The sequence below is a fragment of the Microtus pennsylvanicus genome, chromosome 14, assembly GCF_037038515.1.
Source record: "Microtus pennsylvanicus isolate mMicPen1 chromosome 14, mMicPen1.hap1, whole genome shotgun sequence".
Lineage (NCBI taxonomy): Eukaryota > Metazoa > Chordata > Mammalia > Rodentia > Cricetidae > Microtus > Microtus pennsylvanicus.
The window spans coordinates 6,090,056-6,162,144 of NC_134592.1; positions in this window are offsets into that span (position 1 = coordinate 6,090,056).

Genomic DNA, 72,089 nt, shown 5'->3' on the forward strand with positions numbered 1-72,089 from the left:
GAGCCCAGGAATTGGGGTCTGCGGCCCAGGCTTGGTTTTTGTTGGATGGTGTTGGGAGGCCGCTTTCTAGGGCCACTGGGATGACCATTTCCCTGCCAGCGTCCATGTGCCTGCTGGTCCCCTCCCCCAGAGCAATGTCTCACTCTGCTCTGTCAGTTTGCCAAGGGGTTTCCAGTGAGAGCCCCTCCCCCTTCCATCTGTACTTCCTCAGTAATTGGAGACTTATGCCGATATCACATGCATTATCTCAGGTTTTCTTGTAGTATTTTATATCTCATTTTATCATTCCTATTCTTTTAAAGAAGATTTATTTTATTTTATGTATATGGATGCTTTGCCTATATTTGTGTCTGTGCACCTTGTGTGACTGGTGCTTGGGGAAGAGGGTGATGGTTCCCAGGGAGCTGGAGTTACAGACAATTGTGAGCTGCCACGTGGGTGCCAGGAATTAAACCCGGGTTCTCTGCAGGATCAGCCCGCGCTCTTACCCTTGAGCCATCTCTCCAGCCACTCTCACTATTACTCTTAATTGTAAGCATCTGTTGTGTGGGTGTGCGTGTGAGCCCAGGTGCCCAAAGAGGCTCCTGGAGCTGGCGTTAGAGGTGGCTGTGAGCCATCGTGTGGGTTCTCGGAACCAGACTTGGGTCTTCTGCAGGAGTGGTGTGTGCTCTTTGTTCTTGAGCCACTATTTTATTTTTACTTTATTTTACACGAGTCTTCATATCTGCTTAGAGTTTATTTTAAAGCAATGAATAGCTGTACTTTTATTTTTTTTTGGAGGGAGTTAGCCATTGTCACCTTGTTTATTAATTGAATAAATCCCATGTTCCAATTCCAACTTCCTGTCTATCTCTAACTCATCTCCAGTCTCCCAGCCCGCCCCACACCCGGCCCAAGCTTCTCTGCTCCGCCAGTTCTTCCCGCTCGTTCTGGGCCACTGGCTCCCGAGTGCTGCTTCTGTATGGGCTTTGAACATATCAACAGGACACAAACCATCCCAAAGTTCTCCCGAGACTCTGCCAGGAGATGTCGTAAGCGGAAGCAGGAACGCCAGGAAGACCAGCATTTTTGTCGTGAAGACCTGATGTCTGCCTAGGGCTCTTAAATAAGATTTTGCCATTTTCTTCTAGCTGTGTCGAGCTGGGACAGTCCCTGGAAACCACTCCGGTTACTAGGGAACTGAGTGCAGGAGCTGATGGTAGGTTGGGAGGAGGGAGGTGGAAGAGGCCACTTCTGCTCCAGGCTGGAGGGTTTCCGACTGTGGCCAGGCTCCTCAGCCCTACCAGGGGTCAAGGAAAAGTAAACTTCCAGTGAGAGCTGCATCCCCTAAGGATCCCCAGCTGCTGCTAGAGGGAATTCTGGGAAGGGGGCAGGGCAGGAGGAGAGGGAGGGAGAGCCCCTTCTTTGCCTTGATTCCTTCCCATTGGCCCAACCTACCCGATAGCTGAGGGGTGTGTGGGGGCTGCAACAGAACAGAGTGGGGTACTTGGAAGACTTTTCCAAGTACAGACAGACACACAGTTCTACGGCTGTCAGTCACCTCCTGGCGGTTTATGATTTTCTCAATACTGTGCTTAGACTCATCTTCCTTTATTTCTACATTTTTATTATCTGAAACAGATGATGTATTGATTTTCATATAATTATATGACACTCTCGCCCTACCATACTTTCTTATTAATTCTAATTTTAAATACAATATCTGGATTTGTATAAAAAGAAAAGAAAAAGAAAAAAAACCAAGGCTTTGAGGTCTGGCATGCAGCTCCGGGGCAGAATGCTTGCCGGGAATGCATTAGGCGCTGAGTTTGACAATTCTTAACAACAGACAAACAATAAAGAAAACTACCAGTTGGTCTCTTCCAAATTTCATGTTTTGTTTTCTAGTCCATGTGTGTCTGTCAGAACCCTGAACACCATGTGGAACTGTATCCACGGTGCCCTTGAGTAATTCTGATCTTGGGTAAGGTAGTTCAGTGTTTTGTGAGTGGGATTATGGGTTTGCCAAGAGAGTAAGTGCCCACTAAAGGCAGTTGGTGGTAGCTACAGGTTGGCTGACTCACCTCTGTAAAAGGAGAACAGAGCGAGCCCAAGGGGTCAGACAGCAAAGCAAGGTCCTGTATGGTCTCAGTCATAAAATCCTCAATCCCCGCAGGATAACACCAAAATAGAAAGGTCAGGTGATGGCAGGTACTCAGGTTGCTGTGTCATTGCGGAATCTCTGTGCTGCAGCAGGACCTTCACGCAGGCTTCACACAGAGGCTGTGGCTCTATGACACCAGGCCACAGTGGCCGGAAACCAATAGGAGCCAGGTCCTGACTGCCCTGTCCCCTCTAGACTTATCTTCTGGCACTACAGAGGCTCACTTGTAGACGAGACGTGGTCAAGCCAAGGGCCCAGGTGAGGCACAAGGAGCTAGGTGCACAAGCCGGTGTGGCACCTTCTGCTTCCCTGCAGTGTGTCTCTGGACTCCAAAGCCCTTAGTTTGGTGGCTGTTAGTGCTGCTGATTCAAGCTGTTTTGTGGGACCGAGTTCTGAGTTTTGTCAAGGATGTGAGCAGACAACGGGTGGTTACGGTAGGATCTGAAAGGCCCTCCACAGGTTCATGGATTTGATCCTTGGTCTCTAGCTGGGGGGACCTGTTTTTGGAAGATTGGGGCTCAGCTGGACAGTGGGTTACCACGCTGCCTGGCCTTGGGGTTCACTGGCCCTGCATCACCACCCAGCCTCTGTCTCCTGATCCTCTGAGATGTAAACACGCAACCACATGCTCCAGCTACCAAGCTCCACCACCTGGAACTTTCCACCCTCTGGAGCCGTGAGCCGAAGCAAACCCTTCCTTCTGTACGCTGCTTCTCTTGGGTATTTCCTCAGAGCCATGAGAAAAGGAAGCAGTACCGTTAGGTACAGGAAACGAAGCCGCTGTCTCCGGACAGAGCCGCCCTTACACGTGTTTACAGCTCTGGATTCTTTTTGCTGGATTTTTTACTTGATTCCTCTAAAATTACTTTTTTTCTTTTTGGATAAACAACTTGGTTTGCAGCTTCTCTCTTCTAATTAATTATGTGATTAACATTCCCCGGGCCTCATAAATCATCCTAGAGTTCTTGTCTTTCCCCACATCCTAGCATTTTCTAAATAACTTTGAAATTATTTATACAATTATAAGGATAAATTCAACTCTGGTAATGCTGACTAAAAGAAACAAAACGTAACTGAGATATGATGTAAATGGTCTGTGTATTACTCATTTAAAGCATATAAATTAATGTGTTTTAGGACGTCCACAAGATTGTGCGACAAAGCCAGAACCTAACGTTCATACACTTACGTCATTCATAGAGGAAGCCCTATCTGTTGCACTAATTCCAGTTCCTTCCCACCCTACAACAGCCTCATTTTCATGCCAGCTTCTTCTCAGCACAGGAATGAGGCTCACTCACAAGCAACATGGATAAACACTTCCTTTTTTACTGCCACATAGACTCCCATCGCATAGATGAAATATCTTCTACCCCCTCCACTCCCTGAGGCTCGGTGGATGAAAATTGGGACTGGTTCCATATCAACTTTCTTATGGAGAAAGCGGCGATAGAAGTTCACATGCCAGTGTGCTGGTAAGTAAACGTTTTCACTTCTCTTGAGTACTTGCATTTAGGAGTAGGATTACCAGGTTGTATGGCCGATCTGTGTTTGCACTTTAAGAACCACTGTCTAACCCCAAGGCCAGGGTGATTTATTTCCACCCTTTTCAGCTTTATCTCCTGCATTCAAACCTAAGGGTCTGCGTTTGGCTCTGGAGCTCAGGGCCAGTTGGTGTTCCCAGTTCGTTCTCTCACCCTGTGCTGATGCTCCTGCCTCTGCCTCACTGTGCTGGTGCCTTGTGGGACATCTCTGGCTGGGGTGAAGGGGTTCAGTTTGACTCCTCAATTACACCCCACAGATCTGACCGTGCACTCTGTCCCAACTGTCGTACTTTGGTAGTAAGATTTGAAACCAGAAATCTCAAGTTTTCCAATTGTATTCTTCCTTTTCAGTGCCCCTGCCCCCAGTATTCTGATCCCCTAAGTTTTCCTGAAGCATTAGAATCAGCTAGGCAATGACGCCAGCTGGGTGATGATGAACCGATCGTGTTGGACTTGCAGATCAGTCTGAGGAGCACAATGGTCTGAACAGCATCGAGTCTCTGAGCTGGAACATGTGCTGTCTTCCATTAGCTTTGGTTCTCTTCCATTTCTTTCAACAGCATTGATAATCCCCAGTGTACAGCTCTTACCCTCCTTGTGTTACATTTATAGCTAAGGGTTTTATTTTTTGATGCTGTTATAAATGAAAATTTCCTTAATTTAATTTTCACATTGCCCGACTGCTTTTTGCACATTAAGCTCAAACCCCTCGGCCTCATACAGCTTGCATGCAGTTCTAATAGACTTCCCTGTGTGCGGATTCCTAGGGTCTTGTGAATATAGAGACACTTGGCTTGTTACCCAGCCTGGGTGCCTTTCATTTCCTCACCTGATTCCCTGGCTGCACCCTCCAGAACCACGCTGAACGGGGGGTGTGGGGGGGGGGGGTAGGGGAGCAGAGCCACTGACTCCGGACCTTGGAGAAGGCATTTCCAACCCTTCTTCTCTAAGCAAGAAGTTAGCTGTGGCTTTTTCTAGATGCCTTTAGTAGATGTCAATTCCTTTTCACTCCTAGAACTGAATGTTTTTAAAACTACCTTTCCGTGTCCATTTAAGCAACCATGAACCACCCTTTGTTCTGTCTCTGTGGTGTGTCTCATGAGGAACAGCCAGGAATACCTAAGGCGAACCCTCTTTGGCCATGGTACAAGATTATTTTTACATGTTGCTGTTTGGTTAGAACCTCCAGCTCACTCCCACTTGATCCAGAAAGCCCATTCTCTCTCTCTCTCTCTCTCTCTCTCTCTCTCTCTCTCTCTCTCTCTCTCTCTAAACCTCACCCTCTCAGAGAATCTCCAACAAAGGGAAGGCACCAAAAAGCCCAGTTCTGCATTCTTGGTGGCTATGGCAGCTCCTTCCCTGAGCTTGCCATCTGCCCACGTCCCCAGCTAAAGCATTCATCTCTTGACCATGCTTGGACATAAAGCCAGCTTGTGGCAGACACGTCATCACCCCTCACTTACAACCTATATATCCCCTGCTTTAATCGTGTATATGACCTCTCCAGTCTCCATCTCTGGGTCTGGAAGACTCACCTGGGAGTTGCTTTGCTCAAATAAATTTGTTATTATACTGCTTCGCTTCGGCATAAGCAGAAAAACCCATTATTGAGGTACAGAAAACACATTATCTTGCTGATGAACACTTTTTTCTGTGTCTAGAGAGTCTGGTTGGAGCCTGATGAAATGCATCTTTAAGTCCATACTTAGAAAACAACCAAAAGATATTTAAAATCTTGAGCTTGTTACTGAATAGTAAATAGAAATTCAGTTTAACAATGCTAAAACTCTGAACCTCTAAAATTCCAGTGTAATTATAGCATAGAAGGGGCACAGAAGCCTAAAACATGTTTATATCATTAATATCTTAAATCACTTACTTACACCTTCACGACTTGCATTTATACATCTTAAATAATGTATGTGTTGCTTTAGTGGTAAGTTACATCTGAAACCTGTTTGACCTTTACTAGGAAGTCAGTGAACAAGGCAAACCTGTCAGTATTCTTTAACAAGAAATTAACCAATGAACTACCAAGGCGGTTGTAACTTTGGGAGTAGGGGGAAGAGCTGTTAAACTGGCGAAGCTATCAGTTGCATGAATTGACTTGCTGGGATTTTGTTTTTTCCTATTTTTTTTTCATTTATTTTTACAAGCTAATTCACTGGTGATTCTGGCCCATTTGTTTTCCTTCCTTGTGACTTCTGGTCCTTACAGGGTGGTTCTAGCCTGATCCGGGGAGTTTGAAGTGGGCCTTCGTTTCTTCATGCTTAGATGTGCTCAGGAAAGGAGGTAACTGGATACCTTTTGAACACCTGTTACAGTTCTTCCCCAGTGACCCCAGGATCTGGATGCTCTTTATGGGAAATGGATATTTTATTGTTCTTGCTTGTTTTTTGAGATTGGGGCTCTTTGTGTAGCTCTGTAGACCAGGCTGCCCCCAAACTTACAGTGATCAGCCTGCCTCTGCCTCCTAAGAGCTGGGTTAAAGTTGGGCTACCATGCCTGGCTAGGGCTTGTTGTTGCTATAAGTGTCTGTTTCGGTCTCTCTTTACTAGTCTGTTAAGACCGCCCTAGTTCTTGAGCGAGTTCTGGTTAGCTTTTTCTTCCCATGAGTTCACCTAACTCCCAAGCTCTCTCTGCTGTTGGTTCTTAGCTGTTTATAACATTCTCCTGCAAGGTCAATACTCCCACAGCTTCAGTGGTTCGAGCCTCTCTCTTTCCCTTGGTCTGCACAGCTCAAGACTTCACCTTCGTTCACCCTTTCAAAGAACCAGGCTTGTGTTCACAGGGACAAAACTTCTGGTGTTGATTTGGATGGTTTTCGTTCTCGGTTATCTCTCTCTCGTTTTTTATTACTGCCTTTCTTCTGTTTGCTTTGGGATTGGTTTGCTCTTTTTTAGTCTTTCAAGGTGGAAGGATAGGTTATGTGTTCGCAGTCTTTCTCTGCAGGTTTACATTTCTTCCTGGCTTTAGCAGAGCACCAGCTCCTGGATGCTGTGCTTTTCATTCCTGGAACTTAACTCTCTAACTTTTTTTGTGAGACTCCTCATTGGCTTCCTGTAATTTAGCAATGTTTTGTCTAATTTCTGGAACTTGTGAGTTTTGCATTTTCTTTTAGCGTTCTTTTCTAATTGATTTCCCATTGTGGATAGAGACAACACTTGAAATCGCTTAAACTTTGAAAATTTGTTGAGACCCGTTTTCTTATTCGGCACATAGTCTAGCTTGCATGCAGAGTTGTATGTGCTTCCTGAGATGGTGGAGGTGGGGAGGATGCGCAGCCCGCTGCTACTGGGGGTGGTGTTCTATTGAAATCTCTAGGGTGTCATGTTACAGTGTCATGTTACAGTGTAGTGTAGGGTGTCATGTTACCATGTATTCCCTTATATAAAATGCAGGAGAGCAGAGTATTCACCGTGAGGTCTTGTGGATTTCTGGAATATCCACACAGACTTTATTTGTTGAGCATCTTTAATCCAAAAATCTAAAATCTTCCAAAATCTCCCGATAATTTGCATAATTCCATCTCTTTATTCTGTGCATTAGCGGCCATCTCGCCTGCACTCGGAACCGCTCCCTGCAGTCTTGGGAAGGAAGGCAGCTTTGCTGGCAACAGGTCTCTTTGTCTCACCTTCGGTTTAATGATAAGCTGCATGGGAGAATTTTAGTTGACAGATTTTTCTTTTAACACTCTGAGCATGTCATCCTGTGGCCATCTGGCTTCCGTCGCCTCTTAGGATGTGCTCGGGTAGTGTTGTTGGGTCCCTTTGTATGTGAATTGCTCTCCTCTTGGGGATTTCAGTTTTTCCTGTTGGTCTTTGTCTTCGGTGTTTAGCACACAGTGTGTCTCCCATTCTTGGAGGCTGAGCTCCTTGGACGTCAGGCTAATGCTTTCCATCCCAGCTGAGGTGTTCTTTTTCTCCTCCTTCCTCTCCATTTCTGTCATCTCAGCTCCCGCATGCTTGCTCTTGAGAGTGTCCAACATTTGTTGGCTGCTCTGTTTTAGATTTTTCTGTCTCTTCTAAACATTGCTCAGCCACTATTGATCTATTGTTCACACGTTATTTCTTCAGGTATTCATGGAGCGCCACCCAGAGCATTTCCCACATTGTTTAGTAAACCTGTCTGCCAGAAGCTTCCAATGTCACCCTGGTCATGGCTTTTTATACTCCATGCCTTGATCTTGACTTTAATATCTTCCATTTCTAACTACAGGGGCCAGACTTCCTGGGCTGAACAGGGGTTACACCAAAGGACGCAGCATCTGTCACTGTCTGGAATGGCCATGTATTTAAACCTTCTAATGAAGAGATCACCAGTGGGACCTGCTGGCCACCAAAAGTGCCTCCAGTGGCCAAACTTGAATAGCTCAAACCACAACATAAAGTGACATTTATCTCTAATGCAGTGCACAAAATAAATGTCTGTGTGTCCATGTTGATGTATATGACTGGATAAACACACAGGAAGAGAGGAGAGACAAGCGTCCTATGTAGAAGTCCAAGTGACTTGTGCCAACATTGTGTCCTCCCTACTCCTAGACACTTCCTCCAAAGGCTACAGAAAGTAAATGCGAGAGCAGGCATGTTCACTGTAGAAACCAACAAGCTGGCCTCAGCCTTGATAGGGGTGGACAAGCGGTGTTGCCGTGAGGTAGAAGGAGAGGCACTCACCTCTGTCTCTCCCTCCCTGAGCCACAGCCTAGTCTAGTCATGAGCCACGTCTCATTAGTGGCACACTCACAATCCCTGTTTCTTGTATTTCCCAAGGCCTGCTCTTGTTTCTCCTGGCCTCCATCTCCTCAGACTTCTCGTGGTCTCTACCTCCTCAGGCTTCTCGTGGTCTCCATCTCCTGAGACTTGTCCTGGTCTCCACCTCCTCAGGCTTCTCCTGACCTCCATCTCCTCAGGCTTCTTGTGGTCTCCATCTCCTGAGACTTGTCCTGGTCTCCACCTCCTCAGGCTTCTCCTGGCCTCCATCTCCTCAGGCTTCTTGTGGTCTCCATCTCCTCAGACTTCTCGTGGTCTCCATCTCCTCAGACTTCTCGTGGTCTCCATCTCCTCAGACTTCTCCTGGTCTCCATCTCCTCAGACTTTCTCCTGGCCTCTATCTCCTCAGACTTCTCCTGGTCTCCACCTCCTCAGACTTCTCGTGGTCTCCATCTCCTCAGACTTTTTCTGGTGTTCATCTCCTCAGACTTCTCGTGGTCTCCATCTCCTCAGACTTCTCGTGGTCTCCATCTCCTCAGACTTTTTCTGGTGTTCATCTCCTCAGACTTCTCGTGGTCTCCATCTCCTCAGACTTTTTCTGGTGTTCATCTCCTCAGACTTCTCGTGGTCTCCATCTTCTCAGACTTCTCGTGGTCTCCATCTCCTCAGACTTTTTCTGGTGTTCATCTCCTCAGACTTCTCGTGGTCTCCATCTCCTCAGACTTCTCCTGGTCTCCATCTCCTCAGACTTCTCCTGACCTCCATCTCCTCAGGCTTCTTGTGGTCTCCATCTCCTCAGACTTCTCGTGGTCTCCATCTCCTCAGACTTCTCCTGGTCTCCATCTCCTCAGACTTCTCGTGGTCTCCATCTCCTCAGACTTCTCGTGGTCTCCATCTCCTCAGACTTCTCCTGGTCTCCACCTCCTCAGACTTCTCGTGGTCTCCACCTCCTCAGACTTCTTGTGGTCTCCATCTCCTCAGACTTTTTCTGGTGTTCATCTCCTCAGACTTCTCGTGGTCTCCATCTCCTCAGACTTCTCGTGGTCTCCACCTCCTCAGACTTCTTGTGGTCTCCATCTCCCCAGACTTCTCCTGGTCTCCATCTCCTCAGACTTTCTCCTCGTGATTCTCCTTGGGTACTTGTTGCAGTAACCCCTTTCATCCAGCTTTTCCTCTGGGTCCCACAGAAGCTCTGAGCACCCCTATGGTTGTTTTCTTTCCCCTTCATTTTGCTCCTTGTCCCTTGTCACTGTCTTACCTGGCTCACTGTGATCCAGAATTATTACACCAGCAGCTGACAGCTATTGTAGGTAACAAAGGCCAGGTGGCCTTCCCAACCATGACTGTGGTACAGATGCGGACACAATGCAGTCTTGAGTTAACTAGGGCGCTGCATTTTCTAGCTTCTTCCTGCTGTTCTGAGTCCCAGGCAGTAGGGACTTGGCCACCATGGAGCGTGCATCCATTGCAGAAGGGCACACTGAACCGAGGTGAGACGAGGAGCTTGGAGGCCCTGTTTCTTAGACAGAAAGACACAGCAGGCCTCTCGTGGCCACACTCCAGGTGCAGGGAAAAGAGGCCAGAAGACACATGCACATCAAGGCCCAGGCCATGGGCCACCAGCATTCTACAGGGTGGCTGCTTTGACTCTCCTCAACACTAGCCAGTTCTGTTCCGCAAGTCACATCTTGGTCAAGATGACAGAAAGACACCGCCTTCCTTTTCCATAGCAGGGGACTGTCAGGAAATCACCGAAGCCTTGGAACAGCCGAGGGAGATTGAGGACACTTTTAGTGCTCCCTGGAGCATGGTGCAGACTTACCTGCTGTCAGGGAGATGTTTGCAGTGCCTAGAGAGAGAGGAGCCAGATGTCACAGAACCGTGAGTGGCCTGGAGCCAAGCTCTGCGAAACTTTCTTCCTCCTCCAGCCTGCCCAGGCGCCAGGCCCTCCCTCAGCCACATCCCCACTCAACTCTGAGCCCGTCAGGTGCAAATACCAAACTTTTGTCCTGGGGAGTAAGTTCCTGGTTGCTGGGTCGATAGCTATTTTAATCAGGAGACCTCAACCTGATGCAGAAAGATTGGAGGCTGAGTTGGGAGCTCTAAAAGCCAGTCCTCACTGAGGGTCCAGTCCAGGTCACAGGACAAGAAGAGAGGGATAAGGATCAGAAAGAAGAGGTGCAATTAGTTATTTGGGGGTCGGGGACAATACGATTTCCACATAAAATGATTCTAAGAAAATTTACAATTAGAGCAAGGAAGTTTAGATTGGGGGGGGTGGTTAACTCCCATCGCATTGATACCCATTAGTCAGTACTAACTGGGGAGAAACAGAACAAGATCACCATTCCCACTAGCAAGAAGCTCCTGGATATTTAGCAATAGTGAGCACAAAAGTCTGGGACAGCTTGGTAAGGAAATCAACTTTCCTAGAAGCCGATTGAGGAGGTCTCACTAGCTGGATGGTTACACTGTGACTGGGAATGCTCAATTTTGTGTGTATACTATATATAAATGAAATGTAATTGCATTTTAAATCCTCGCAGTTTCCCCTGGAACCTTGTCAGCAGGCTAGTGACTTCACCTGCAATATCGAGGGACCAAGAAATGCGTGGAGAGAAGCCGGAAGAGGCAGCTGTGTTCTACTGAGGGGACCCATCAGATCAAAGGCCCAGCTGCACACTGAGGGCTTGGTGTGCAGTGGGCTCCTCCCTATACACAGCGCTCTGTGGAGTAGCTGCTTGCTTCTCCAGCAGCAAGGTAAAATTATTTACATTGTTACTGGAGCTGACAGAGAAGAAAGTCCCACATATGAAATGCAAAGCGGTGAAAACATTTAGAGGGCACTCCGGTGGAATGAAAATTACGTCAAGATAAAGAATGGCAAGACACCACCAGTTTCACAAAGGTGGCTATGGTATAGCTAATAGCCTCCATTCAAGAGGCAGCGGATAGTTAAAAGTTAAACCGTCAGCCACACACTATAGACAGAGCACATAAAGAGTGTGCACAAGCTGATAACACAAATAGCAAAACAATGGGAAAGTAGGTGCCTGATAGAATCTTACAGTAAATAGAAGCTGAAACCCAATGACCAAGTGACTGGAAGAGCGCCCTCTCCCTATCTATCAGGGAAGTGCAGTCAGTTCAGCCACGATCAGGCTCAGGGGATGGAGGACCACGCAGTGACCTTGGTGATAATGGGTGGCTTAGCTCTTGGCCACTTTAAAGGGAACGTTTGCTGTTCAGCTTTGTGAGAGCAACGTGGCCTCTCCTTGCAGAGCTGGAGTCAGGCGTGTCCCTCTCCCTTCCAGACATTGACAAGGTGACATCCAGGACTGTGCATAGAGGCCATGGGACCACGGAGGCCAGCAGGCAGAAGGGGACTGACCACGGCTGAGGTGGAGCACTTGCGGCTGCCGCTCCACTCTGCATGGAATGAATGTTGACCGTGGTCTGGAGGATCTCGGTGGAGCAAATGGCGAGGACAACGGTGTCAGCAACCGGCCCTGCGCAGACTCAGATCACCTAGAATGTAACATTGACTGGGGAATGAAACAAAAAGAATATATGCGGAGGGTGATGTCATCTGCGCCAGTCTCTGCTAAAACCACGTGGGGCACGGCAGCAGAGGTCTCAGAAGAGAATGAGCAAGCCTGGGAGAGGGTGAGACAAGACTCGTTTTCTCTCTAACGTTTCACTCCTTCAAATAATTACTTGAAGCAAAGTGGGGAAGAGCTAACATGCGTTAGCTCTGGGATAAAATCACACAGGACCCTCTGCAAAGAGTCCTAAATGTTCCCATAATGAAACACTGGGACACAGAAGAAATATAAGAAAACAAAAGATGCTCAGATAGCGGAGTGGATGAAAAATGAGCCTGCAGAGCTAGGATAAAAATGGGGAGAGGAAAATAAGCCATTTCAGGAACGGGAGCAAAGGACACTGGGAATACAACATCAAGGACATTCATTCATTCAACAAAACAATAATTGAACACCTGCTGAGAGTCCGGCCCTGGGGACTCAAGAGGTCCTTTCCTTTCCAGGGCGGAGTGTGATTATGAAGGGGGACAGGCTTTCAGCAGGAGGCTCACTGCAGAATCAGGAAGGGGAGACTAGGCCGTGGAGGAGAGCGCCTGACCAGGCGGCCAGGACGGCAGCTGTGTTCAAAGGGATGGCGGGAACTTGATGATGCTGGAGATGATGTTGGATTAGGAGACTCTGGATTCAAGGCAAGGGGTGGGGAGGGTGGGGGTTGGGCTTGGCATGCTTGGGAAGAGCGGGGAGAGTAAGGTGAGGGAGGAGGCCCCTGAACCCCTTCAGGTAGGACATGGCTCATAAGGTCCCGCTGGAGTTAGGACAGACTGCATCTGTCTATGTTGGAGTGGAAATTAGTAGCCAGCCCTGGACCCTCGATGGAGCCCAGGAAATACACCTGGTCCTGGGGAAGCAGAAGCTTGGACAAGCCAGGACAGCTTAAGCCAGTTAGATTCACTTATTCTATTTGATGTGAAAAGTGTTTTGCCTGCATGTTCGTGTGTCCACCGTGTGCCTGGTGCCGCTGTGGCCTGAGAGGGTGTCAGATCCCCTGGAACTGAGCTAGAGGTGGCCGGGAGCTGCCCTGTGATTGCTGGGAGTTGAGCCTGCATCCTCTGTGAGAGCAACAGGAGCTCCTAACCTCGCTAGCCCCGAGTTCAGAGCACTTAGAGACAGGAGAACTTTCTGCTTCATCCCCCAGAACAAAACAGAAAGGAAAGAGACGAGAAGCTCCAGCCTTGATGGTCCATGGGGTTCAGGGACTCCATGGAACCCCACAGTCAGGCAAAGGCTGGAAGGAAGGTGGGAAGGTCCAGGGGCTGGGGCGAGCCCAGGTTGCTCCATTATCCCTGCTATGAACCCATATTTTCAGCACAGCACAGCACAGCCACAGATGCAGAGGTGACGGGGTGGGAAAAAAAGAAGCCACCCCTGGCTGAGTTGGCCCTCCCTGGGATGGGAAGTGGAGGCTCAGGCACTGTGCTGTCCTTTCTTTCCCTAAACTCAGAGGAGAACCAGAGGTGGGGAGAGGACAGTGACAGCAGGTTGTCCAAGGATGCAGGGAGGAAGACAGCCCTCAGCCGGAGCCCCGCCTGTGGAGCCCAGCCTGTGGAGCCCCGCCTGTGGAGCCCCGCCTGTGGAGCCCAGCCTGTGGAGCCCAGCCTGTGGAGCCCCGCCTGTGGAGCCCCGCCTGTGGAGCCCCGCCTGTGGTCCATACCACAGTGCCCTCGTGGTGCCATACTCCCTGAGCCACTGCCAGGGACAGGGCCCTGGAAAATGGCTGAATCTCACATACTGTATCTGATGCCTGGTGCTTGAGTTTAATTTTTATTTTTTTTTAAGATTTATTTATTTATTACGTATACAGTGGTTTGCCTGCATGTACACCTGCAAGCCAGAAGAGGGAACCAGATCTCATTACAGATGGTTGTGAGCCACCATGTGGTTGCGGGAACTGAACTCAGGACCTTTGGAGGAGGAGCCAGTGCTCTTAACCTCTGAGCCATATCTCTGGCCCCTGAGTTTGATTCTTGATGGGAACCAGGTGAGATGGCCTCTCTCCCAGGGCGAGTATTGGGGTGAAAGGTCACAGAAATGGTTCAGTTCTAGGTAGAATTTAGTTTTTGTAAAAATTACACCAATCCCATTGGTTAAAAGAGCCATGAGCGGAACTCAGCCTGGAGAGATGGCTCGGTGGGTAAGAGCACTGAATGCTCTTCTAGAGGACCCAGGTTCAAATCCCACAGCCACATGGAATTTAACACCTATCTGTAACTCCAGTTCCAGGGGATCCAATACCCTCACACAGACATAAATGCAAGCACAACACCAATGTACATGAAATTAAAATAAATAAAGAATTTTAAAAAGTGCCACAGCAGATCAGTCACTCGGGTCAAAGGGCAGAGGCTCCATGTCCTTCCGCTGCACATCCTTTGATCTTCCCATCTTTTATGGCCCACTCTATGGTGAGTGACATGGCGCGTGTCCAGGGCTCTTGGCTAGCAGTCGTGGGCTGAGTTCCCTTCACAGCCTGGATGCCAACTGCTCTTTATTTTTTTCAGACTTGTTTATTTATTTTATATAAATACATGTTTTGCCTGAATGTGTTTATGTGCACCACGTGTGTACCTGGTACCCGTGGGGTCCTGAAGATCACATCAGACCCCCCAAAACTAGACTGGTCTGTACCCCAAGCACATTCTTCCTCTGCCCCAGCTCCTGAGTACACTCCCACCCACCACCTTGTTCATTCTGATGTTTTAAGATGCGGTCTCACTACATAGTTCAGGCTGGCTCTGAACTCACGATCCTGAGAGCTGTGCTTACAGAGGTGTGGGGGCCATTAGCTGTTGGCACTAGTCCCGACAGGTTTTCAGCACTGCTGTCCTGTGGGTCCCTTATGCGCCTCGCCCAGTACAGCTGGGCTTCCTGCTGGGGAGAGCCTGGCGGTGACGGTGGCCTCAGCTCTGGGCCACCATTTGTGTCGTGTGGGCGACTCTTAGAACAGTCAGCACTGCAACACAATTCTAGTTGGCCTTAATAAAAGCCATACATAGCAATCAGTGCTGAAGATCAGGGAAGCAGAGAGGCCAGCCACTGGAGTGTTCTTACCTCTACCAATGCTCAGACCCAAGGGGCGATCCTGTCCTCAGACTGCGTCTCCAGACTCCCTCTGTCTCCACCAAACCTCAGACTGCCCTGAGCTCCTGTCTCCTCCTGCCTTATGTTCCTCTCTCCACCCAGCCATATCGCTCCTGTCTCCACCTCCTTAGTGCTAGGATTCAAGGCATGGGATCCTAAATGCTGGGATCACCTTGGTGTCAGCTCTGTTTCTCTTTTAGACAGAGTCAATCTCATGTAGCCCAGGGTAACCTTGAACTAACAGAGATCCCTCTGCCTCTGTTTCCCGAGTCCTGGGATTAAAGGTGTGTGCCACCACTCCCTGGCGTCTAGTGACTTAGCTCTGCACTCTGATCTTCAGCAAGCTTTAGGGCAGTGCTGACGATGGGAACGCTCAGGATATCCACACAATGTCCGGGCTCTGTAGACATCTGTAGTATTTTCCAGAATACTGCCCCCATTCACAAGTTTAATTTCCAGGCCCATCCACAATGCTGAGTAAAGGGCAGGGCAGGGCAGGAAACAGGGTGAGGCCTCTCCACACTATGGTCTCTTTCCCGCTCTATGTGTGGAAGTCTCAGAGCTGATGGTCCCGGTGGGGGGGGGGGGGGAGGTGGGGAGGAGAGGGCTGCTCTGCTTGCTTGGTGCTTCAATTACAAACAACTGTTTTAACCCGTTTCCAGTTCAATTCAATTCAGTCCTGACTTCCATTCCCTCTCAATCCACTTTCAGCTCAGTGTAACTCAATTCTGTGTCACACAGTTCAATTCAAAATTCAGCTTCTAGTTTGCTTCATCTGTGTTTGTGGAGCGCTGCCATGCTTGTACTGCTTGCTATGCTTTCTAGAGCGGCTGGCACAGCCTGGCCTGGCAGGAGGCCGCCCGAGATATGGGATATGGGTAGGCGTCGGGCAGGAGGCCTGGAAGAGCCATGAGGATGTGACTATCCCAAGCCCTGATGGAAGGGTTAGCGTCAGTGTGGTGTGTGGTCTGACCGAGTGCATCTGAGGAGCCGTGTGCCTAGAAACACTACTAAATGCTGAGCCAATTGTTTTCTCTGTGCTCAGCTCTGCAGTCCTCAAGGCTCTTGTGTACACCAGAAACCTCTAAGGAGGGACATATAGAGAAATTGTTTCTAGAAGTATCCTTCTGGTCCTGGGGATGAGCTGGCATAGCAAGGTCAGGACTCCTAAATTCCCTCAGTTGCTACTTGTGGCAGGCCAGATTATGTTCTGCTGGCGGCGTAGAAGGATTGTGTCGGGATCCCCAGCTGCAGTGCTCCCGAGCAGGGCGTCAGGTCCTAGTAGCCAGACGTGCTCCCTGCCTCAGCCGCCAGCTGTGGCTTCGTGTCCTTGACCACTCAAGGTAACTGAGTCAACTGACCCTGCGCTGCCTGCACAACGATGTAGGAGTGACTTAGGGTCTGTGCAAACATGAGTTCTGTTTCTGAACAGGACAAGGAGGTAGAACATACAGTCTTGTTTGAGCGCTGCTCCAAGTGGTCCTCAGTGCCCGACGTGCCCGAAGTGCCTGCTGGGAAGTCAAGTTTGTCTAAAGTACAGCTGTCCAGGAGGCAGAGTACCGGATACAGCATCGTGAGAGGAACCAGGAGACAGCTCCCCACTTTTCTCTACCTAGGTGCACAGGGCCACCCCCAAAGCGCGTCTCGGGTTCTGGGACGGGACTGGGGTGTACGGGAAGTTTGAGGGCACAAATTCAATTCATCATTATTTATGAACCGACACAAGGCAGTTTATTACTCTGATCACTCACTAATCATCTCCCATAAACGCGGGGACTGACAAAATCCCACCGAATCAATAAAGTGGTAAGTTCCCCGTCTAAATCACGGCACCCAGTACTCTTGAGTAAACCTTTCGGTAATTTACAAAGGCTGTTGAATTTTATAGTAAGTGTTTTTCAAACCAAGCTGGATTCTAAACAATAATGACTTTTTAATGTGGCTCTGTGATTACATTGTCATAGTGAAATACGGGGGTCTTTGACTGCATCCGAAATGAGCCCGGTGTGAATTACTCCGAGGCACGGGCCAGAGCGGCCCCAGGTAAAGCAATCTTCATAAATCATGCTCCAATCCGGGTGGCCTGGCAGGCGAGGCCCGATGCCAATTTTTGCAACTCAAATTTCAATGGACAATTTGTAAACAAGTGCTCCCATTTGTTCTAAAGCAGTGGCCACAGCCTGGTGCCTTCACAGTGGTGGTGGCAGCTCACCGAGTGCCAGCCTCGACCTTGGGCAGGACCAGGACGGTGGCCACTGGACCACGTGGCCTCTTACACGATGTAAGATAGCTGAAAAGAACGTAGGATAATGGACGTGAGACAAGCTGCATGTCATGTGCTCAGTGGCCCAAGCGGCTAGTGACATTGAAGAACAGTTCTCTTTCCAGGGAGCTCCTGGCGGATAGCGCAGGGGCCAAGTTTGCGGTTCGCTCCTCCCGTGAGCATGAGGATGCTTCATTGAAGGTTGTGATGATGCAGCCTTCTTACAGAAAGGTTCCAAGTGCAGGGAAGGAAGAGCTTCTGAAAGCCATATGCTGCCTACAGCCGGCTGTAACGCTCCTGACGATCCCAGAGCTACCAGGGGAGGGGTGAGCTTGGTCTATCTCTGAGCCCAACTATGAAGGTTCGGTGACTACTGTGACCTAAAGAAGCTGGGTGGGATGAAGCTGGGCTGCTGGGCCTGTGACTCAATCCTGCCTCCCCTCCCAACTCTGACTTTCTTCACAGGCCCCTAGAAGGCTTGGTTCTAGCTTGTCAAGGGTGGGTTCCCCAGGTCCTGGCCACTCCCAGGATGGGTCCGTTGGTGGGCAGGTGTGAACTGGAGAGTCTCCACCAAGGTTGCCTCTAATGGCTTCCCCTACTGCATCAGATGGGATAGACTTACCCTTCTCTCTTTGGGGCATACAGATTCCCCTCTCCCTGAAGAAATGAAGGCTCAAGTTCCTGGAGGTCTTGAGATGGCTCCACTGATAGAAGTTTCCAGGACGCCACATGCCCCCTTAGCCTGACTGAGGCTTGTTTCTCAGAGACAAATATCATGTCTCCCTTGAGTCCCAGAGGGGAGTCCGAAGCAGAGTTACACCTGTGGGCATGGGAAGGTCTGTGAGGGCTGTCTGCCCTCAGAGGAGGTGGTGGCAGGCCAGGGAGGACTTGGAGACAGGTACCGCAGGGAGAAGTGCCGGCTTATGCACACACACACATCCCACCTCATCTGACACACACCACAGGTGTCTCCGTGTGATTGGAATTTCTCTTCCAAGACACTTGACATCTAATTCCCTTTTAGTAGAGAGGAAAACTGAGGCCTTAGCGGAGAGAGCACCTGCCTGGGTCAGGAGGAGCAGCGTCTCAGTCCTCAGGGACCTGGGCAGGCCTCAGTGTGTGCACACGGGAACGGGTGAGTACTGCTGCAGACTCGGCAGGATGGCTGAGGAAATTAAATGAGTTAATGAATCGCAGATGGTTAGGCCTAAGTAAGAGATTGTTATTAAGTTCCTTTTCAGTATTTAACAAAAGCATTTGTTTGCAGCTGGGGAACCATTTTCAAGAGAAAAGGGGTTTGCAAAGAAGCTGAGTTTTGTAATATGTATCCCTTTTTCATTAAAAAGGGGGGGGGAGTGAGGAGCTGCACTGCCTCCCGTCAAGACGGGAGACTCAATTTAACTTCTGTAATGTAGGACGCCAATGCCTGGAAGATCCCTAGGGAGAATAAATCCGTTAGGGGAAGAATGGTAGTGCTGAGTACATCATGTCAAAAATTAGCATATGAACTTCAAATCCATGCACCAATTCAAAATCTGATTTAACAAACTGCTCTTATTAAAGTCAATCGGCAAGCATTCCATTATCAAAACAAATGAAATCTTTCCCGTCTATGAGCTAAATAATTTTCTCCCCACACCTAAGCAGGAGGCATTAACTTAACGGGTAATGATCTAAATTATGTATTAAACTCAATTACTTTTTATTACTGCTTTCCAATTAGGGTACCCTGATTGACTGTCTGGCATGGAGGCTTTTCCTGGGCTGTACCTGGGACCCCGGCCCTGGAGCTGGCTCCACAGGCCCTATTCACCCTCAGCCTAATTGAGTGTGTCTCTGCTTCGCTCTAGAGAGAGCGTGAGCTACAGCTTCTAACGGCGAATAAACAACGACGTGGCGTGATTACCAGCTAAATTACCTATCTGCCTGAATTGCTTCAGCGAATGCTCCTGACGTGATAACGCAGCACTGAGCGGCTCAAGACGCCGTCCCGGGGTTGGCTCTGGGAAAGTGCACAGGCCGTGTTCCAAATGGAGAGCTGGTGCTGCAAGGGATGCCGCTCATGCACCACAGCCTCCCACTTAGCTAGTGTTTCACGTCGTGTTGGTTCAGGTAGGTGAGGTCAGTTTTGGTTTGACAGCACCAAATGGAAGCTTCCAGAAATGAACAAGAAATTCCAGAAACAGCATCTTTGTGAATAGTGTGAAGAAACATCAAACTCTCACATACCCACTCTGAAGTCATCATCTCACACATCCACTCTGATGTCACTGTCTCATACCATCCACTTTGATGACATCATCTCACAACACTCTGATGTCATCACCTCACACCATCCACTCTGATGTCACTGTCTCATACCATCCACTTTGATGACATCATCTCACAACACTCTGATGTCATCATCTCACACATCCACTCTGACATTGCCATCTCATACATCTACTCTGGTGTCCTCGTCTCACATCATCCCCTCTGAAGTCACCACCTCACACCATCCACTCTGACGTCATCGCCTCACACCACCCACTCTGACGTCATCACCTCACATCATCCACTCTGACGTCACCACCTCACACCATCCACTCTGACGTCCTCACCTCACACCATCCACTCTGACGTCATCACCTCATATCATCCACTCTGACATCACCACCTCACATCATCCACTCTGACATCATCGCCTCACACCATCCACTCTGACGTCATCACCTCACACCATCCACTCTGACGTCATCACCTCACACCATCCACTCTGACGTCACCACCTCACACCATCCACTCTGACGTCATCACCTCACACCATCCACTCGGACGTCATCACCTCACATCATCCACTCGGACGTCATCACCTCACATCATCCACTCTGACGTCATCACCTCACATCATCCACTCTGACGTCATCACCTCACATCATCCACTCTGACGCCATCACCTCACATCGTCCACTCTGACGCCATCACCTCACATCGTCCACTCTGATGTCATCACCTCACATCATCCACTCTGACGTCACCATCTCACACCACTCTGACGTCATCACCTCACATCATCCACTCTGACGTCATCACCTCACATCGTCCACTCTGACGTCATCATCTCACATCATCCACTCTGACGTCATCACCTCACATCGTCCACTCTGGCACAGGAGCCATCCCTCATGTAACCTGCCTGGTAGTCAGCATGATTATGCCATGGGCAGTCACAGCATACCGGTACTGTGTTCAAGCCACTTGTTTTATTTCCTAATGGCTCCAAAGGGTAAGAGTAGTGATCCTGGCTGTTTGATCAGCCTGACACTCACACATCTTGTCACTCACCTAACTTCACACCATCCCACAGAATCCCCCAGTCACCACAGGATCCTTCATCTACCACAGGAAGAGGAATGTAGATAGAAAGAGAGAGGCCGTTGCTCACACACTGCATCACAGTGCAGGTAACTGTTCTGTTTTATTACTGTTGACCTCTGACTATTTCTAGTTTGGAGATTATGCTCTATAAGGAAAAACAACAGGCCGGGCGATGGTGGCGCACGCCTTTAATCCCAGCACTCGGGAGGCAGAGGCAGGCGGATCTCTGTGAGTTCGAGACCAGCCTGGTCTACAGAGCTAGTTCCAGAACAGGCTCCAAAGCCACAGAGAAACCCTGTCTCGAAAAACCAAAAAAAAAAAAAAAAAAGAAGAAAAAAAGAAGAAAAACAACAGTATGTATAGAACTTGGTGCTAGCAGCAGTTCCTGGCACTTCCTGAGTGTCTGCGCTCTCTACAAAGTACATTATAGTTGAAAAATGCACCTACCCCAGACAGCAAGGAGATCACTTTGTATTAACATGCTTGCAAACAGGGACAGAAGTTCTGGAATGTTCATTCCTCACAGATTCCCAGAGCATCATGAGATGGGCACCAACAGAAGAGAGAGATATTGGCACCATGGAACTGAGGGTATGGGTGGCAGGGGAGCCAGGGTGACATCTGACTTGGTAGCTACATCATGACAGTCCAGAAGCCCCACTTGACCCTTCATGTAGAGAGCAGAGGGTTCCCATAAACACCTGGAAAGGAGAGAGCTTCATCTGCCCGTAGGCGTTGTCTTGATGATGAGGGTAGCTGAGCTGGGTGAGGCTGGCATCATCAGAGCAGTACACATCCATGTAGTCAGCCAGTGTGTGCCACGGCAGTGGACAGTGCCACCTGGGTACTGGGGTCAGCTCCTGCCACTACCCCCAGTAAGGCTGAAGTGGGGAGGGACACTAAGGGACCCAGAGAGGTCTCAGGACAGGAAGACCCAGGCGAGGCTTGGACCGATGTATCCTATGGGCAGCTGGCTGTGAGGCTGGTACAGCTGTGGCGGGGCGAAGCAGGTGGCTCTTAGAACAGCACCTCTGAGGACCTGGGTGGGGCAGCAAAAAGGAGCCGAGCAGGGCACTCTGGGACAGAGGTAGGTGCTAGCCAGGTATGGCCACTGATCCTGGTAGAGATAAGGATTTGAGAGAGACCTGTGTGTGCATACGTGTGTGCTTCTGTGTGTGACAGTTTGTGCCCTGGTGGTGTGATGTCCCCCCATAGTCTCATTTAAGATGCCGCTAAAAATTGGCATCTCACCAGGATCAATCATCTCAGTACAGCAAAAGTTTCACTTCCACAGAGACCCTTAATTCGAAACTTCTCTCGGAAACCTCACAAGCCATTGTCTGTATCTCTTGGCTTTATTTTTCCAGTTCCCACAATAGCTCGTTAAGCTCTAAGCACTCACTTTTCCAATTCAAAGACCCGAAACCCTCCGCCTTCCTCCCTCACCACAGCCCAAGGTGTAAATGCCACACAGGCAAGGCCATCATGGCTACAACCCACTCTCTGGTACCAATTTCAGTCCTGGTTTTGTTTCTGTTGCTGTGATAAATGTCATGACCAAAAGCAAACAGAGGAGGAAAGGGTGAATTGAAATGGCTTATCCACCTCAATCATTGAGGGAAGTGAGAGCAGAAACTCAAGCAGGGGCAGTGGCAGGAACCATGGAGGAATGCTGCTCCCTGGCTCACTTCCCATGGCTTAACAATCTAGGATCACCTGCCCAGGGTTGGCATGCCCACAGTGGGTCAGCCCCACACACCAATCATTAATCAAGAAAATGCCCCAAAGACAAAGCCACAAGCCAATCTGATCGCTGGCAAGTCCGTAGGTCCTTCTGCCCTGGTGACTCTAGCGTATATGAAGTTGTCAAAAATAACCACAATGATCAACTCTGGGTGTCCTCTCTAGCCCCTTAGCCACCTTGGTTCATTTAGGGACAATAGGCTGGACGTGGCTGTTGATTAAAGAAAGGCTCAGCGCAGCCCAGTTACTGCCGGGGGAGCTGGACTGAAGGTGGTCAGGGGACCCAAGTTTCCTTACAGAAATGGGATGGCACCCCAACCAGAAACCCAAACTCTCCCAATTACGAGGGAAAGGCTCTGACTACAGAAGTCTGTGACCACTGTCTGGATAAGAAGGCCTTGGAGTCACAGTTCATGGCACCAAGGGCACAGCCAGGGGCCTGCACCACATTAATTGCCACGGATGCCTGAGTGTCAGTGCCCATGGCAGATGCCAGGGAGCACTGAAGTCACAGCCGTGGCCCTGTCCTTGCATGGACCTGGGATTTGTTTTTGTTTGTGTGATGAATTCTTATGATGCTCAAGAAAGAAATTAATTTTACTTATTCCTCCAAGCAGTCATTAGAAAAGCTTTTAATGAACACAGTAAAAACCAACTAATTATCACAATGGCATTTTACTCTAAATAAAATTGACAGGAACCAAAGATATGATGCATATAATTCTCTGTAGTTTATTAAAACCCATTTATCACATTTTATCCTAAAGGAAACTGATCATATTAGTCTGTGATAATTTAGCTAATATTTTCTCAGTGCATCTAATATTTAAGGGGAGTTGCTGATATTAAAGCCATTGTGCACTGTGTGGCAATGACCTGCATTCTGATGACTCTTCCCGTTGAAGGATGGATGCAGACACGTGCTCATCCCGCTCTGTGCTTTCCAGTCTGAGCTGCCAATAAGAAAACTTCTCTCTTGGCCGCTGGAGTGAACTGATTGTCAATACCAGCAGACGTGGTCTTCAAATGGAACCAGGCTGGGGTCCAGACACCCCTGTTCCTTGTACACACCATCACCATCACCATCCCCACCACCATCACCACTACCACCACCTTCACCACCACCACCTTCACCTCCACCACCACCACCTCCACCACCACCACCTTCACCACCACCTCCACCACCACCTTCACCTCCACCACCACCACCTTCACCTCCACCACCACCAACATCACCATCCCCACCACCACCACCATCACCTTCACCTCCACCACCTTCACCTCCACCACCACCTCCACCACCTTCACCTCCACCACCTTCACCTCCACCACCACCTCCACCACCTTCACCTCCACCACCTCCACCTCCACCACCACCACCACCACCTTCACCTCCACCACCATCACCACTACCACCACCTCCTCCTCCTCCACCACCACCTCCACCACCACCTCCACCACCTTCACCTCCACCACCACCACCTCCACCTCCACCACCACCACCACCTTCACCTCCACCACCACCACCACCTTCACCTCCACCACCACCTCCACCACCACCATCATCACCATCCTCACCACCACCGCCTCCTCCTCCACCACCACCTTTACCTCCACCACCACCACCACCACCACCTCCACCACCACCACCTTCACCTCCACCACCACCACCACCACCTTCACCATCCCCACCACCACCACCACCTTCACCATCCCCACCACCACCTTCACCTCCACCACCACCACCACCACCACCTTCACCACCACCTCCACCACCACCTTCACCTCCACCACCACCACCTTCACCTCCACCACCTCCACCTCCACCTCCACCACCACCACCACCACCTTCACCTCCACCACCATCACCACTACCACCACCTCCTCCTCCTCCACCACCACCTCCACCACCACCTCCACCACCTTCACCTCCACCACCACCACCTCCACCTCCACCACCACCACCACCTTCACCTCCACCACCACCACCACCTTCACCTCCACCACCACCTCCACCACCACCATCATCACCATCCTCACCACCACCGCCTCCTCCTCCACCACCACCTTTACCTCCACCACCACCACCACCACCACCTCCACCACCACCACCTTCACCTCCACCACCACCACCACCACCTTCACCATCCCCACCACCACCACCACCTTCACCATCCCCACCACCACCTCCACCACCACCACCTCCACCACCACCACCTTCACCACCACCTCCACCACCACCTTCACCTCCACCACCACCACCTTCACCTCCACCACCACCAACATCACCATCCCCACCACCACCACCATCACCACCACCAGCACCACCTTCACCTCCACCACCTTCACCTCCACCACCTTCACCTCCACCACCTTCACCTCCACCACCACCTCCACCACCTTCACCTCCACCACCTCCACCTCCACCACCACCACCACCACCTTCACCTCCACCACCATCACCACTACCACCACCTCCTCCTCCTCCACCACCACCTCCACCACCACCTCCACCACCTTCACCTCCACCACCACCACCTCCACCTCCACCACCACCACCACCTTCACCTCCACCACCACCACCACCTTCACCTCCACCACCACCTCCACCACCACCATCATCACCATCCTCACCACCACCACCACCTCCACCACCACCACCTTCACCTCCACCACCACCACCACCACCTTCACCATCCCCACCACCACCTTCACCTCCACCACCACCACCACCACCACCTTCACCATCCCCACCACCACCACCACCTTCACCATCCCCACCACAACCACCACCTTCACCATCCCCACCACAACCACCACCTTCACCATCCCCACCACCATCACCACCAACCCCAGGCAGGCACCCTTGTGCTTTCTAGTGTGTGGCAGAAAACTCTTGAGTATAGAGGAAAGACTTCACCAAGTTTTTAAACATGGAAGCCACATACTTTAGGTTGAAAATTTAGCTTTTCATCACCCACCTTGCCCTCAGTCTTCTGTGAGTTCGGGCCATGCAATATATCTGGGTTGAGGAGACAGAATATCTGGTTCACTTACTAGACACAGGTTGCTTTGTGGACATTTGAAACGGACAGCTGCCAGACAGTCACTTGAGTGTTCCTGACAGCTGTCATTCTCCTGTGCACAAATGTGCCCTGCACCATCCCGCAGCTCCTAAACCGTCCATGCAAGGGTGGTGATTGTATGCATGGCTTTGTCTGGGCTAAGAGTGCCCGGTTCTTAGATGCCTTCATAGCTGGGTCTGAGTGACTGTTCTACTTCATTGGCAAAGGCAAGTCACATGGTGTCGTGAGGTGACGGGGCTGTGGGTGAGATCAAAGTGATGGCTACATATTCTGTAGTTCTCACAGGACAGGGCTTTTTGGCTCAGTGAGGATCCCATGAAGACCTTGGACACTGATCTTCCTGTTTTCCCTCTTGCCTTGCCCCTGAGTGTCTATCCAACCAATCATCCGAGGACTCCTCTCATTCCTTGACTTGGTAACACCCATCTCCTGTGGCCCAGCCCTTACTGGCAACCACCTGGATACAGTTCCATGTTAGGGTTTTCTGTCTACCTTCTCTACCTGTCCCCAGATACTGGGGCAACCAGAATATTCCACAGGACAGACAGACATCACTGCCTCCCCAGGCCCCAAGCATTGCTTAGTCATCCTACCATGTTAAAGAGCATCTGGTCCTGACTGTAGGAAAGGACTCTTCTCATCTAATGGTGCTCCCCATCCCTAAGTCCTCCTCTAGGCTTCTCCCTCTCCTTCCCATGGAGGAGCCAGTGTCTCCTCTCGGGAAAGCCCACAATTAGGCTGAGAGTCCCAGGGCTCACCTCACCAACTCCTGCGCGTACAGAGGACATGGCCATGTATTAGAAAAGCCCCTTGTCTTATCTGGCTGCCCATGGCCGGCTCTTCTCCCTCTGTGGGCTCTGTATGGTGCCTATGGACCTTAACTGGACTCACTTCTAAAGATGCATTTGCACAGAGCCCTTCCCGGTCTCTAGTGTTCCGCCTGACTGTCCCTTTCTGGTCTCCACTGCTCCGCCTGACTGTCCCTTTCTGGTCTCCACTGCTCCACCTGACTGTCCCTTCTGGTCTCCACTGCTCCGCCTGACTGTCCCTTTCTGGTCTCCAATGCTCCGCCTGAGTGTCCCTTTCTGGTCTCCACTGCTCTGCCTGACTGTCCCTTTCTGGTCTCCACTGCTCCACCTGACTGTCCCTTCTGGTCTCCACTGCTCCACCTGACTGTCCCTTCTGGTCTCCACTGCTCCGCCTGACTGTCCCTTCTGGTCTCCACTGCTCCGCCTGACTGTCCCTTTCTGGTCTCCACTGCTCCGCCTGACTGTCCCTTCTGGTCTCCACTGCTCCACCTGACTGTCCCTTCTGGTCTCCACTGCTCCGCCTGACTGTCCCTTCTGGTCTCCACTGCTCCGCCTGACTGTCCCTTTCTGGTCTCCACTGTTCCGCCTGACTGTCCCTTCTGGTCTCCACTGCTCCGCCTGACTGTCCCTTCTGGTCTCCACTGCTCCGCCTGACTGTCCCTTCTGGTCTCCACTGCTCTGCCTGACTGTCCCTTCTGGTTTCCAATAGCTGCTCCTGCCCCTCCTGACCACTTCTGCCCCTCCTGGCCGCTCCTGCCCAGTCACCTTTCTCCTCTCCTGTCTGCTCCCTCCCACCTTGCCTCTGCACCTGAGGCAGTGAGACCCGGTCTCCAGAGCTCCAGCTGCTGGACTAGGTCTCCTTCAGTCCAGCTCTTCCCTAAGCTTCCCTACCATACAGTGCACAGTGGGGTTCGGCTGTCCCCCTGGGCTCCGTGCAGCAGCTCTCCTGACAAGTCCACCCATTCTCTGGAGCAGCTCTTGGGGGCCCTTCCTGGAACTCTGTACTTGTTCTGGGGATGTCTTCTGTCCCCTGCTTCAAATGCCGTCACCTCACCTCTGACACGCGACTCTTACACGCCAATTTCCTTCCTTCTGAGCTCAAACCTGTACATCTAGCTGCCTATTTTAATTTCTTTTTATTGTCTCAGTCATTTGTTAAATTACACCCACAGCACATGGACGGGAGCCTGGGGACACTCTGCCCAGTGCCATTTGTGGTCCTGAGTGCGGCTCCTGAGCTGGCCCCTCCCTCTTGCCTGAACTGCTGTCTTCTAGGTGGCCAGCATATACCCACACATAGGAAGAGAAATACACAGTTTTGTCTGGCGATTTTGCCTTCGCACAAATGGAATCATACATTTTTCATGGGTTGTCTGCAACTTGCTTTTTATATTTAACACAGTGTCTCGGGAGCTTTCCGTGTTGGCACACGTAGCCCGACCTCATTTTTTTGATAGCTGTAGCTTCTTCCCTCTTAGGGGTGATACTGCTGTGTAGCAAGCCCGCTTGCTAGAGGGAAAAACCAGATTTGTCTCTCTCCCTCTCTTTAACCATTTTCTCCCAACCCAACACTCTCTAGATCACCGTCCCCTGCGGGCCACACGGGCCAGCTCTGCCTTTGCTTATGTCTCTGTCATTGTAGGAAACACCAGCTTTTACCTCTTCCTCCCAGTTTTAGGGAAGAAAAGTAATATCTCACAGTTGCTTTCGCCAACACCCCTTGATTAATGGTGAAGTCATGTATCTTTTTTCGCACTTGTCTATCTGCAGATGTCTTTTTTATGCACAGAAGGTTCCTGTGTTTGAAACTTCAACACCTCCCTTAGCCTGTCCCGAATCCTGGCCCCCGACGGTGAGTGATACCTCCCAGTGTCCCCACTGCGCAGACACGCAGCCTCCTTGTCACCTGTAACATGCATCTTGTCAGCACGACCAGTTGTCACGGCTCTCCTTTGTCAAAAACCAATGTTTACAAGTGTTCTCTGTTCCCAGGGACTTCCACTTAGCTTGTCAAATTCTACAGGAGACGCAATCGCAGCCTGATTGGGCTAGATCCTCTGCGTGCCTAGATCACTGTGGGAGACCGTGGCATTTTATAGCACTTTCTCCCAGGAAAACCAGGCATCTGTTTCTCCACTTACCGGGATCTTCTTTTGTGTTGGCCAGTATAGTATATAGCTGTCTTCAGCAAGGGTTTTGTATGCATTTTTGATGTTTTTCTTCCTCTCTTAGGGAGCCTCTGCTTCTCTAGCTATTGTAAACGGGCAGCTGCTTTTTACATGGTGGACTTGGAGGTGCAGAGCAGGTCTCCCCACATCACTGCTCTCTGATTTGTTTTGCATCGTTCCCCACACCTTGTGGTTTCCTAGACCTGATTCTATCGTCATCTTGGCATTGCTTTTTTTCTGGTATCCACAGCTTTTAAAATGCCCTGTGCTGGCCCAGCTCCTCGTAAGGAACAGAAATGGGAGTGGGGTGTCCTCATGTTGCTCCACCTTTAGCAGAGACCTCAGAGGCCACTCAGAGTAGGGCTCTGCTCCCACCTCATGTGGAATCCCCTGGCCAGCTCGCATGCTACTTTGGTGTGTACTAAGCCTCTGCTTTTTCTGCCTGAACGAATGATAGCAGCTACCTCAGAGATTCCCAACCTCAAATGCCCGTGAATTTCTGTAATAAGCCTGCTCTGGCTTCTGCCTCCTCCAGGCTGACCCTGCTTTCCCAAGCTCACATTCCCTTCCTGGAGAAGGCTCAGCTTCTGCGGGTAGAGGGATGTCCCTGCTCTGTCCCTGGTGTCTGCATGCTTTTCCACGCACACGTTTGTACTCTCTATGATGTGTACATACCCACTCGAAATAGTTGATGGGTTTGAAAGTTTACGTAGGGCAAATAGTGGAAATGTTTCGACTTCCTTTTCTCATGTAGCATCAACATTCTTACAGAGTCTGGTGTTGTCTGACGGCAAGCCAGCTTGCTTTAGCCGACTGTAGTGGAACATTCCCCTGGATCAGGAAGGCGTGGAGTCTTCTCCCTCCCCACTGAGGAACTCTCAGCCTGTCCCTTCTGTCTGACTGGCAGCTGCCTTGTATGCAATCTGGAGACAGTGAGTGCAACCCCTCAGGGCAACACCCTCCAGGCGGAAGCTCTGACTAGGAGGGAGGTGTCTTGGACTCCTGGGGTTCATGTGGACAGAGCTCTGAACGGTTCTCGGCAGGTTACAAGTGCTTGGTAAACACAACAGTGAGTGTGGTGTACGGTCATGATTAGGTAGTGACAGGGCTGTTCCAATGGTAAAGCCAATTTACCCTGCAGCCGGCACTGCTCAGCTTCCATTTCCACAAATTCACGGCAACACTTGGTGACATCAGACTTACTAATTCTTTATAGTCTAATGGGTGAAAAATGGCATCTTGTTGTTTTAATTTGTGCTTCTCTGTGTCGGTCCTGAAGCTGAGCATGTTTCCAGATATTTATTGTGCACTGTCCTCTCCCCATATTTATTGTTTCTTATCATTTTCTCATTTTTCCATCGGCTGCTTGCTGTTTTCTTATTGATTTTCAGGAATTATTTATGTATCTGAGTAGTGATACTTTATTGGTTATATGGGTTGTAAATATATCCTCCCAGACCGAGGCTTGTATTTTGTTCTTTGTTGATGGTGTCTTTTGCCGAACAGAACTTTAAATTTTCATGTGTCTGCCGCATCAGCCTCTCCCTTATGTTTTGTGGGGTCCACATAAACCCTTACGCTATCCCTTGCGGCTCCCTAGCCTCATGTTCAGGCTTTGACCCACCTGTGATTTGTTTACGTTTATGATGTAAAGTGGATTTTGTTTCCTGTTACACCTGTGCTGTGGACCTAATGAATCTAGCCTTTCTTTACAGGAAGCACACGTATCATGGACCACAGTCAGGTTTCCTGATGGCCCGTGTCTCTGCTTTACCTATCCATCCCAGAACCATCACGTGTTCTCTTACAAGCTCTACAACTGTGACATGCCAAGTGCTGTTCAGAGTTCTCTTCTCACAGACCTCAAGAGCCAACAAAGCCTCCTTCTAAGCTGGGGTCCCACCTGCAGGATCTTGTTAACTGGAAATGAAGACACCCACCTATTTTAAACCACTGCTATTCAAATAGTCCACGAGAAGAAGCTACAGACAGCCATGTTGCTTAAGCCAGTTCAGAGCATACATGAGTCCTTTGGTCTTGGCTGGCAACCAGGAGTGAGCTGGGGTCTCATCATGCTGAAACTCAGGGGACAGAGTTTTCGAAGGCAAACCCCACAAAGACCATAATTTAAACCAAAGTTAGATGAGGGCCACAGTAACCTTGAAACATTCGTTCTTGGCAGAACATCAACATTATTGCACACATAACATGACAATTATTTTTGATTTATACCTTCTTCAGTGATTTTAGTTTATGTTAAGTTTGTATAAATACTATTTTGGTTACACATCTGGACCATGGTCAAGGCCATGGAAATCTCAAATGTGTAGCTAAGGTAGATGTGACTATGGGGGGTAGAGGGCTGAGAATTGTCTACACAAACACAAGATGGAGTCAAAACAAGATGGTGTTACCTTGGTCTCTTCACTATGATAGACTGATTTTTGAACTGGCTTATACACTTGCTTGGATGTAGATATATTTGATCCTTATAGTAACTTAGAGGACGTTTCATCATTACTCACTACTGACTCTTGCCATCCATGAATATGGTATGTCTGTTCCTGTATTCGGGTCTTCCTTCAAGTCCTCCAATAAAATTCAGCTACTCCCTCCCTTTAGAAGGACCTTCCGAGTCAACATTTTATGATGTAACCTTGGAAATGGTGGTTTATTTTCATTGCTGGGTTATGTCATTACTGTCTCTCACTTTCACTACTAATCTCTTATGCTGAGCCCATTTCCTTCTACTCACTGGACTCTGTTGTTATAGGCTCTGTTGTTAGTGAATTATATTGGAAATTACATATAGCTTGAGATGGGACTGGACAGATGTCACAGGGACTAAGGATGCTTGCTGCTCTGGCAGAGGACCTGGTTTCGGTGTCCAGCATCTGCAAGGTGGCTCACAGCCATTTGTAACTTCAGAACCAAGGGATCCAATGCCCTTCCTGGCCTCTGCAAGCACCAGGCATGCACATGGTACACAGACATACATACAGGTAAAACATTTGTACACGTAAGATAAAAAAGTCAATAAACTTTTAAAAATAGCCTGGAGATAGTAACTGTTTGCTTTGCCCTTTCTTCTCCTTGCCCCTGTTCGCCGCCAGGCTCTCCAGCATCCAAGGGGTGAGCGTGGAGTGGATGTTCAAAGGGCGGTCCTGGGTTGTGGCATGAAGGACACTGTTTTCATTTTGGGCTCAGGAACTGCTCTTTTGTTCTTAGGCTGTTCCACTTGGACCCCCATGTGAGCATCTGTGGGCCTGCATGCTTGGGTCCAGTGTTTTTATACTGAAGTTAGCAGCACTAAGCACTGCGGCCCTCATACACATTCCTCTGTATTTACTCTCAGCAACTTGCATGATTTCCCTCACACTGGCTTCCCGGTGTTTATGTGTTCGGTTTGCTTCCTCTTGGTCAACACAGGCCTCTCAGCTGCTCTGCGTGTGGTTTTGACTGCGTTTGTGAATATATTTACATCTGCCTCACCATGGCATCTTTGTAACTGTGGCTTCTCTTGTAGGTTTCTTTTACAACTTATCTTTTTAAAATTCGTAATTTAATGACAGTATTTTTTAAAGTGGTGATATTGAAGTATGGTTGTCACAAAATAAATTGCAAGGTGTGTGTCTGTGTGTATGTGTGTGTGCATGTATGTGTATGTGTGTATGTGTATAGTATGTGTATGTGTGTGCGTGTAGCGTGTGTGGTATGTGTATGGTGTATGTGCATGTGTGTGTGGTGTGTGTGTGTGAGTGTGTGTGATGTGTGTATGTATGTATGTAGTGTGTGTGGTGTGTGTGATGTGTGTATGGGTAGTGTGTGTATGTGTGTGTGTGTGTGCATGCATGTGTGCATGTGTGTGGTATGTGTGTGAGTGTGTGTGTGTGAACCAGTATGCTTGCCTTCACACGGGTGCAGATGCCAAGATCAACAATGTGTTGTCCCTGCTATTCTCCACTTTACTTTTCTGAGACCGAGTCTTTCATTGGTCTGGATCTTGCTGTTTCGCAGCTCACCTGGCTGACCAGAGCTCCTGTAATCGGCTTGCTTCCATTCCGCCAGCCCTGGGCAGCAGATGTGTACCTTGCCCAGTTCTTACGTGGGTGCTGGGGCATCCCAGCTCAGTTCCCCATGCCTCACAGGAATCAGCACCCAGCCATCTCTCCCGCACAGGTCAAAAGTATAAAGTGTGATTCATTGTGTAACCTGTGAAATCATGACCACAGCGGCAGAAAAGCACACATATCTCCCAACATCTCTTCCTTCCACCTCTCCCCTCCCTTTCTGCTTCCCTGTCCTCAGCTTTGTTCCCAGAACCCACTGCCGAGTTGTCAGTCACTCAAGGTTGGTTTGCATTCTCCATGATCTACACAAATAGAAGCATGCAGACAGTATGTCTCACTGCTTGGTGGTGGGAGAGGCTTAGCTTCTTTCCCACAGCAAATTATTCTGAACTGTGCACATTTGTGAACAGAGTGTGCACAGCATGTTAGCACGTTCACCAGCTGAACATTTGAGCCGCTTCCAGTTTTGTAGACTTCCCACGAAGCTGTATAAAAATTCATACACAGATCTTCTGGAGACATATTTTTGTTGCCTAAAAGTAGAGCAGTAGAACCATAGAATGGGAAAGACCCCAGCACTGTTCACCAAAGAACTGTACCTTTTCTATTGAGAAGGTGCAAATAGTCTGTATTTCCATCACAAATCAATTGACCATGTATATATGAATCATTTCAGAATTCTCTGTTATGTCAATATTTAAAGACTCCAAGTGTCAATGTTTACCAAAAGGAACGTGACAGAGATTTGGTTGCGATCCACTAAGGAACGTGACAGAGATTTGGTTGGGATCCACTGATCCATAAATAAGCTCAGAGTGACAACCTCAGTTTCCCTGCCCATGAACGTGGTCCATATTCCGCTTGATCTGCTCGTCCTTCATTTCACATTGCATGTTTTTTAGGTTTTATAAAATATAATATTTTAAATAATTCTTTGAGAATTTCATGCATACATATAATGTATTTTGATAATATTCATCCCCAAACTCCCTCAATTTCATGTCTTCTTTTCCATATATAATCCACTGTGTCCACTTTTGTTGTTCTTTTCTTCTTTAGGTTTCTTCTTATTTATTCTTTGTGGCTTTCACATCACTCATCCCCATCCCATTCTTTTCCCCGTCCCTTCATATCCACCCTCTGCCATTACAACCTCCTCCCAAAATAAAATAAAATTTAAGAGAAAAAAGGAGGCGGAAAAACCAGTCTCATCATGGATGCTGTCGTACGACACAGTGAGTCACACAGGAAACCCTTTTGTCCATTTATCTTCACTTGCAAGTGTTCATTGCAGAGAGTCACTGGTCTGGTTTGGGGCCTCTGGTTTCTGCTACACTATCATTGCTGGGCCCTCACTGGGACTCCTCTTGGATATCCTACTGCTGCCCTGTGTCACAGAGATTCTACAGCTTTGGGTCTGCAGGACCTGACCTTTCACATACTCCAGCAGATCAAAGATGGAGTGGATGTTGGGATGGGCAAACTCAAAACCCTGTTTCTGGGCCTGATAGTTGCAGGGTTGGTCAGTCTGCCAGCTCCTTTTTGCCCTGACCACCAGGGTGAGCTCTCCTGCATTGCCCTGCTAGTTCACCCCTGCAGCAATGAGCAAAGGGTGGGGCCAGTTCTCCTGCCTTCATGTCCTCCACTGTGTTGCCCAGATGAGGCAAGGACCACTCTCCTGAGTGCTGCAGCTGGCGAGGGGCAGAGACGGCTCTCCCACTCTTATGCCCTCAGGGCCAGCTCTCCCACTTGTCACAGGCAGCGAAAGATACCCTCACCACACCCACACCACCATACGGCATGAGGGGCGGGGCCATATCCCCACTCCTGTTCTTGGCAGCCTTACTTGCACCTTCTTCAATAGAGTCAGCTCTGTTGTCCTCACTAGTGGTGCAGCCAGCGACGGGGTGTGGCCAACGCTGTACAGCCCTATCCTCTCAAGTGTGCAGTGGTATCAGGAGCCATGGACATCAACACAGACCATGACTGCTTCAGGGCCATGAACCAAGACATGGGCCCTGGCAGCAGCCCAGGTCCAGACATCACCACGGCCCTAGGTGGCCATCCACCCGTCCATCTCAGTCTGCTCTTCACAGCTCTGAGTGCTTCAGATACGCCTCTGTCCATGGGCCATGACCCCCCTTTCTCTTTCTCTCTCTCTCTCTCTCTCTCCCATACCACTCCAAACAGTTGCTCACTGTAATAGTGCCCATCTTCCTGGCTCTGAAGGGCACCAGGTGGCCCTGTGTTTTCTCCTTGGAGCCTGGGGAAGACGGCCCCCGGGCCTGCGTGTGGGTCTCTTTGTCTCGCTCAGTCCATCATGGCACTGGGCAGGACCACGCTTCCTCCTCAAGGCCCATTTTTGTTGTTCTAAACATACGAATGGCATATGTCTTTTCTTAGAGTTATAACTAAACACTAATATGTTAGCGGCCTGTAAATGCTTTACCATGTCTGTTTCTGATTATTTGTTATAAATTTAGAAAATGTGATTGATCTGTGCATATTGATAGACTTTGCCATTTTGCCTATTTATCAATTTCAGTAGTTTTTTTTATATTTTTTATCAGTTCTTTGAGAATTTCATACAATGTGTTTTGATCATATTCATCCATCCCCACCCTTCCCATTCCCACCCCTTCCCCTACCTACCCAACCGTGTCTTTTTTTCTAAACCTACCAAGTCCAGTTTGTGCTGTCCATGTTCTCCTGGCTGTGTCCTCTCCCAGTGCTTGGCTGTCAATAAGTCCTCAGCTGCTAATAGGACTTCATGACCGCCCCCTCACATCCACGCTAGGATTTGGACTGGCTTGAGCTTTCCCAGGTCTTATGCACGCTGGCATGAGTTTCCGGCTGTGTCTGAAGAATGCAGGGATGGTTGTGAAGAGGGGCCAGAGGTGGAAGAAGCAGAGGTGGTGGCTGACTGCACATCCAGCAGTGTTTAACCTGGATTCTGAGAGCCCTTCTATCCAGACAAGCAGTGTCCTCTCTCTGCAGATGACAGTTCTCACTCCCCTGCCTTCCTGCCTTGTTCCTTAAGAAAAACCTTCCAGTACAATGTTCAGAACACCCTTGATCCTGCCCTCAGTCTTGGGGCAATAAAGGGCTTTATATTTCATTTTGTTTTCAAAACTGGCCTTGACCAGATGAGCTACTTTCCAAGTTGACAAAGGGTATTGTATTATTTAATCAAAGTTGGATTTTATCAAGTATTTTTCTACTGAATGGGGTCTTCTTTCAGCTCATTACTGAGGTAGAGTCGATTGACTCCCGAATGTGAACACAGCCTTGCCTGGCTAGGATAAGCTGCTCTGTCACAATTGGAATCAGATGGATTAAAATCCCTAAAATGTTGGTAATTGGATTTGTGTCTTTGCTCTTGAGGGATGTTGTTCTCTGGTACTTCCTGTGATGTCTTCATCTGACTCACTAGCAAGCACCGCCGCATGCCCACATAAAATGGGCCTACCGTATGCCCGCATAGGGTGGGCCTTCCTTCCTACCGTCTGGGGCAGAAGCAGGGTTGGCACTACTTCCGTTAGATATGAGGACACTTCAACACTGGGACCATCTGGGTCTGAAATTCATTTCTCACAAGACTTTTATTTGCAAATTAAATTTTGCTGATAGATATAGACAATACAGACATTAAGTTCATCACTTTCCTTTTGCTAGGCGTGACAAATTGGCCCGTGTCATCTGGGTTGTTGAACTATGCACTTTTTACTACAACACATTTGCTTGTGAGGACTGTGAGCTCCTGGAAGTGCCCACCATTTCTTCCTGGCATTGATAATTTGTGCCAGCTTTCTTTCCCTTGATCAGGAGGGCTGACAGGTTAAGTTTTTAACATCTTCTTTGGATAGCTTTGGTTTTCTTTGGTTGCTCTTCTTTTCTCATTGATATATACTTTGTATTGCTTCTTCGAAGTCAGTTTTTCCTTCCTTTCCCAGTGTTCAGCATTGAAAGCTCGGGTTGTTGTCTGAGAGCTCTCTCCTTGAGCTTGGTGTGGTCCGGATATACAAGGCTCATCCGTCCTAGAAGCCTTGCCCTGATGCTGGGCTGGGGAAGGGCAGTGGCCTGTTTAAGAGGTGGAAACTGCAAGATAATGAAGTAATTGATGCAGTTCTTTAGAAGGGGTTGACGGAACTCTCCCAAGACCCTGGGTCGGCCCCATGAGAGCAAGTTGTTATATAATTTCAACTCTGTCTCCTGAATCTCTGCCTGTGTCACCATGTCATGGCTCACACTGCTATGTTCAGGCTATGAAGTCCCTTATCAGAGGCCTTCAAACAGATGGAGCTGCCTGACAGTGAATTCTCAATCTCCAAAAGGGAGCTCTCTCTATATGTATGCATATATGTATGTCCACATGTACACATGTACACATACACACATATACATATAGTTATAGTATGCATACATGTATTAATACATGATGCTACATAAGTGTCTAAAAAGTTCCCAGCCTCAAGTATTTTGTCGTAGCAATGGAAGGTGGGCTAATGCATCGCCTGTATTTCCCTCCAGGCATATAAGAGTCACATCATCTCAGTCTTGCTACATTGTGTTTTCATTTTCATTCAAGTCAAAACGCTCCCCAGTTTCTCTTGGATTTCTTATGTTGAGTCATGGAGAACATGCTTTTTGGTTTCCAGATATTTTGACTCTCTAGCTCTCTTCCTGGTGTTGATTTCTAATTTACTTCCATTTCAGCTGAGAACATGAACCGTATAATGTAACCTGGCACATTCATGGGGACTTGTCTTGTGGTTCGTCTTGGTAGGTGTTCTGGGAGCCCTTGCAATGACATACTCAGCTGCTGTTGGGTGGAGTGGTCAGTACATGCCCGAGAGGTCAGGCTGGATGGTGGTTCCCTGTATTTCCAATCTACTTGTCGGGTAACTACTGAGGCAAGGCTGAGATCGCTCCATGGCCGAGGTCATCTTTCCTCTTGCTGCTCAATCCATTTGTCCTGTCCAGTTGCTGCATGTGTGCACGCTTGGGGCGACAGCATCCTGTCCTGCTCCCGTGTGACGTGACTTCTGTGATGTGACTACTTTCTTCTCACAGGCTGTGTTAGTGTCACATTCCCCAGCTTCTGACGTCTACGGTGGGGCTGGCCCAGGAGCCTGCCGATGGCTACTGCCCCTGCCATAAGACATCTCTCACTTTGATTGCAGGAGTTTTTCTGTTTATATCGGTGCACAGCCATGCTTTCCACCTTGCTGTCTGTGTTCTGTTCCTCCCACCTTCTCTTTTCTTTATATGTTTCTCTTCCATTTGGGCTGAGTCGTTGCTATATTTTTATTTCTTTCATTGGCTAATTGTCTACGTGTAATTCTGTGTGTTCTTGTTTAGACTTGGCAGAATTTCTCAGTAGCCCGGCACTCTGCCTGCGAGGGATGCTACCCCTTTGTGAGTACTGTGAGCCCCTATAATGCGTCCCCACTTTTCCCTTCACAGGCTTTCGGCTTATGATGCTGGGTGCTTTGTTATAAACCCCAGCGTGTTATCATACTTCTTCTAGTTCATTACCAATGCTTCCTTATATATGTGAAGCATATTTTCTTCTTTAAAGATATGTTTATTTTTAATTTGTAGATACAAGTGTTTTGCCTACATGTATGTATATGCACCAATTATGTGTCTGGTACTCTAAGAGTCCAGGAGAGGGTTCAGATTCCCTGAAAACGGAGTTACAGACAATTGTGAGGTGCTGTATGGGTGCTGGGAATTGAATCTGGGTCTGGAAGAGCAGCTAGAGCTCTTGACTGCTGAGCTACCTCTCAGCCCCTGTTTTAAGTATATTTTTGCTTTAACTCACATACTATTTCTCCTGCTCTTTATTCATTTGTATGGTTCCAGATTTCTGTATTAAGTTTTATTATTTCTTTTGCCTACAGAACTTCATTTAGCATTCCTTATACTGCAAATGTATTTTAATATAATATAAAATATTTTATAATATATTGTATATTTTATAATGTATATTATAAAACATCTTGCCTTTGCCTTAGTTTTTAAAAGATGTTCTTCCCAAGTATTGAATTCTAGGCACTAGTTTGAGTTTACCCTCGGCCCCATCCCCCACTCTGTAGACTAAAAATATTTTTTACTTATGTTAAGAAATCTAGCATCACTTATGTACATTTTCATATGTGCAGTGTATTTTAAATACATCAATTAACTTTTTGTGGTGTTGGAAATTGAACTTCGGTCCTCTCATTTACTAGGCAAGACCTCTGTCACTGAGCTGTAGTCCTGGGCTGTGGTTTTCTGTTCTATGCCTGCTTTCACATTTCCCCTTTGTGGTGGTTTGAATGAGAATGGTCTCCCATAGGTGCCTACATTTGACTCTTTGGTCCCTAGTTGGTAAAATTGTTTGGGAGGGATTAGAGGGTGTGGCCTTATTGGAAGAGGTATGTCACTGGGGGCAGGCTTTGAGGCTTCAAAGACTTTGCCATTCCCAGTCTCTCTCTTTCTCTGCCCTCCCCCGCCCTTTTCTCTGTTTCGGGTTTGTGGATTGAGGAGTAGGTTCTCAGCTCCTGCTCCAGCACCGTGACTGCCTGCCTGCTGCCATGTTTTCCAGCCAGGTGGTCATAGACTCCTCTACCTCTGGAGCTGAAAGCCCCAAATAAATGCTCTTTGGTAGTTTGAATGTAATTGGCCCCCATAAGCTCGTATTGAATGGCACTATTCGGAGGTGTTGCCTTGTTGAAATAGGTGTGGCCTTGTTGAAAGAAGTGTATCACTGTGGGGGCGGGCTTTGAGGTCTCCTATGCTCAAGCTATGACCAGTGTGTCAGTTCACTTCTTGCTGCCTGTGAATCAAGATGTAGAATTCTCGGCTCCTTCTCCAGCACCATGTCTGCCCACATACCAACATGCTTCCTGCCATGTCGATAATGGACTAAACCTCTGAAACTGTAAACCACCCCAATTAAATATTTTCCTTTAAAAGAGCTGCTGTGGTCATGGTATTTCTTCACATCATTAGAAACTCTGCTCAAGACAGAATCAATACTAGGAGTTGGGTATTTATGTAATAGACCTGAGCGTGCTTTTGTTTGAAAAAGTATTGACTATGGGCTGTGGACTAGAAAAGCAGTTAATATTTTAAGTGCTGCTTAATGGGCCACAATAGTAGGAGCATGGAAGACAGTGGTACTGAATGTGATTGATGAACAGTGTGGGGCTGGCCTAAAAGGTTTCAGGGGAGAAAAGTTTTGGTATTGTTCTTGTGATATTTTGGTGAAGAATGAGGTTGCTTTTTGCCCTTGTCTGAATAGTCTACCTGAGGCTAAAGTGAAGAGATTTGAATTAATTCTATTAGCCGAGGAAATCTGAAAACAACCTAGTATTGAGACTGTCATGAATTATTAGTGCAATCTCTAATGAAGACATATAGCAAAAAGGAGAAAGAAGAGCGAGTAAAAATATAAAATGCACAATTTAAGGAGAGAAGGAACACCAGGAAGTGAGATGGAACTAAGTCCTGTGCTCAAGGAAATAAACAAATGAAGACATGGAATAAAGGGAGTGGTGATCTCAGGGCAAGATCCCACCCAGCGAAATTTCCCACTTGTGAAAAGAATTAAAGAAAATCTTAGAGCTGGTTGAGCATGGTGGTGCACACCTTTAATCCCAGCACTCAAGTGGCAGGAGCAGGCAGATCTCTGAGTTCAAGGCCATCATGACCTACAGATCCAGTTTCAGGACAGTCAAGTTTAGGCAGCAAAGGAAACCATCAGAACCAGAAAGTTGGTGAAGTGATTGAGTGAGGGGGGGGCATGGTCCAGCCCCAACAAATAGAGGATCTAGGGGGTGCTTTAGACACATAGTTCTGGCTTTAAGGATAGAAGGAAGGGATTGTAGAATCTTCCTCCAAAACTAAGAAAAGCTGCTGAGGCCAGACATGTGTCGGGGTGTCCCTGAATGGAGGCCTAGGGAGGTCATTATGTTGAAGCTTTGAAGGTGAAGTCTGGATTGCCTTTGAGACCCCAAGATGTTGGAGATGCCAGAGCCATGGGATGCCTACTGAGGAGAGCTGCTAACAGGGAGTGGAACCAGCCCAAGAGGAAGAGAATGTTGCAGTCAACAAAGCTGAACAGAGTAGGAGCTCTGAAGAGGGTTTTGATATTGGGCGAGGAGATGAAGAGTTTGGAGTTTGCCTAGCTGGTTTTCGGTCTTGCTTTGGTCTAATATTTCCTCACTATGCTCACTTCTCTATGTTTTGGAATGGCAATGTATATCCTGTCCAATTGTATGTTGGAAGTGTGTGATCGGTTTTTTATTTTGATTTTATAAGGGATTACAGTTATGAGATTTCATGAATCTCAGAAGAAGCTTTGGACTTTTAAACATGGTTGAGACTCTTATAGACTATGGGAACCCTTGAGGTTGGACTGAATGCACTTTGCATTATGGTATTACTACAAGTTTATGGGGGCCAGGAAGTGGAACACAGTAGTTCAAATGTAAGTGATCCCTATAAGCCCACTGAGAGTGCCACTATTAGGAGGTGTGCCCTTATTGGAGTGGGTGCGTTATTGTGGGGGCAGGCTTTGAGGTCTTCAATGCTCAAGCTATGCCCAGTATGGCAGGCAGTTCACTTTCTGTTGCCTGTGGATCAAGATGCAGAAGTCTCAGCTCCTTCTCCAGCACCATCCTCCCTGCCATGATCATAATGGGATAAACCCCTGAAGCTGCACATTGGCCACCTCAAATTAAATGTTTTCCTTTATAAGGATTGCTGTGGTCATGGTGTTTCTTCACAGCAACATAAAACCTAACTAAGACACCCTTCCACACACTGTGAACTGTTTTTGAGACAGAGTTTCTCTGTGTAGCCCTGCCTGTCCTGAAATTCACTCTGTAGACCAGGCTGACCTCGAACTCAGAGATCCACCTGCCTCTGCTGCCCAAGTGCTGTGATTAAAGACATGTACTACCACTGCTGGCCTACAAACCCTTCTATTAGTGGTCCTGGCCATGCCATTCTGTCAAACAATAGAAAAGTATTTAATATCCTCCATATCTCTGTGTAACTATATCTTGTGAGTAACCATGCAGCACACACCTGCTTCATGCTTTTCTTCTTGAGGCTTGTCAGGCTTTCTGGGAAATTTTCAAACATTGTGTTTTCAAGGCCCCACACTCCCAAAGAAGTCTGCATGCACCCTGACTTCCACGGATCACTTTTCTCCTCTGTGTTCCTATGTGGAGACTTCCCGTGTTGACATGCTTACACTCGCTAACCTTTTCTCCTGCAGCATCTAATAGGCCTCAAGTCCCCGGCTCATTTTTCATCACAGTAAAGGGCAGTTTTCACCAGATGAAGTTGTGTAACAATCCATTTTAACTTCTTCCATGGTCTTAGCACTTTCACATATGGACTGTGGTCGTCTACAGCTATGACTGCGTGGTGATCTCTTTCTATGGACTGGCTTTTCTTCTCATTTTATCTGTATCTTCCTGTTTCTTTGTGTCTGGTGATTTCAGCAGGATGCCAGGCAGTGATTCTTGTTTTGAACAGCTGCTGGTTATTCTTCTGCTTTCTCACTATGTCTCGGTTTTGTTCTGGGACACAGTTATTTTCACTTATTGCTCTTTTTGCAGCTCGTGTGTAAGCTCTGACAGTTGGGACAAGAGCAGCCTTTAAAGCAGGTTAGTTAGTTCTCTTCTTCCACGGGCATGGGTTCTGACCTCTTAGACTCGCGGTTGTAACATTTGCATTCTGCAGGGCTGGGACTCGTGGTCCAGGGCTGCAGAGACAGCTGTCCTTCTTTGCTGCATCTCGTGTGCACTGGGTTCCCTCTTCAAGTGCATGCACCCATCACTGCTCCTCAGTTCAGAACCTGGAGCCATTTCTCTGCAGCTCGCCTTTTCTGCATGCTTCTCCCTCAAGCACTGTCTCAACTCAGGAAGCCGCTGTTCTCTGCGAATGCCAAGGCAGTAAGCCAGGGAACCACAGGACTCACCTTATTATCCCTTCCCCAGAGAATCACTCTCATGAACCGCCTGGATCCCAAAGCCCCAACGCCATTGTTTCATGAGCTTCCAAACCATGTTACCAGGATGGGCCAGTAAGTACACCTTGCTGTTCTGTCACGGCTGGAAGTGAAGTCTGTGCCATGTTATAGTTATATGGAATGCTTCTTTCTGCTTTTCAGTTCCTAAAGTTAGCCAAGAGACAAACTGCAGAAGATTTAATTGTGTCACAAAACAGTTGTGTGCCATAAGCCACACCCACATAGAGCAGGAGGCTGGTTGTCTGTCCTGGTGCTGAGCAGGACACCAGTAGTAAGAAATAAATGTGTGCTTGCATTTTTCTATTCCAAAAAATGAGTAATTTCCCATTACTGTTAAAAATTAACTAACTAGGAAATAAAGATTGGGTTCCTTATTTCTAGTTTCTTGATGCCCCACGTTGGGCGCCAATTGTACCTGCGCAAAATAAATGCAATGCAGATATCAAAGAATATTTACCACTTTAATGATAAACTTACAGAACCAAAGTTCCAGCGTAGTACATGTAGGGAGGAAAAGAGAGGGAGCCGCCTCTCCGCACACCCATTTATTGACAGGCAATCGCCCGAGGCAAACCCCACCCTCTAAAGGGGGCTGTCTTAACCCTACATCTTGAGATGGCTTAAAAAACACAAGGAAAGTGGAACAGTTATACCTTGGTACTGTCTCCTCAGGCCAGCTGTGCCCATGCCTCCTTTCTTCCTGGCTGAGGGCATGGAGGGTGGGCCAGCGCTAGGGAATTCAGAGGAAATGTCTCCCCCCATCACCCACAGCCTTGCTGGGCTGCACAGGAGCCGTCACACCCTGTCCTGTGCCTCCTGCTTTGTCATTGGAACTGTTTCTCGGGTTACAGCTGTAAGTACCTGATAAAGCCAAAGAGAACCTGTGAGCACAATGTCCTGGGGCCCTGGACCATGGTGGCTGTCACAATGAGAGCAGCCGAAGACTGGCTCCCCGGCCCATGCTCAGTATTCCTCCAAGTCTCTGCCTCACAGAAGGAAGGATGCTATATCTGCACAAAAAGGACGAATGTCGATGTGCTGGAGAGTTTATGTGAGCTCGACACAAACTAAAGTCATTTGAAGGGCGGGAACTGTGTGATATTGTGTTTGTGTTCTGAGAAATAAAGCTTGCCTGGAGATCAGAGGGCAGAGCTAGCCACTAGTTATCCATAGAAGACAGGCAGTGGTGGCACATGGCTTTAATCCCAGCACTCATGGCTCATGCCTTTAATCCCAGCATTCCGGAGGTGGGGACAGGAAGTGACAAGGTGGGGGTGAAGACAGGATCTCAGCCCTTTCGGACTGAGTAAGGAAACCAGTAGAAGCAACTGGCAGCTGCTCCTGGTTCTCTGATCTTCCAGATTTTCACCTGATATCTGATTCATGGTTTTCATTGATTAAGATTATTTAGGATAATGCTCGAATATCTCCATAAGATCTGGATGTAGGGCATTTTCTACAGAGTGATTGATGGAGGAGGGTCCAGTCCACTGTGGGTGGGTCATCCCTGAGTTGGTCATTCTATAAGAAAGTTGGCTGAGCAAGTCATGAGGAACAAGCTAGGAAGCAGCACTCCTCCATGGCCTCTGCATCAGCTCCTGCCTCCAGGTTCCTGCCCTGTTTGAGTTCCTGTCCTGATTTCCTTTGATGACCAACAGTGGTAAGGAAGTATAAGGGAAATAAACCCTTTCCTCCCCAACTTGCTTTGGTCATGGTGTTTCATTGTGGCAATAATCACCCTAAGACAGGGGGACTTAGGTGATGTGTTTCTGGTATACCTATCTGTTTTCACTGTATTCCTCTGCACATGCATGCATGTGTTTATCCACTTGTGTGCATGGATCTGAGCATTGCAAGTTTGTGTGTATTTGAATGTGTGCATGTAGATACACGCTGTGTGCTTGTGGGTACATACTAATTCCATTCTTAGTTTTGTTTAGAAGCTCTCTAGTGGACATACCATGCCTGGAAAGGTCACCAGGTTCATTCCAGTATAGACAAGGGCAAGGAAAGAGAGAGGAAGGAGGCGAGACATTGCTGCATTAACCAAAGCCCTTGGAAGAGAGACCAAGGAGAACAAAGGTGCATGAACCATGTGTGCCATGCCTGTCTATGCACCTGCCGTCTGGCCCACCTGGGAGAACTGCAGATTAATCATTGTGCAGAAAGGCACAGACTCGTTTTTATATTGGGCTGTGACCTTTGTGGCTATAGAACAAACCCTGACTCCCAGAGCCAATCCCAGCTGCTTTCTGCATTAGTGGAAGAGTAAAGCGAAAGCAAAAACAAACAAAAACAAAAACAGAGCTGTGAAATCCCAGGTGCTCGGGCTCCCTGAGTTTGTTGAGGGGATGGAGACGTGGTTGGGGAGGAGGCGGGGAATGTGATGGGAAGACATGAAGACTAGCAAGCCTCTTCAGCACCCAGGGACCACCCAGGGACCACCCAGGGCTCCGTGTAAATCCTGGTGACATCCAGGATTCAAGAGGGGATTAGAGATAAGAGAGTACCTGTAGGGGACCCAGAGTGGGCAGCTAAGACCGTTGTGGGGAGCAGAGCCTGGCTGGATACAGGATCGATGGAGGCTCCTGAAGAAGTGTCAGCCGTGTGGAACAGATGGCTCCCCACAGGGCCACTTGGCTGCCCACTCAGTCCTTGACTCAGTGATCACTCACTCATCCCTCCCCCCCACACACACACTCTGTGCACAGTGAAGAGTGAGGCTGTCTCTCTGTGCAGGCGTCTGCCATACACAGTGCTAGCCAATGGGGCCATGTTTAATTTCCTCAGCACAGATATGATCCCTTTCCATTTCACAAGTGTGGAAGCTGAGTCCAGTGGGTGCCTTCTCCTCCTAAGCCTTTCCTTTGTACCAAGCCCTGGATAGAGGGGTCATCTACATCGGAAGGTCCATCTGTTGGGTCCAGCATGGCAAGTAAGGTGGGATTAGGACACAAAAGAATCAAGCCAATGCCCTTGGTGGCCTCAGAGCTAGCTCCTTTCCAAATGGTCAGAGCCAAGGGCTGCTTACGAGCCCACGGATCTGTTCTGGTGGCTAAAACCAGGCTTACTTGATCACGAGTTTGCGTGGCCTGGTCCCGAGGTGTCTCTGGACCAGTGGAAGAGCAATCAGGCAAGCACACGGTGTCAGGGGAGGCCCAAAGGAGCCTGGGAGGACCCTCAGCATCTGAGGACAAATGTTGTGCCTTCTGCATGCCTAAATCCACAGTGGTGTAGAGATCCATAGAGGTGGTCCAGATGCCTGGACAGGAGAGGGTTAAGGAAGTGCTGCACAAAGCTAATCTACATGCAGAAGCTTCTCCATCTTTTAGTCCACACAACCCAAGGCCTGTGAAAACCAATCAATATTTGATGAAGGTATTTCCTTCCTTCCAACAAAGGGACGCAGGCGCTCCAGGCATCCTCGGTAAAGGGTAGAGGAGGAGCCCAGATCTGCATGGCAGTGGGGCCCTTCTGTTGCTTTCCTCTGAGCTACCCCTCCTGCACTGTAGGAGGCTCTGGGCTCCTCTAATCCTGGGCTGATTTTTTTGTTCTTGTTGTTGACTCTGTGGCATATCCTTTGCTAAGTAACACAGTGTAGAACATGCTGGTGTCCCAGCACACAGATGAGGCCTGGACCCTCTAAAGGAAGCTCAAAAGTCCTACCCAACCAGTCTGAGGTGCACCTGTCTCCAAGGAAAGCTGAATGAAGTGCTTGTACTCTGCTGGCTCTTCTTTGGGCTGTCAGTACAATGGACAGACACAAGGAGGTGAGGCCCCCTGAGGAGATGAGGACCCTGAGGAGATGAGGACCCTGAGGAGGTGAGGACCCTGAGGAGGTGAGGACCCTGAGGAGATGAGGACCCTGAGGAGATGAGGACCCTGAGGAGATGAGGGACCCTGAGGAGGTGAGGGACCCTGAGGAGATGAGAACTCTGAGGAGATGAGGACCCTGAGGAGATGAGGGACCCTGAGGAGATGAGAACTCTGAGGAGATGAGAACTCTGAGGAGATGAGGACCCTGAGAAGGTGAGGACCCTGAGGAGATGAGGGACCCTGAGGAGATGAGGACCCTGAGGAGATGAGGACCCTGAGGAGATGAGGACCCTGAGGAGGTGAGGACCCTGAGGAGATGAGGACCCTGAGGAGATGAGGGACCCTGAGGAGATGAGGGACCCTGAGGAGATGAGGACCCTGAGGAGATGAGGACCCTGAGGAGATGAGGTATCCTGAGGAGATGAGGACCCTGAGGAGATGAGGGACCCTGAGGAGATGAGGACCCTGAGGAGATGAGGACCCTGAGGAGATGAGGACCCTGAGGAGATGAGGACCCTGAGGAGATGAGAACTCTGAGGAGATGAGGACCCTGAGGAGATGAGGACCTTGAGGAGATGAGGACCCTGAGGAGATGAGGGACCCTGAGGAGATGAGAACTCTGAGGAGATGAGGTATCCTGAGGAGGTGAGGACCCTGAGGAGATGAGAACTCTGAGGAGATGAGGACCCTGAGGAGATGAGGACCCTGAGGAGATGAGGACCTTGAGGAGATGAGGACCCTGAGGAGATGAGGGACCCTGAGGAGATGAGGGACCCTGAGGAGATGAGGACCCTGAGGAGATGAGGACCCTGAGGAGATGAGGACCCTGAGGAGATGAGGACCTTGAGGAGATGAGGACCCTGAGGAGATGAGGGACCCTGAGGAGATGAGGACCCTGAGGAGGTGAGGACCCTGAGGAGATGAGAACTCTGAGGAGATGAGGACCCTGAGGAGATGAGAACTCTGAGGAGATGAGGTATCCTGAGGAGGTGAGGACCCTGAGGAGATGAGAACTCTGAGGAGATGAGGTATCCTGAGGAGGTGAGGACCCTGAGGAGGTGAGGACCCTGAGGAGATGAGGACCCTGAGGAGATGAGGACCCTGAGGAGATGAGGACCCTGAGGAGATGAGGACCCTGAGGAGGTGAGGACCCTGAGGAGGTGAGGACCCTGAGGAGATGAGAACTCTGAGGAGATGAGGACCCTGAGGAGATGAGAACTCTGAGGAGATGAGGACCCTGAGGAGATGAGGTATCCTGAGGAGGTGAGGACCCTGAGGAGATGAGAACTCTGAGGAGATGAGGTATCCTGAGGAGATGAGGTATCCTGAGGAGATGAGGACCCTGAGGAGATGAGAACTTTGAGGAGATGAGGACCCTGAGGAGATGAGGACCCTGAGGAGATGAGAACTCTGAGGAGATGAGGTATCCTGAGGAGATGAGGACCCTGAGGAGATGAGGTATCCCGGAGAGGTGAAGCATGGTGTATCTACCCCAAGAGGGTTTTCTTGGGCTGTGTCCGGGTCTGAGCTAGAGATCATGCCAGACTCCCTGGTTCCTATTAGAGATGCCCTGAGACAGGTTAGGGGCTCAGCCTCCGTTTTCTCAACCCAGGTTTGCTCTTTCACAACTCATTGTCAAGAGCTGACCGAGGTCCTGAAGAACTGCATCAGCTTCATGGTGGGGGTGGGCATAGGCTGGCAAGTGTTAATGAGCAGCCCCTTGCCCCATGCCCTAGGGTGCACACAACCCCACCTTCGTTGCCTGGCAGGAAGTTAATGCCAGGTGTCTTACATCAGGCAAGAGTTTACACTACAGGCAGACAAATAATTGCATCAAGCCGGTGACTGTGTTCCTGGCTGGTTGGTTGGACACTCCGTGTGCTGATCTCAGCAGAAGGAGGCTTCTTGGGGTTTGTTTTATCCCTGGACCTGCAGGTTGTGTGTGATTCTGAACAGCAATTATCCAATTCATTTATCCATGCAAGTGGTGTGTGAGCAACCCTCACCAAAACCCTATGTCTGGTCATTTCCTGGTCCATGCCTCCTCCTGTCCTGTCCTCTAGGAGGGCAACAGGAGACAGGGAGGGCTCTTCTTTCACCCTACTGTTGCCATCTCATTCATTCATTTATTCATTTATTCACTCACTCACTCCACAGCCACTCTCGGATGCTTCCAGAATACAGAGCTGGCCCTCTGTGTGTTCTGGGCAAAGACAGGCAAGCCCCGTGGCTGCTTTTGAGGGAGGAAACGAGGTTCTAAGAATTCCCTTCCCTGAAGTCACAGCCCTGCAATGTCCACAGTCTTGCCTGACCTTTCAAATTTGCGTCAAGTTGTGCCAAATACAAGGTCCATAAGTAATTCCTAGGAGGCCGACTACACTCCAGGCCTGCATCAGCCTGGCTTTCCCCACGGTTAGTGAGGGTGCACAGGATGGAGGCATTTGTCCAGAGCCAGCAGCACAAATGCCCTTCCTAAAAAAGGAAGCTTCCAGCACAGGCCGCACACAGCACTCTTGGGTGGGACCTCATAGTACTCTATTTTCTGTTCCTCTAAAAAATGCCCAAGGCTAAATACTTCATGGAAAAAAGAGAGTAGCTCACAGTTCTGGAGGTTCAGAGGCATGCAGCCGGCACCATCTCAAACTCTGATGGGGATCTCGTGGCATGTGGATGGCTTGTCGATGTTGTGTGTGCAGGGACAGATATCACATGGTGAGACAGTATGAGGAGGGGAGAGTGAGGGAGAGCAGGCGGGGGGGGGGGAGGAGGGAGAAGAGAGGGGAGGGCCGAGCATGCTTGCTTTAAAACAACGCTCTCTCAAGAACTCTCAGGGGCCACAGGAGAGCCTAGTTGGTCCCTTCCAAGGAGCCTGGCCACCCAAATGCTTTCACTGGGCACACTTCTTAGAGGGCCCCTCACCTTCCAGCTCTCCACACTGGAAACCCTACTCTAGTACATGAATGCTGGGAGACAACCATCCCCAGCCACAGCAGGCCTGTTCCTCTTTGGGCGGGCAGGAGCCAAGCCATGGCCCAGCCTGAGCTGGCAGCAGGTGGCCCAGCAGCTGCAGCCCCTGGGGTCTGCAGAGGGTGTTTCCGCAGTCCTGGAAAGAGCAGGCTGGGTACGGAGGGCAGAGCGGAGCTCAGGGGCCAGGGCTCCAGCCTGTCAGGAGAAAGCCAGGGACAATAGAACCCACTCTACATTGTGTTAAACTGCCATTTCTCACAGAGGCACGCACACGGAGATGAAAAAAGCTTCCCGGTGAGTGCGGGCCTTTGTGGAGAGCAGAAAGGCTCCATTTGCGGCCTGAGTGGATTCCTGGGGTATTGATGGCTCCAGGCTATGCTGAGTGGGATGGGACTCAGCAAATGGCTCCTCGTTTTCATGTGAAGCAAGCTGTTGATAATGTGCCCCGTTTTCTGTAATGAAAACCTGAATGGCAGGTCCTTGGACATTCAGTATGGCAGGAGCCAGAGCAGCGTGCTGAACTGGGCCATGTGCAGTGCCTGGCCTCATGGCCTTGTCTGGAGTCTCCACGGTAGACAGCAAGCCTGCTGGTCCATGTAGGTGCCAGTGAGTTCCAGGCCCCCATCTCCAGGGGCTGCTCCTGCATCCAGCCCCGACTGCCTGGCCAGCCCACTCAGCAATGCCCATCCTCCACCCGCTGGAGGCCCTTCCCTAGCAAGCCCCTCCCCCATCTGTCCATCAGCTCCCCCCTTGGCTGCCTGGCCTGTGCCGATTGACTGGGCTCTTCAACCATTGCAAGGTTGGGCAGTCGGCCTGTTAGTTTGCGTTGCTGGACTCAGTACTGAACTCCAGAATGTGGGGAGCGGTCCTTCTGGGTAAATGAAAGGTAGGATGGGGCTTGAGGGAGGGGAAAGAAGAGGAAGGTAGATCTTGGCCCAGTTCCACCACAGATTTTTGAGGGTTGTGAATGAAATCTCTCCCTGTATCAATGCCTCCATTTCCCCATCTGTCATGTGTCATCAGATAGTGTGCACTGCTTAGAACCCCACAGTCCACCTTCCATGTTTGTCGTGCTTATGTCCCGGGACCACCAGGGACACGGACCGTGGTGTCAAGCACTGAGTTAGGGTGGTGTGAGCAGCAGCAATGCATTGTGTCCAGGAGAGAGGTGCAAGGTCAAGGGGCAAGTGACTCCTTCTGAAGTGATGGGGGACCATCTGTCTGAGCCTCCTGCCTCATTGCCATCTGGCTTTGATGCTTCTCAGCTTGTAGGACCATTTTCCCAAGCTTGCCCTCCGATGGAAGCCTCCACGCAGCATCCCTTCCGGGTCCATCCACGCCCAAGGCTCCCTGCCCACAGCAATGCCATCACGTGGGGAAGGCTGCCCTGTTCTCTATGACTTCGTTCTAGTTTAACATCTGCAACGAGTCTATCTCCTAGTAAGGTCACTTTCTGAGGGGACAATATTTTAGGATGGGAAGTCATCATTTGGGTCTTTAGGAGGACGACATTTAACCCTGAGCTGGAGATGAGTGCCCCCCCCCCATCATGCCCCAGTCTCGTTGGAATACTACTCTAAGCTTTGCCGCCCCTGGGAATTGCTGCCTGCTCTTTCCCTCAGCCGCGGGGTCGCTTGTCTCCTCATTATACACAGAGTCCATTCCGCTAATGCTCCGCTGGCCAGACAAGCAGGCTGGTGCCTCCTCCCCGGTCACGGCTGCATAATAAGGTGCTCTGTAATGAAAGGCTTCGTGCTGTTGGCTGAGTGCAGGGGCTGTGCTGGTGGGCAGAGGACTCACATGTGCTGGTGGGTGACCACCCACACAGGCGGGTCCTGAAGCAGAAAGAGGGGCCCAAAGCGGCCCACTAGACAGATGATGGTAGTGATTTCTGGCCCAAGACTAGCCATTTCGATGGGTGGGAGAGGCCACACCCCGAGATGAAGGAAATTGTTCAAGAAATCAAGTTATAAATTAGGGTGGGAGGTGACTGCAGGACAAGGGCTCCCAGGGTGGGAGGAGGTGACTGCAGGACAAGGGCTCCCAGGGTGGGAGGAGGTGACCGCAGGACAAGGGCCCCTAGCTGGTGGTCTCTCCTAGGTGAGCAACCCCACCTCTGCCCTCTGCTGCTCCTACTCCCATGCTCTAAACTCTGTCTGCCAAGGGCCTTGAAGGCCACTGGGACCACCAGATCCTTGGGGTTGTTACAGAGGAGCCCACCAAGGCCCTGCCTTCTTGTGGCAGCCATAACTGAAATTGTGCGCCTCTTCTACCCTCAGCTCACCAAAGCCCTGGCTAAAGAGCAAGTTACTCTGGGAGAAGACATGCTGGGCGCATGTTCCTTGTGTTTGTCCACCAGAAACGGCCACGCACTTACAGACCCCCACGTTACACACGTGCTCACAGCCCTCACGGGATTAGGGTCAGGACCCACGCTCTCTGACACCTTCTGAAGGTAAGAGCTCCACTTAGACGCACCCTCCCCAGCTACACGCCTCAGCTCCCACGGCCCCAGCCTCCAGGCCCCATATCCCCAACCCCCACTACTTCTCCAGCCCTTAGCCCTCAAGCCCCACCCCACACCCTAGTTCCCACACCTCCAGCCCCCAGCCCTTAGCTGCTTCCTCTGAATTCAGGAACCACCCAAGTGGGTGTTTCAGGAGCTATGCCGGGCAGAGCAAAGGCTCTGAGCCCAAGACAGCACTGGCCTGCCCTTCCCCATTGAAGGTATCCAGAGCCTTGTGGTTCCTTAGTACTGGACACCCGCCAGGACCTCTGTCCCTATCCCGCTATCCTATCCACACCTAGAGGTACAGAAAATCAGCTTTGGGCCAGATTTCAGATTCAAGTCGAGCTTTTCCCAGACTTGGTACCCGTCTCCCAGATCGACGGCTGCCTGGGTTGAGTCTGTAAGTAGGAGCTCAGTCTGTCATGCCATGTTCTAGCTGTGGCGGCAGACCTGTCTCCACCTGGCCCTGTGATCCCCGAGGAAATGAGGCTGCTGGTGCCTCTTCCTGGGTCACCTAGCAAGTCTGTGTGCACATTTGGGGATTGCTTAGCGCCAGGTGGCTGGATGCCAGCTCCATGGAAGAGGGGTCACACATGAGAAATGGCTGACATGATTGATCATGATCCTAGGCCTGGACTGGGCCCTCTAAGGAGTGGCTGTGGTCAGGGGCCATGTTTCAGAGGAACAGGTCTGGGCTACACTAGCCAAGACTCCCAGACCAGTGGGAGAGGCTCCAGGACCCATAGGGCATAGCTACTCCTGCAGGGGATTGGCTAAGATTGCCAGGTGTACTCCATGACTGGCAAAACCCAAGTAGGAATGGTGTGTTCGTTAGGGTTTCTGTTGCTGTGAAGGAACACCATGACCACAGCAGCTCTTTTAAAGGAACATTTAACTGGGCTGGCTGACTATTCAGAGGTTCAGTCTGTTACCATCAGGGCGGGACAAGGCAGCATCCAGGCAGACCTGGTGCTGGAGAAGGAGCGAGAGTTCTACATTCTGATCTGCAGGCAACAGGAAGTGAAATTGTGTCCCTGGGTGTAGCTTGAGCATAGGAGACTCAAAGTCCAACCCCACAGTGGCACACTTCCTCCAACAAGGCCACACCTACTCCAGCAAAGTCACCCCTCCTAATAGTGCCACTCCTTATGGGAGTCATTTTCTTTCAAAGCAACGCAGCAGGCAGTATGGTAAGAACGTCTCAGCAGCCGTGGAGGAGTTGGAGCCCACAGGCTGTGCCCCTCAGCTCAGCATCTCCACCACTCAGATCTATGCAGGCAGAAAGTCCAGCTAGAAGGCTCGTGCCCTTCCTAGGACTGGGCAGAGGTTGGAAAGTGGCTTCCGACTCTGCTATTTGGGGCTGACACCCTCCTGGGGTGTGTATTCTCCCGAAGGCAGTCTACGAGGGGGTGTGTATTCTCCTGAAGGCCATCTACGATCCTCAGCAGGCCATTCCTTAGTGGGGCTGTGTGAGAGAGACGAGACACCCACACGCTCACCCAGCCCGCCAAAGTCCAAGTCCTTCTTCTGAAAAGAAAAGTCTGTGGTACTACCACCCCACTGTTCTAAGATTGGCAAGACAGCAACCACCGCAGCCTCTGGGATGAGATGGGAGCCCCACAGGGCATGTTGAGAAGTTCTGCCTTCCAGAGCTCAGACACCTCTCTGCTGGAGCCCACATCTCAGATGTGCACTCACAAATACGGATGAAAGGGACGCAGGAACCACACCATGCAGCAAGGCAGGGGGTTCACAACACCCAGAGCTTGCGGATCCCACAAGCAGGTAGGCAGGAACCAGCCAGGATAGTGAGCTGGCGTAGTTACTACAGCCAGGAATAAAAGGGGCCACCACTGGTCAAATTGAGTTTCCTGAAACCCGATGATGTAGACATGTCCCCCCAGCAGTTATACACTGCGCTGACGGTGTTGCGGCCAGGATGAGAGCCACACTTTAGCAGTAACTTTTGTTACTTTTCTTGTGATCAAATACTTGACAGAAGGCAAGCTATAGGAGAACACGTGTATTCTGGCTCAGGTTTAAGAGTGTGGTCCATCACGGCAGGGAAGGCATGGTGGCAGGGACATGAAGTGGCTGTCACGCTGTGTCTGCGGTCAGGAAGCAAAGAGAGATGGACACTGGTGTTCAACCTGCCTTCTTTTGTCTTTAACCCAGAGTCCCAGTCCATGGGAAGGGATGGTGCTACCCACACCCAGAGGTTTTCCCTCTTCAACTAAATCTCTCTGGAAACCTCTTCGTGTACATACCTGGAGGTGTGTCCCCTGCAGATTCCAAATCTAATTAGCTGATGGTGAAGGTAACTGTCTCAGACACTTGCCTCGGAGGCCTGCCTCCCACACCACCACCCTGGTCCAACAGCACACCCCAGTGGAAGGTCACTCTGAAAACACTGGGAGCAAGGTAAGCCGAGGCTGTCCCATCAAGAAGTGTCTGAAAGGTGGGACGACCAAATGTCTCCTAGACAGGATCCTGGAACAGAAAACAGACCTCAGGGAAAAGTAGGAAATCTGGACAAGCCGTGGGCTTTGTTAACAATATGGGAATGGGTCCCTGAGTTGCCGACACGGGGAAACCAGCTAGGGAACTTCATGGGCTTACTGGGCAATGTTTCTGTAGAACTCAACTGTCTAAAGGACGAGGTTACAATGTTTCTGTGTGCAGAGTAGAGGAACAGCCCAGGCTGACTGCTGGTCTTTGTTCGCAGGCCATGAGGGAAGGAGGCGGGCAGCACCACACCAGAGGCTTTTATGGGTGTTTGAAATCTGCGTATAAACATGGGTTTGGTGCTGATCGGCAGAAACCAACAAGACAATGCTTGGGAATCCGTCTGCCAGGCTTGTAGCCGCACCCTAGGGCCTTGTTGAGACAGGCACTGCGAATCCATAGCACACCTTGACTTCCGCTCCCTGACCCTGGAGAGGTTCCCATCCTGCAGATGGCACTGCCAGGACCTGGGGAGAGGGTGGGACTGGGCGGTCACACAGGAGATTCTGAGACAGCCTCAGGGTAGGGGTGAGCTACATTTCCATCCATGGGATGGCTTTGTCGGATTCCTCTTGGGTTTCTAAGTGACTCCTTCATGCAGAATCTTGAGTTCTGGATGGGAGGGGAAGGAGCTTCCCGTTTGCTCGTTCATAGTTCAAATCCATTCTTGACCTCAGGAGGGAGGAGAGGCCTTAAGAACATAAGAAGAATGGAAGAACTCCTCTGCAGGGCCCAGGGAGCCACTGTCTTCTCTAACCCCACAAGTGGGTTCATGGCACAACCACTCTAGGCTACAGACAAAGAAAAGAAGGCTGGAGAAGGGGACACTAGGCCCCCATGGCAGCCTTTGATTTCCCTGCCTTCACCCAAACCCACAGCTCCATACCTGGCTTAAAGGTTGGCCTGCCCTCAACCAACCCAGTGACCAGTCCAGGGAGGGAACAAAGCAGATGCTTTGTGGAGAGCTTCCTGTAGCAGGAGGGCTTTGGGTGTGGGTGTGTAGAAAGTGTGCCCTCATGGGGGCATTCAGGGTCTGAAGAACTGAACCCACGGTCACAGCCTGAAGAAGCACCTCATCACCTGCAGGAAGACAGGGATGTTTGGCTACTCAGTTGCCTGAACACAGGGGTGCAGCCCTGGCTCCACAGACTTGGGGGGACTTTGTGTGGCTGGGCAGCCTCAGTCACCTGGACTTGAGTATGTGGCTGGGTTCCACATGTATCATGGATGACCATGGAAAGCCTATTTAGTTCCCTCCTGGGGCCAGGCTGTCAACCTCACACATGCCAGGTGACTCTCAACTTCCTAATAAGCTAGCTGCGTACTGTTTCCCATTTTACAGCTGGGAAAACTGAGGCATGGGAAGCTAAGTGGAGGAGAGAGAATGGAGTAGAAGTGAGGCTCTTGGAAGGGCCTCGCCCCAACAGGTCTTGGCTGGTCTTCGTTTATCCCAGGGGGCAGAGGAGCTGAGGTCTGAGGTGTTGAGAAGACTTGCCTCCAGTCATGACCGTTGGAGAAAGAGCAGAGTCCTGAGCATGGGCGGTCAGGTGTTCTGAGCACCAGGGAAAGGAAGCACGGCAGGCTAATAGCCTCCAGGGATTGGATCTGCCCACCGCTTGAAGCCTGAGAGGGAGTCTCCAGAGCCCAGCCCAGACTGCAGGGCAGACACCGTGTGTGAGAGACTCTGTAGAGGCCTGTGCCTCTGTCCTGACCTGAAAAGCAGAAATGGATGCTGTTTAAGCCACCAACTGAGTGGCGGTCGGTTATGCAGCCATCGGAAATGGGTGTGCTCCCCCTCTGGTGTGTGTCACCCACACACCAGGCTCAGATTGTGTGCTCACACAAATGACAAATGTGATCATACAGGTGTGTGTGCATGCACAGTTATACAAGTGTGTGCACACACACATGTAACAGGCACAGTGGTACATGCATTTATACACACATGCATTGTGGAGTGTAACGCATGATTTGCTTATGAGAGTCCTCTCTCTCTCTCTCTCTCTCTCTCTCTCTCTCTCTCTCTCTCTCACACACACACACACACACACACACACACACACACACGCATACACAGAGAGATAGAGAGAGAGATGATTGGCACCTTCATACAGAGATCCTGTGCCAATTTTAGGCCTGCAGAGCTGCAAACATACAGACTTACACAGAGAGATGGCACGGGGCAAACCATGTGAGAGCAAAGGCTTAGGAAAGCTCTGGAACCTCAAGATTGCAGAAAGCCTTCCTCTCACGTTGTAGGTCAGGTCATGAGTTCCCAGGGCCAGGTGCTGCTGGAGCTGGGTGGCTGAGGCCCAGTGCAGAGGGTGTAGCTTGCCCCCTTCCAAACCGGCACCCCCAGTCCACCCAGGCTCCAAGCAGAGTTCACTTGGGTGGACTGCGTGGTTTGTGGGGTGGGAGGTGGGAGGTGTGGGTGGCTTGTGGGGTGGGAGGTGCAGGGAGGTGAGAGGACTGGTCTCCCCTTGTCCCTGTAGGCTCTAGTTGCTCACTTGACCTCCTAAAGATTAGCTCCCAGAACACAGGCCCTGGGCACATGAGAGAACTACATGCTACATGTATACACTGCCCATGCCTGCTGTCTATGGAACCACTCCACTTTTGAGAACCTGGGAGGCTGAGTGTTTTCTTAGAAACAGCTGAGGGAGGCAGACACTGGAAGGAGGTCTCAGGATGACCCTTGGGTGTGACGGGGCTCTGGCATGTGAAGGTGACTGAGGAGGACGCGGCAAGGAGGGGACCCAGCAAAGGGAGGTGAGATCCGCGGAGGGCATAGCTGCTACCAACAGGCATGAGCCGTCCCCAGGAAGAGCAGTCTCCTGTGTCCTGCTCCAGTGAGGAGGAAAATGAGAGCAGGCACCTCCCTCCAGCTTCTGGGAGGGGGGTGAGCCACAGCCTAGAAACTTCCTTCCTGCCACCATCTGTGGGTGAGAGGGAGTTAACACACCTCAAACCCACACCCTTTGGTCTCCTGCCCGACAGCTCTTGAATATTTAAGCAGCATTTTTCGGGCTATACTCTGATGTCCCAGACAGAGACTGACCGAAGGCAAGTGGGACTGGTGGCCAGCCCATGTCTGGATGCCCAGCTTCATCTCACCCTGCCGCTCCCTCTAGCCCAGCTATAGCCTGGAGCTTCCTGGATACTGCTGCCGCCACCCCTGCCCAGAGCTGCCATGGCCTCCAGGAGGGCTGTGGGGACCCACTGCCTGATGTGAGCCTCTGCCGTCACCTCAGATGTCTTTCTGTTCCCCAGACCAAGCCCATGTACACCAGGTCCCAGCAGACAAGAGCTGATACAGCCTTCCCCCTGCCTGTGCTTTCTCTCTCTCTAGGTCTCTCCAAAGACTCAGACCTTCTCTGGACCCTCTCCCAGCAGACCTCCCAAGAAGCTCCTGATTTACCTGGCTTGACCTAGGCAGCTGACACTCAGCTGAGCTCAAGCCTGCCTTACCAACATGGACCATCCTCAATCCTCCTGTGTGAACTTGAGATGGGCAATCAGTACGTCCTGGATATTTGGCAGCAAAGCCAGACTGAAGCCAGGCGTGAGGTGCAATTTGCAAATTCAAATTTGCAGTTTGGATTCAGCAGGGACAAGTGGGTGGTCAGAGCGTCAGTCAGGGCCAGGAACAAGCAGCTTGGGGCTTTACCCAACAATTCTTTACCCAACAATTCGTACAGCATGGTAGGAGCCCAGCAGCCTCCAGGAAGATGCAGGATGGGCTCCAGAACTGTAGCTTGTGTGCTCAGATGGGAGGCCTGGAGGCGGGGCAGGCTCAGTGGGACGGTGGATGGGATAGACTCCCTGCTCTTAGAGGCAGAGAGAGGAGCTATCTCCCCACCAGGTACTCAGAAGTCCTCCATGGCTGTGGGTCCTCAGCCGTTCTCTACCTGGGACCATGCCTGAGCCTACACCCAGACATGGCCTCTCTCTCCTCCAGCTTGATTCCACCCACAGTAACCAACTCACTGTGCCTCACAGAGCTAGCCTGTGAGGAGGTGCTGGGGGGCAGTGCCCTGCTGGAGGCTCAGTTGCCATCTCAGGCTTAGGAGAAGGAGATCTTGACTGGGTGTCATTTTAGGTTTTCTCCGCCTTTCCACTGGGTTGGCATCTCTTAGCCACCTCCCCAGTGGCTGCAGGCATTGGGGTGCTAGGTGAGCCTTATTAGATGTGCCTAAGGATAGCTTCTCAGTGGACCCAGTCATCACCTCAGAAATACACTAGGTTACTACCAAAGAGAGAGGGCCAAGGTTGAAGCTCTCCAGAGCTGCCTGGGACCAAAGCTCTGAGATAGGAGGTTGGTTAAGCTACTGCCACCTGGGATTTGTGCATGGTGTCACTTGGCAAAGGTCACACTACTGTTTTTATCTAGTGCTCAGTCAAGGTGGGTTAGTATTTGCTCAGGGCCCCAGAAGAGCAGATGCCACCGTGCTAGGACCGTCTCTGCGGAGTGACAGGACAGCCTGAGCAGAGGGAGCATTTCTCTGAAGGAAGAGTACGGACCGACTCCTGGTCAAAAGCACAACATGGAGGTTCTGTGGGTCCAACCGAGGAATGAAAGTGAAGCGTGATTTGGCCTCATTCGGGAATGGCCTGTGCCATGATACTATGACACATGAGGCTGTCCTGTCTCTCTGAGCAACTTTGTAGGCCCTGAACTTGAGAAGCCACTCCTTGGGCTGATGGGAGGCCATTGTGTAAGGACAGGGGTTCATTTACAGCTGGGTAAACCTAAGCATTAGGCAGACCTACAGTGTTGAGGACAGAGCCTGCTAATCTCAACTCCCCTAATTCAAAACCATCTTTGATAACAACATTTATAACTCAGTCACATGACAGCAGGGTACTTTTTGGTCTAACATCCACATTTGGTACACCAGGGATGGGGATGCTGGGGGCAGTCTGGTCTGTTTTGGGGACCCTTCCCTGCCCATTGGATCCTCACAGCTAACCTGACAGGCAAGGTTCACCTTCTTAGTGCCACCAGACACCTCTCACTGTCCTTGGGAGCTCAGCAGGGGCTGCCGTGTCCCACCAGGCAACCAAATTCACTTACTCAATAAAATTTTATGGAGTCTCTGTCTGGTCCTTGAGCAGGACTCCTGAGGACACAAGGACAGTGTGGATCTTTAGCCTTCCGGCCAACTGTGGGAGACACCGTCCTTTGTTCCTCCTCCTGTGAGGCACCTTGCTTCAGCAGCCAGCTGTACTCTCTGGCGGTCATGGGAGCCCTGGACTGAGGAACCCCCTGACAGCCCTGTCCTGCCATTGCAGAGAGGGTCTGGTATTCTCTTGATGCTTTCCACAGAGTGCACCATTCTCTCACCAGAGTCCTGTTGTCAATGGACCCTGTAAACCAACAACCAGACACCCTGCAAACAGCCACATCCGGGGGCACAAGCTTAATCACCTAATTTGAGACCACAGGGCAAGAGAACTTTGAGACTGAGTCCGGGTCCTGATTCTCTAGCTAAGTTACTTCTGTCAGGAAGATGAGAATGAAGCTGGCCAGTGGCCAGCCATCAGGTCATAGGCTGACCTCTAAATGGGCAAGAAGGGCAAGTCGATGTCTAAAAGGTAAATGTCAGGTCACTGAGGGTAGGTAAGCTTGGGAGATGATATGCTGTGCACTGTGGTCCTGAGCATGCACAGAGAGGAGATGATGTGCTGTGCACTGTGGTCCTGAGCATGCACAGAGAGGAGATGATGTGCTGTGCACTGTGGTCTTGCGCATGCACAGAGGGGATGATGTGCTTTGCACTGTGGTCCTGAGCATGCACAAAGGAGGTGATGCGTTGTGCACTGTGGTCCTGAGCATTCAGAGAGATGATGTGCTGTGCACTGTGGTCCTGAGCATTCAGAGAGAAGAGATGATGTGCTGTGCACTGTGGTCCTGAGCATGCACAAAGGAGGTGATGCGTTGTGCACTGTGGTCCTGAGCATGCACAAAGGAGGTGATGCGTTGTGCACTGTGGTCCTGAGCATGCACAGAGAGGAGATGATGTGCTGTGCACTGTGGTCCTGAGCATGCACAGAGGAGATGATGTGCTGTGCACTGTGGTCCTGAGCATGCACAAAGGAGGTGATGCGTTGTGCACTGTGGTCCTGAGCATTCAGAGAGATGATGTGCTGTGCACTGTGGTCCTGAGCATGCACAAAGGAGATGATGTGCTGTGCACTGTGGTCCTGAGCATGCACAAAGGAGGTGATGCGTTGTGCACTGTGGTCCTGAGCATTCAGAGAGATGATGTGCTGTGCACTGTGGTCCTGAGCATTCAGAGAGATGATGTGCTGTGCACTGTGGTTCTGAGCATTCAGAGAGATGATGTGCTGTGCACTGTGGTTCTGAGCATTCAGAGAGATGATGTGCTGTGCACTGTGGTCCTGAGCATGCACAGAGTCACTCTGTCACACTTCCAATACTGCTTAGTAGCCAGTCTCTGCTGTGTATGCCTAAGGGTTAGGGTGCTCCCCGGCTCTTTGAGTAGAGACGCCTCAATCCATGGTCTGTGTAAGTGTTGGAGATCCATACTTCTGTGCTTAGTGTGCTTTGGAGCCGTGGGTACAGACAAAGGCATTTCGGTGATTCCGGCCACCGGCCTGGCTGACTGTGGTGGTGGTGCACCCTTTGAGAGATAGATGGTGAGGGGGTGTGTGGTCTTAGTGCAACATCCACATCAGCTGGAAATTGAGGTGCTGGGTGAGCTCTTGGGAGATAGAACTTTCTCTAGGAACTGGTCATAGCCTCAAACTGCAGCCATGGCCTGGCTTTTTCTCTAAGGGTTTCTGGGCAGCTGATGTGTCTGTGTTCCCCTTTCCATAGACAAGGAAAGAATCCCAGAGAATACGCAGGCATATCTGTGGCACATGGTCGGGCCTGTACAATCTATCTGGCTCCCTTTCCCTTTCCAGCTGCTGTGGGGAGTATCCAGCTGGGCATCCTCTCAGCCTCCATCCTCAGGGAGCTTAGGAACACTCCTCAAGTTTGAGTAAAGCCTGGTGCCGACACCTACCTATCACCGGCCCGCTCTCCCTGTTAGCACTGGCTCTGTCTCAGGTGCCATCAGGGGCTTGCAGAGGCTCCAGCCAGTGCTCTACTGTGGTAAGTAGGATTGGCAAGCCAGGTAAGTGCCTGTTGGTCTCTGTGCCAGGATTCCAAGGTTGCAGTGTTGAGGGAGCTTGGAATCTCGCCAGAGAACAGCACAGCGGTTGAAGGCTGGCTCGACACCCAGCACCCCCCCTGCAGCATCAGGGTGGACTTCTGCTCTGCCTCATGAGTGCTGTATGTCCAAGAAATCATTATAGTTGCTGTTCACCCAACACACTCCACCAAGATGCTTCAGAGATGGGGCTAATGTCCACTCTCAGTCCAGAACTCTCCTGCCTTGTTGCTCAGTTCTTTCTGCATAGACCAAGCCCACAGCCCACATGCCTAGCTCTGAGAATTCTACCTTTGCCCTTGGGTCTTCCTCGGCATGCCCAAAACCCAGAGTGTGGGCAGTCCCTCCACTCAGGTAGCATTTTTGCTTCCTAGTTCCTCATTTCTCCACCCTCCTGGCAGCTGTTCCTGGTGCTGCAACTCTGAGCACAGGGTCTTCTTTAGGAGACCTCTGTGTGCACTGCAACACTCTGAAAGTTAGAAACTTGGCTCATACCATCTGCAAAACACTGCCTATTTTCCTCAAGCCTAGAAGTTGCTACTAGAGATAAAACAATCTGTGATTGAGAGGTCCATGTTGATTGGGATGGGCAAGGGAGGGAGGGAGAGAGAGAGAGAGAGAGAGAGAGAGAGAGAGAGAGAGAGAGAGAGAGAGAGGGAGGGAGGGAGGGAGGGAGGGAGGGAGACAGAGAGAGAGAGAGAGAGAGAGAGAGAGAGAGAGAGAGAGAGAGAGAGAGAGAGAAGAAGGAGGGAAAAAAGATGATGGCACAGGAAAGGACACCTCAGTGGCTCACCTGAACCTCCAGGGCAGCATCTGATGACTTCCAACAAGCAGTGATACCTGCATCCCTACCACTTCAATAAAGACATGGGGTACCTGCATCACCCCCTGAAGGTCCTTAGTCTCCCCATTTCCCCAGCCCCAGGCAACAGTGGGCCGATCTCCACCACTCCACCACGCGGACTCTCTAGATGGCCTGTTTGAGGTCTTTATGTAAATGGCCAAAGGGTGTGCTTTTGTTCCTGGCTCCTTTTGGTCAACAGAGTCTTAATGAGGCCAGGCAGCCACTGTGTGGATCTGAATTCCACTTTCACGGTGCATGCTCTCCGCTGTTTACTCTGCTTCTGCTGCCCCCCACCTGGATCTCTCCAGGTTCCGCTGTTATGAAAGGCTGCTGGAGACAGCAGCACAAGGCTTCACAGACTCCCGGAATTCTTTCTCTTGCGTATGGGGAAATACCCAGGAGCAGCTTGACTGAATTGTTAATCTCATGTTTTCTTTTTACTTCTTTCTAGAACTTCTGTATCATTGGCTCCTGGGTTTACAAGCAAAGGTGCCCAGCCCAGAGTCCAAGGAATCCCACAGACACAGCCCAAAATAAAATCACAAATTTACTTAAAACATTGTGACTTTTTCTTTTCAGTTTTGTTTTTGAACCTCAACGGTATGCTCTTGGGTGGGGAATGGTGTTGTGTCTCAGGGAAGCCAGTGTGACTTGGTCACAAGCTGCCAAGCTGGTTTTCAAAGGACCTTCCCAGGGCAGCACTCCTGCAAGGGTGTGGGAACGCTGTTCTCCACCAGCGGGGCTTGGCATTGTCTCCTATTCTCGGGTACTCTCAAGGGTGACAAGTAGCATCCCCCTCACTATGGCTCGTGCTCTAAGATCCTCCCGGTTTCTGGTGTCAGCAGCTTTGCATGCAGGGAGTCTCAGTGTTATGTCTGCTCACTGCCCCTTGCCCCATTCCTGCCGCTTTGCATGTCTTCATTCTGCTGGCTATGGGCTGCGGGCATTTCCCCAACTATGTCTTCTGAAGACCAGAAGAGGGTTTTGGTTTTCTCACTTGGCTTTGCTGTCTAAGAAGTTATTCCCTGTCCCAGATCAAGATACTTCTCTTGAGCCGATGGCTCAGGACAATGGACAAAGGATTTGCTGTACACGCACGAGGACTGGAGTTCAGATGCCCAGAACCTACATGAAAGCTGAGCAGGCATGGGGGCCACCTGCAATCCCCATCCTCCACAGGCAAAGACAGGATCCCCGAAGCAAGCTGGATAGCTAGACTACCCCAAGCAGAAGAGCCCCTAGTAAAGCAAGAGACCCGACAAATACAATGGCTGAGGAAGACACCCAGCATCAACCTTAGGCCTCCAATGTCAGGCACATACACGCACACATGTACACACACACACTAGTACATGCATATACTTGCACACACATACACACATGCATGCATGCACACACACTTCTATACACATACACAAAAGCAGGCAGGCCATGTACATGTATATGAGAATTTTTTTTTTTAAATCTCACTTCATGAAACTATTTCCTCAAATTGAAGCATTCTCTTCTGGAGGGAAGATGGAAAGAGAATCACTGGATCCAGGAAATAAAGAAAACTTAGAAGACTCAGAAGGCTTCTGAAACTTAAAAGCTTTACCGGGCCCCTCCCTCGTTACAGAAGCAGCAAGCACTGGCTATGGAGACTCCTCAGGAGACAGCCTGCTTGAGCTGTGCAGAAAGCCCCAGAGATGCAGATGTCTGGTCTTTACCCAAGCTGAGATGGAAATCTTGGGGATTTAGCTGCCTTTGAGTCACCCATGCTCCTATAATCCCAGTAAATTCATGGCTCACTAAGGCAGACCTGGGTGGAATCAATTGTTTGGTCTGTTGCCAGTGCCCCACCTGGGGTGAACAGACATTCCTCTCTCCCCAGGAAAAGGCAAATAACACATATTTCCCTCCCTGGAAACTCGGCATCATTAGTTCTCAGGTCTGCATATAAAATGCACCTCCAGACAACTGTGTGGACCCATGCAGGGTACAGCTTGTCATCACTCCACACTTGGCTCAGCATCGCTGGTGATGGGCTTTCCGCTCCACGTGGAGAGGCTGGGCACCTTTCTCAAGACCAGCTGATTGCATGCGTGCGTGTGGTCTATTTCTGGACTTTACTTTGGTCCATTCAGCATCTATGCTTGCACCTAGACACACTGCCCCAGATCCTGAAGCTGAGATTATGTCCTGAAATCAGGATGGTTCCCTCTAACTCTGTTCTCTTCCAGAAGTTTGCTTTTCCTTCTTCAGGTTTTTCGTATTTCCAGAGAAAATTTAAGACTAACCTGAAGGTTCCCACACAAACATGTCCTGCAGCTTTGATTAAGTGACAAGGAATCTGAAGTTCAATTAGTGAGGAATTGACCCTCACCGGCATTGGCTCTGTAACCGTATTGATCTGTTGCCATGCCAACCTCACGGTTGGAGCTGATCTCCTGTTGATTTACATCTTCAAGTTCTCTCACAATGACTTTTAAAACAATAAAAACTCCTTTAATTTACAGATACAGCACAGCTTTTGATAAATTATCAACATTTATTTTCTAATGTTATTATAATTGTTTGTTGAATTTTATGTTTCTGTTGTTTCCCCCAAATACACTAAGAGTTCTACTCGGTAAGTTAAAAATAAATAAATAAAGTCAGCAGCAGGATGTCCACTCTCTTCAGAAAACAGGAGGATGCTTCTGTGTCTACTTCCCATGCTGGCGAACCCAGGAAGGATACTGTTTTAGCTGCCTTTCTGTTGCTGTGATAGAATCATTCTGACAAAGCAGCTTAGAGGAGGAAATGGTGCATTTCCAGGTCCCAGACACTATGGAGGGAATGTGGATAGGATAGACTTGTGTGTTCCTCCAAGCCTAGCACTCAGGTGCTAGAAACATGAGGACCAACAGTTGAAGATGGTTGTTGGAGCCATAGCAAGCTCAGAGCCAGCCTGGGCTACACAATATATGTCTCAAACAAAACAACAACACAGCGAGAACATCTTTTTGAAAACAGCCATCCTTAAAAGTTCACAGTGTCTCAACAGCAAGAGTCTGAGGCAGGAAACTCTTCGGGAGGTAATTCTTTTCTACTTAAAAAAAATTATTTTTCCAGCAATAAGGGTTTATTCATGCTGTTCAATTTTTTTTGGAAGCCAACTTATACAATTTATGTGCTTTTATTCAGATTTATTAGCATACATCCATGCAAGTAATCCCTTGCTCATTTTCTAAATTGCCTGCTTCGTGTCTTACACAATTTAGCATTTTGTTTAATGACTGCTTCTTGTGGTAACTGGAGCAGCCAGGGTCTGGCTGTGCGTGGGCTCCTCACACACTGAGCTCTCCATTCATTTATTAGGTCTCAGTTTTGTTTTTCCTAATTTAATCATTTCTGTTATCAGCTCTTCTTTGGTGTTCTTTGGAAACTGTGACCTTTTTCCCCGTTTGATGATGAATGCCTTTGAAGACAGGACTTCATCTCTGCAGAGCATTCTGGACAAACTCGTTCCTTTATTTTCATTATTTTCCTAATATTCTAGAGTTTAAATATTACTTGTCTTCCCATTTCCCCTCACATGTTTGTAGGAATACTTTTTAATTACCAGTTGGGAAGGACTTTTAACTTAGAGCTTTGTTAATAATTTATGATTTTGTTGCTTTGAGACGAAAGGCATTTGTACAAATTTATCCCTTTGTACATATTACATTTATATGTATAATGTATACATTTATTTGCCTGAAATCTGCCATAATCTGAAATATTATTTTAATTATCCAAACAAATACAAATGTGTGTAAACCTACACTACTCCTCCCCCTTCCCAATCTCTTGTCGCCTCCTCAGAGGAAAATCTCTCCCACGTCCAAACTCACAGCATGAGATAATATATGATCAACAGAAATGTTTCGCTTACGGTTGTGAAGACCCCAAGTCTAAGACACCAGCAGGTTCCAGGTGTTGGCCCTCTGCTGTGCAGCTCACGCAGGAGGCAGAAGGGCGGGTAGCTTGGGTCAGCCTGCTTACAACAGCTCTAATCCCTCTCATGAAGTTGGAGCCCCGGGCCTCTTCTCTGCGCAAAGGCCTGCCTCTGAGTGTGATCGTGCCAGTGGGTTCTGACGTACAGATTTCAGAAGGGTCGCCCGCACTCAGACCTCGCTCAGTAACGGTGCTCTCTTGGGGACACTGTTCTGTGTGCTTGCGTACAGATGTGTCATTTACTGGTCCATGGTTAAGCCCCTGAGTGGATGGCGTTGCAGCCTGGTGGGTTTGCGCACAAACCCTGCTCACGTGACCGCCCTTCTTAGTTGACTCGCGGATCCCTCAGACTCTTCCCAGCGCCTACCGAGCACCCTGTGGTGTTGATAAACGCTGATTGATTCACTCTCCCTGTGTGTGGAGTTTAGTTGTTTGGCTTTTGTTCATTTGTTTGTTTGTGTTGTGAACAACGCTGTCATGAGCGTCCTTGTATTTGCCTCCCTACCTTCATCTACTGGGGTTTCCTGGTCCATTTTCTTTGAAATACATCTTATAAATAGAAAAGCAAGGAAACTGTAAACATGACATTCACAGGCTAATCCGGAACTGAGATTCTGATGACACCTGCCTGTAAACTCGGGTGAAGAAATAGTCACGTGGGCTCTCTCAGGTGGGGGTGGGATGAGGAGGAGCCAGTTTCCTTCAGGGTTTATCCACTATGTTCTGCTTGTGGTAGCTCATCCATGTCGGGATCTGCAGTCATGTTCTGCGTGTGATAGCCCGTCCATGTCCGGATCTGCAGCATCCCTTGTATGAATACTCTACAGATCGCGGGTTCATGTCCCCATTGGCAGGATCTGCTTTGCTTCTGCAAACAGTTTTCCCGATAGTCTTGTTCCCATTTCTGTTGGGTCTCCACCTCAGAGTGTAAGCGCTGTATGAAGTGTTAGTAGCTCCTAACAATCATTTTCTCACAGTTTTGTGCCAACTCACATGCCTGCCGGCAGTGTTACATTTGGCCATTCTAATGGATGCTGTGCTATCTAAGATTGCCTTGTGTATGTGTGCTTCGATAATTGCCATTTTCTTCCCTCGGAAGGCATAAGGTACCTTTCCCTGCATTTCTTGGCCACTTGGCCACTGTACTGACTCGTTTTTATGTCAACTTGACACAAGCTAGAGTCACTGGGGAGAAGGACCTCAACTGAGAAAATGTCTCCATAAGATTGGACTGTACACAGCCTGTAGAACATATTCTTAATTACTGATTGATGGGGGAGGACCCAGTGCATTGTGGGCAGTACCATCCCTGGGCTGGTGATCCCTTTTGTTCTATAAGAAACTAGGATGAAGTTGGATGGTGGTAGCACACACCTTTAATCCCAGCACTGGGGAGGCAGGTGAATCTATGTGAGTTCAAGGCCACCTTGAACTGGTCTACAGAATGAGTTCCAGGACAGGCTCAAAAGCTACACAAAGAAACCCTGTCTTGAAAAAAAAAAAAAGCAGAATGAGCAAGCCAAACCAAGCCATAAGGAGCAAGGCAGTAAGTAGACCCTTCCCTGGCCCTCCAGGTCCCTGTTCTGCTCCCTTCAGTGATGGACAGTGAAGCCACATAAACCCTTTCCTCCCGGTTTCCTTCCTGTCATGGATGGCCCGCAGGAGTTCTGAGGCTTCCCTTGGGGTGATGTGCCCTCTGGATGGCCCGCAGGAGTTCTGAGGCTTCCCTTGGGGTGATGTGCCCTCTGGATGGCCCGCAGGAGTTCTGAGGCTTCCCTTGGGGTGATCTGCCCTCTGGATGGCCTGCAGGAGTTCTGAGGCTTCCCTTGGGGTTATCTGCCCTCTGGATGGCCTGCAGGAGTTCTGAGGCTTCTGAACTTACCCACTACGTCCATGAGTGTTGCAAACATCCCTCTATTCTGCTAGCTTCTCCACGCTCCACGAAGCTTTTACAAGATCAGGGAACGTTATTTTAACATGGTCCAAGTATTAAATTTTAGGGGTTAATGTTCTTGTATTTTTATTCAATAAATATTTGCCTATTTAGGTCATATCAAAGCATTCTGCTTTTTCTCTATTTTTTTGTTTATTTGTATGCCCATTCATCTAGAATGGCTTTTTTAAATTTTAATTCTAAAAATTTTATAGAATATATTTTGATCAAGACATTACTAAAAGAATTATAAACCAATCTCACTAATGAACATTGATACAAAAATACTCAATAAAATACTGGCAAATGGAATCCAAGAACACATCAGAAAAATCATCCACCATGACCAAGTAGGCTTCATCCCAGAGATGCAGGGATGGTTCAACCCATAAAAATTTGTCAACATAATCCACCATATAAACAAACTGAAAAAAAATCCCACATGATCATCTCATTAGATGCTGAAAAAGCCTTTTCATTTCTTCATGATAAAGGTCTTGGAGATACAAGGAACATACCTAAACCTAAGAAAGGCAACAGATAGCAAGCCAACAGCCAGCATCAAACTAAATGGAGAGAAACTCACAGGGATCCCACTGAAATCAGGAACAGGACAAGGTTGTCCACTCTCTCCTTATCTATTCAATATAGTACAATTAATAAATGGGACCTCCTGAAACTGAAAAGCTTCTGTAAAGCAAAGGACACGATCAACAAGACAAAAATGGGAAACAAGCCTATGGAATGGGAAAAGATCTTCATCAACCCTTACATTGGACAGAGGGCTGATCTCCAAAATATACAAAGAACTCAATAAATTGGTCATCAAAAGAGCAAATAATCCAATAAAAAATGGGGTACAGACATAAACAGAGAATTCACAACAGATAAATCTAAAAATGGCTAACATGCATAGCCATTAGAGAAATGCAAATCAGAATGACTCTGGGATTACATCTTACACCTATAAGAAGGGCCAAGAACAAAACCACTGATGACAGCTTATGCTGGAGAGGTTGTGGGATAAAGGGAACACTCCTGCATTACTGGTGGGAATGCAAACTAGCACAGCCACTTTGGATATCAGTATGGCAATTTCTCAGAAAATTAAGAAACAAACTACCTCAAGATCCAGCAATACCACTTTTGGGTATATACCCAAAGGATGCTTAATCATACCATATGGACCAGTGCTCAACTACATTCATAGCAGCATTATTTGTCATAGCCAGAACCTGGAAACAACCTAAATGCCCCTTGACTGAAGAATGGATAAGGAAAATGTAGTACATTTACACAATGGAGTACTACACAGCAGAAAAAATGACATCTTGAAATTTTTGAGTTAATGGATGGATCTAGAAAACATCATACTGAGTGAGGTAACCCAGACCAAGAAAGACAAATATAATATGTACTTACTCATAAGTGTCTTTTAGACATAAAGTAAAAAACAAAAACAAAAACAAAACAAAAAAAAAAACCAGCCTACAGTCCACAACCTCAGAGAACCTAGACAACAAAGAGGACCCTAAGAGAGACAGACATGGATCTAATCTACATGGGAAGTAGAAAAGACAAGATCTCCTGAGTAAATTGGGAGCATGGGAATCATGGGAGAATGTAGAAGGGGTAAGGGTAGGAAGGGAGCTGAGAAAAATATATATAGCTCAATAAAAAACAAAAAATATATTTTGATCATGTTCTCCACCCTCCTCCAACCCCTTCTAGATCCTCCCCACCTCCCTACTCTCCCAGCTCCCTCCCTACTCACCCAGCTCCCCTCCCTACTCACCCAGCTCCCCTCCCTACTCACCCAGCTCCCTCCCTACTCTCCCAGCTCCCTCCCTACTCACCCAGCTCCCTCCCTACTCACCCAGCTCCCTCCCTACTCACCCAGCTCCCTCCCTATTCACCCAGCTCCCTTCCCTACTACCCTCCCACTCACCCAACTCCATGTTTTTTCTCTTTAAACAAACAAACATGAAAAACAGCAACAGAAAAAAAAAGAAAATCGAAGCAGACAAATCAAGACAAAAAAAATCAATGAAACATACAAACAAAACAAAAGGCAGAACCTTTTCCATGTTGGCCAACTCTTCTTAGACCTGGGCCTGCCTTGAAGTGTGGTTGGTTTACCCAGAAACACTCACTCCACTGGAGAAAACTGATTTCCCCTATCTTAGCAGATATTAATCCAAGAGGCTTCTATGTCAGATGTGGGACTTGGTGTCCATGTCCCCATTTCAGTGCTGAGGTTTTCATCTGGGAAGAACCTGAGCAGGTCTGTGTGTGCTGTCCTAGGCTCAGAGTTCATATGTACATCCTTACTCTTGAGTCTGAAAGATGCTGTTTCCTGGAGTCATCCATCACTTCCGGCTCTTACAACCTTTCAGCCTCCTCTTCTGCATAGATCCCTGAGCCTTGAGGGGTCTGACAAACACATTCCATTTATGGGTGAGTGCTCCAAAGTCTCCTGTCTCTGCACATTGTCCAGGTGTGGGTCTCTGTGTTGTTAATTCCCATCTACTCCAATGGCTGAGCTGATCTATGGATATGGCAGAATGTCAGTAAGAGTCATTTTACTGCTGTGATCCTGTAGTAGAATAATCATATTAGTTTTCCCCTCAGCCCATGACCTACCTAATCTCAGGCCACTTTAATTCTTGTTTTTATTAACAGTGTTAGGTGTGGGTTCCACCTCGTGACATGAGCCTTAAATCCAAAATTTAAAAGTGTTTGGTTACTCCCGTACCATGTGTACCACCATTGTACCAGTATGTTTTGCAAGCAGGTCACTGTTGTAGGTCACAGGGTGCGTAGCTGTGTGGTACTGATGATTGCCCTTCTCTTCTGGTAGTGTGCATGGTAACTTCCAGCATAATGACCACTGTCAGTAGGGGTGCAGCTTGTGTATGGTACCTTCCAACACGATGACCACCATCAGTAGGGGTGCAGTTTGTGTATGGTACCTTCCAACACGATGACCACCGTCAGTAGGGGTGCAGTTTGTGTATGGTACCTTCCAACACGATGACCACTGTCAGTAGGGGCGCAGTTTGTGTATGGTACCTTCCAACACGATGACCACTGTCAGTAGGGGTGCAGTTTGTGTATGGTACCTTCCAACACGATGACCACCGTCAGTAGGGGCGCAGTTTGTGCATGGTACCTTCCAACACGATGACCACTGTCAGTAGGGGTGCAGTTTGTGTATGGTACCTTCCAACACGATGACCACTGTCAGTAGGGGTGCAGTTTGTGTATGGTACCTTCCAACACGATGACCACCGTCAGTAGGGGCGCAGTTTGTGTATGGTACCTTCCAACACGATGACCACTGTCAGTAGGGGCGCAGTTTGTGTATGGTACCTTCCAACACGATGACCACCGTCAGTAGGGGCGCAGTTTGTGCATGGTACCTTCCAACACGATGACCACTGTCAGTAGGGGTGCAGTTTGTGTATGGTACCTTCCAACACGATGACCACTGTCAGTAGGGGCGCAGTTTGTGCATGGTACCTTCCAACACGATGACCACTGTCAGTAGGGGCGCAGTTTGTGCATGGTACCTTCCAACACGATGACCACTGTCAGTAGGGGCGCAGTTTGTGTATGGTACCTTCCAACACGATGACCACTGTCAGTAGGGGTGCAGCTTGTGTATGGTACCTTCCAACACGATGACCACTGTCAGTAGATGTTGGCGATGCCAAGAATGTGGGACACTAGCTGAGGAAAGCTGCCAAAGGGAGTGGGACTAGCC